The sequence below is a fragment of the Somniosus microcephalus genome, unplaced genomic scaffold (genome assembly GCF_052327205.1).
Source record: "Somniosus microcephalus isolate GS21.2 unplaced genomic scaffold, FLI_Smic_1.0 unresolved_chr3, whole genome shotgun sequence".
In the NCBI taxonomy this organism is placed as follows: domain Eukaryota; kingdom Metazoa; phylum Chordata; class Chondrichthyes; order Squaliformes; family Somniosidae; genus Somniosus; species Somniosus microcephalus.
The window spans coordinates 63,974,554-64,046,642 of NW_028225181.1; the positions used below are offsets into that span (position 1 = coordinate 63,974,554).

At 44.5% G+C, this 72,089-nt stretch overlaps 2 gene segments (V, D, J or C); both read right to left on the reverse strand.

The window, feature by feature from the left end:
* Positions 1-2,119: 2,119 nt before the first annotated feature.
* Positions 2,120-35,222, reverse strand: LOC147091650 (Ig heavy chain C region, membrane-bound form-like). The segment is given in 6 exon segments: positions 2,120-2,867; positions 21,123-21,452; positions 21,950-22,258; positions 24,365-24,679; positions 25,247-25,543; positions 35,133-35,222. Coding segments are annotated over 6 exon segments (1,437 nt in total).
* Positions 17,395-18,666, reverse strand: LOC147091651 (Ig heavy chain C region-like). The segment is given in 2 exon segments: positions 17,395-17,832; positions 18,332-18,666. Coding segments are annotated over 2 exon segments (672 nt in total).
* Positions 35,223-72,089: the final 36,867 nt, after the last annotated feature.

Sequence of the window (72,089 nt, forward strand, 5' to 3'; positions counted from 1 at the left end):
ATACAGGCAACTTACAAAGATGGGAGGGAAAGTAGGGAGTGAGGAGGATACAAAAAACCTGCAAAGGGACATAGACAGGCTAAGTAAGTGGGCAGAGATTCGGCAGATGGGATACAATACTGGAAAGTGTGAGGTTATGCACTTTGGCAGCAAAAATCATAGAGCAAGTTATTATCTTAATGGCAAGAAACTGGAAAGTAACGCATTACAAAGGGATCTGGGGGTCCTGGTGCACGAAACTCAAAAATTTAGTATGCAGGTGCAGCAGATGATCAAGAAGGCCAATGGAATGTTGGTTTTTATTGCTAGCAGGATAGAATATAAAAACAGGGAGGTATTGCTGCAGTTATACAAGGTATTGGTGAGACCGCACCTGGAATACTGCATACAGTTTTGGTGTCCATACTTAAGAAAAGACATACTTGCTCTCGAGGTAGTACAAAGAAGGTTCACTCGGTTAATCCCGGGGACGAAGGGGTGGACATATGAGGAGAGGCTGAGTAGATTGGGACTCTACTCATTGGAGTTCAGAAGAATGAGAGGCGATCTTTTTGAAACATATAAGATTGTGAAGGGGCTTGATCGGGTGGATGAGGTGAGGATGTTCCCAATGATGGGTGAAACTAGAACTAGGGGGCATAATCTTAGAATAAGGGGCTGCTCTTTCAAAACTGAGATGAGGAGAAACTTCTTCACTCAGAGGGTAGTAGGTCTGTGGACTTTGCTGCCCCAGAAAGCTGTGGAAGCTACATCATTAATTAAATTTAAAACAGAAATAGCCACTTTCCTAGAAGTAAAGGGAATTAGGGGTTCCGGGGAGCGGGCAGGAAATTGGACATGAGTCTAGGTTCGGATCGATCATGGCCCTGTGGGTGGCGGAGCGGGCCCAGGGGCCGTGTAGCCTGGTCCTGCTCCTACTTCTTGTGTTCTAATTCTGTGTTAGATTTCAGGAGATGGTTTTATTCATAGGGATTAGTGGAGACCTCGGGAACAGGCTGCCAGCTAGGAGTCCTTCAAGAGTAAATTGGGCCTGTTCCTGGCTGGGGTGGAGATTGCCTTTTACAGAAGGTAAGTATTGCAGCAAATATAGGTACAGAGTGATCTCCTGGACGAGTTTCGATCGCCTAGATGGGTCGGAGATGAATTTCCCAGATTTATTCTCCCAAATTGGCCATTGGGTTTTTTACCTGGTTTTTTGCCTCTCCCGGGAGATCACATGGGATCTGGTGGGATGGAGAGTGGAAGTAGATTTGAGGTTAGGATCAGATCAGCCATGATCTTGTTGAATGGCGGAGCAGGCGCGAAAGGCCGATTGGCCTACTCCTGCTCCTATTTCTTATGTTCTTATGTTCTTAACTTTACTCGGTATCAAACACGTGCTGTACCTGCCCTTGGAGTGTGTCTTGGGACAGTATAGAGGGAGCTTTACGCTGTATCTAAGCCGTGCTGTACCTGCCCTGATACTATTTGATGGGAGAGTGTGGAAGGAGCTGTTCTCTCTATCTGACCAGAACTGTACCTTCCCTGGGAATGTTTGATGGAACATTATAGAGGGTGTTTTACTTTGTATTTAACCCGTGCTGCACCAGCATGGGACTCTTTGATGGGTCAGTGTCAAGGGAGATTTACTCTGCATAACGCATGTTGTGAACCTGCGCTGGGAGTGTTGGATGGGGAGTGAAGTGGGAGCGTTACTCTGTAACTAACCAGTGCTGTGCCTTGCCTGGCAGTGGTAGCTGGGGAGTTTAAAGGGAGATTTACTTTGCCATGTACTGCACTGTATCAGGCTGCGATAGAGCAGAGCCCTGCTCTTTAACAGAGCCTGACATGTGAATCGTACGGACTATAATATCAGAGGAGACTGCATGGTGCGTCTGGGCTCTCTGCAATCATTCCACCTATACTGCCTGACATAAAAAGGCCTGGGTAAAAGTGTCTTTTCTCTGATGGGACACTGGGTGGCGCAGCGGCTCCTTAACCAAAGGGACTTGGGTTCAATTATAACTCAGACAGGACGGGTGAAAAATACCTGTCAGGGAAATAAAGAATGTGTGATAGGGAAACTGGAGCGGTGTGGAGGAGCCTCGGTGAAAGGAAATCAGCAAAGTCTAAGTTAGTCAATTTTTCATTCCAGATTTATTAACAATTTCACAGCATACAATTTACAGAGAATGGTTTAAAAAGGTAACACAAAGTGAATATAATAACTGAGCGTCACATTGAGAACTGAATACATGTGGTCTGAGCTGCAAGTTATCTGTACATCTCTTACAGACACCAGAGAGAGAAAACAGGGGCTCCACATAAAGGGAAGGGAACAATTGTGAATTAGAATAGAAAAAAGTGACTTACTTACATGTGAAACATTCAAACAACTCTAAGATACATATACATTATAGCCCCGATTATCTCACACATTTCAAACAAAAAGACGGAATTCAAGGTTATATTTTTCTCAGCTATAGATTCGGATCTTTATAACTGAAGACATTTTACTTTGAGAATCAACAAGTGGAAATATTTTATTTTCAGAACACAGCGATGTTAATAAACAGATGAGGAAAATCCATGGCATCTGAAATTCAGCCCATCACTTGACCTTTAAAAGAGGGATAAAAGAATGAAGCAGGACTTTAGTGGTCTAGGATAATTATCTCAGTATTTTTATCAATGAAACTTTCAGAGATTTGTCAAACCGCTTCAGTCATGTCGAAGTTTGAGTGGGTTGAATCTTCTCACCTTCACCAGCGTGACAGCAGCGCTGTAGAAAATGCTCAGGAAGAACAGGAGGATGAATGTGGAAGCGGTTGTCCAAATATTGCCACTCTCGTCCTCATAGTCTTCAATCCAGATGTGGTCTGAGGAATCTACGGGGATGTAGAGGAGGAAATAAATTCAGATCATTTTTAATCCAAGATATCATATAATTATGGTGTGTGGGTGTTTTGTGTGTTAATGCGGGTGCCTGTGTGTGTTTTGTGTAAGCGTGTGAGTGTATTGTGTGTTTTAATGCAGGAGCCTGTGTGTGTTTTGTGTAAGGGTGTGTGTGTGTTTTGTGTGTTAATGCGGGTGTCTGTGTGTGTTTTGTGTAAGGGTGTGTTTGAGTTGTGTGTTTTAATGTGGGTGCCTGTGTGTGTTTTGTGCAAGGGTGAGTGTGTTGTGTGTTTTAATGCGGGTCTCTGTGTGTGTTTTGTGTAAGGGTTTGTGTGTGTTGTGTGTGTTAATGCTGGTGCTGTGTGTTTGTTTAAGGGTGTGTGCCTGTTTTGTGTATTAATGCGAGTGTCTGTGTGTGTTTTGTGTAAGGGTGTGTGTTTGTTGTGTGTATTAATGCGGGTGTCTGGGTGTGTTGAGTGTAAGGGTGTGAGTGTGTTGTGTGTTTTAATGTGGGTGCCTGTGTGTGTTGTGTGTGTTAATGTGGGTGCCATTGTGTGTTTTGTGTAAGGGTGTATGTGTGATTTGTGTGTTAATGTGGGTGCCTGTGTGTGTTTGTGTAAGGGTGTGTGTATGTTGTGTGTGTTAATGCGGGTGTCTGTGTGTGTTTTGTGTAAGGGTGTGTGTGTGTTTTGTGTATTAATGCGAGTGTCTCTGTGTGTTTTGTGTAAGGGTGTGTGTGTGTTGTGTGTATTAATGCGGGTGTCTGTGTTTGTTTTGTGTAAGGGTGCATGTGTGTTGTGTGTGTTAATGCAGGGGTCTGTGTGTGTTTTTTGTCTTGTTGATGTTTCTGTTAATGCGGGTCTCTGTGTGTGTTTTGTGTTAGTGTTTGTGTTGTGAGAGTGGTACTGCAGGGTTTTACGTGTGTTCTGTGTAAGGGTGTGTGTGTTTGTGTGTGCTATTGTGGGTGTCTTTGTCTGTTTGTGTAAGGGTGTGTGTGTGTTTTATCCGTTATTGTGGGTGTCTGTTTATGTTTTGTGTTAGGGTTTGTGTGTTGATTTGTGTGTTAATGCTGGTGTCTTTGTGTTTTGTGTAATTCTGTATGTGTGTTAATATGTGTTAATGCAGTTGTCTGAGTTTTGTGCGTAAGCGAGTGTGTGTGATGATGTGTGTTTAATGCGGGGTTATGTGTGTGTTTTGTGTAAGTGTGTGTGTGTGTTCTGTATCAAAATGCGGGTCTCTGTGTGCGTTTTGTATAAGGGTGTATGCTCGATGATGTGCGTGTTTTTGTAAGGGTGTGTGTGTATTTATGTGTGTGTTAATACGGGTGCCTGTTTGTGTTTTGTGTAAGTGTGTGTGTGTGTGTTGATGTGTGTGTCAATGCGGATCTCTATGTGTGTTATTTGCAAGGTTGTGCTTGTGATGATGTTTTTGTTAATGCGGGTGTCTGTGTGTGTTTGTGTAATGTTGTGTGCATGTGTTGATATATGTTTTAACGTGGGGTTCTCTGTGCGTTTTGTGTAAATGTGTGTATTGTGCGTGTTAATGCGGGTATGTGTGTATTTTGTACGATTGTGTGCGTTGATATGTGTGTTAATGTGGGCGTCTGTGTGTGTTATGTGTAAGGGCGTGTGTGTTTTGTGTGTTAATGAGGGTGTCTGTTTGTGTTGTGTGTAAGAGTGTGTGTGTGAGTTGTGTGTGTTAATGCAGGTGTCTCTGTGTGTTTTGTGCAAGGGTGTGTGTGTGTTGTGTTTGTTTTTGCGAGTGTCTGTGTGAGTTTTGTGTAAGCGTGTGTGGGTGTTGATGTGTGTTTTAAGGTGGGTGTCGGTGTTTGTTTTCTGTAAGTGTGTGCGAGTTGATGTGTTTGTTTATGCGGGGGACTGTGTGTGTTTTGTGTAATGGTGTATGTGTTGATGTGTGTTTATGCAGGTGTATGTGTGTGTTTTGTGTAAGGATTTGTGTGTGTGTGTTTTGACATGTGTTAATGCGGGTGTCTGTGCGTGTTTTGTGTAAGGATTTGTGTGTGTGTTGATGTGTGTGCTAATGCGGGGGTCTGTGTGTATTTTGTGTAACGGTGTGTGTATGTTGTTGTGTGTTAATATGGGTGTCGGTGTGTGTTTTGTGTAAGGATGTGTGTTTGTTGATGTGTGCTAATGCTGGTGTCTGTTTGTGTATTGTGTAAGGGTTTGTGTGTGTTGATGTGTGTGTCAATGTGGTGTCTGTGTGTGTATTGTGTAAGGATGTGTGTTTGTTGATGTGTGTGTTAATGCGGGTGTCTGTCTGTGTTTTGTGTAAGGGTGTGTTTTTTTATGTATGTGTTAATGCTGGTGTCTGTGTGTTTTGCGTAAGTGTGTGTGTGTTGTGTGTGTTAATGCTGGTGGCTGTGTGCGTTTTGTGTAAGGGTGTGTGTGTTGATATGTGTGTTAATGCGGGTGTCTGTGTGTGTTTCGTGTAAGTGTGTGTCTGTTGATGAGTGTGTCAATGCTGGTGTCTCTGGGTGTTTTGTGTAATGGTGTGTGTGTCTGTTGATATGTGTTAATTCGGCTGTCTGTGTGTGTTTTGTGTAATGGTGTGTGCGTCTGTTGATGTGTGTTAATGCGGGTGTCTTTGTGTGTTTGTGAAAGGGTCTGAGTGTGCTGATATGTGTGTTAATGTGGGTGTCTGTGTGTGTTTCATGTAAGTGTGTGTGTCTGTTGATGAGTGTGTCAATGCTGGTGTCTCTGGGTGTTTTGTGTAATGGTTTGTGTGTCTGTTGATGTGTGTTAATGCAGGTGTCTGTGTGTGTTTTGTGTAAGGATGTGTGTTTGTTGATGTGTGTGTTAATGTGGGTGTCTGTCTGTGTTTTGTGTAAGTGTGTGTGTGTGTTATGTGTGTTACTGTGGGTGTCTGTCTGTGTTTTGTGTAAGGGTGTGTGTGCCTGTTGATGTGTGTTAATGTGGGTGTCTGTGTATGTTTGTATTGATGTTTGTGTTAATGATGGTGTCTGTGAGTTTGTGAAAGGGTGTGTGTGTTGATGTGTGTTAATGCGGGTGTCTGTGTGTGTTTTGTGTAGGGGTTTGTTTGTGTGTTGATGTGTGTGTTAATGCGGGTGTCTGAGTGTTTTTGTGTAAGTGCTTGTTTGTCTGTTAATGCAGGTGTCTGTGTGTGTTTGTGTAAGTGTTTGTTTGTGTGCTGATGTATGTGTTAATGTGGGTGTCTGTGAGTTTTTGTGTAAGGGATTGTTTGTGTGTTGAGTTTGATAACACGGGTGTCTGTGTGTTCTTGGATAAGAATGTGTGTGTGTTGTGTGTGTGTTAATGCTGGTGTCTGTGTGTGTTTTGTGTAAGTGTGTGTGTGTGTGTGTTGATGTGCCGGTAATGCACGTGTCTGTGTGTGTTCTGTGTAAGGGTGTGTATGTTGATGGATGTGTTAATGCGGATGTCTGTGTGTGCTTGTATTGTGTGTGTGTGTTGATGTGAGTTTTTATGTGAGTGTCTGTTTGTGCTTCGTGTAAGGGTGTGTGTATGTGGAAGTGTGCGTTAATGTGGGTGCCTGTGTGTGCTTTGTGTAAGTGTATGTGCCTTGATGTGTGCATAAATGCGGGTGTCTGTGTGTGCTTTTTGTAAGTGTGTGTGTTGATGATTGTGTTAATGCGGGTGTCTGTTTGTGTTTTTTATAAGAGTGTGTGTGTGTTGATGTGTGTGTTAATGTGCATGTTTCTGTGTGCTTTGTGTAAGTGTGTGCGTGTGTTGATATTTATGTTAATGCGGGTGTCTATGTCTGTTTTATATAAGGGTCTGTGTGTGTTGATATTTATGTTAATGTGGGTTCCTGTGTGTGTTTTTTGTAAGGGTGTCTGTGTTGATGTTTGTGTTAATGCGGGTGTCTCTGTGTGTGATTTGTGCAAGGGTGTGTGTGTGTTGATGTGTGTGTTAATGCGGGTGTCTGTGTGTGTTTTATGTAAGTGTGTGTGTGTGTTGATGTTTGTGTTAATGCGGGTGTCTGTGTGTGTTTGGTGTAATGGTCTGTGTGTGTTGATATTTACATTACTGTGGGTGTCTGTGTGTGTTTTGTGTAAGTGTGTGTGTATTGATGTGTGTGTTAATGTGGGTGTCGGTGTGTGTTTTTTGTAAGTGTGTGTGTATTGATGTGTTTGTTAATTTGGGTGTCAGTGTGTGTTTTGTGTACGTGTGTGTGTCTTGATGTGTGTGTTAATTTGGGTGTCTGTTTGTGTTTTGTGCAAATGTGTATGTTGAAATTTGTGTTAATGCAGGAGCCTGTGTGTGCTTTTTTTTAATGAGTGTGTGTGTTGATGTGTGTGCTCATGCAGGTGTCTGTGTGTCTCTTCTGTAAGTGTGTCTGTGTCGATGTTTCTGCTTATATGAGTGAATGTGTGTGTTTGTTAATCCGGGTGTGTGTGTTTGTTTTCTGTAAGTGTGTGTTAATGTATATGTTTGTGCGGGTGTCTGTGTGTGTGTGTATTAATGTGAGTGTCTGTTTGTGTGTGTTAATATGGGTGTCCGCGTGTGTTTTGTATAATTGTGTGTTAATGTGTATGTTTGTGCGTGTGTCTTTGTGTGTGTTATTGTGGGTGTCTGTTTGTGTGTGTTAATACGGGTGTCTGTGTGTGCTTTGTGTAAGTGTGTGTGTATTGATGTGTGTGTTAATATGAGTGTCTGTGTGTGTTATGTGTAAGTGTGTGTGTATTGATGTGTGTGTTAGGGTGAGTGTCTGTGTGTGTTGATGTGTAAGTGTGTGTGTATTGATGTGTGTGTTAATGTGAGTGTCTGCGTGTGCTTTGTGTAAGTGTGTGTGTATTGATGTGTGTGTTAATAGGAGTGTCTGTGTGTGTTTATGTGTAAGTGTGTGTGTATTGATGTGTGTGTCATAGAGTCATAGAGTTTTTCAGCACAGAAAGAGGCCCTTCGGCCCATCGTGTCTGCGCCGCCCATCCCTCCCTGTCCAGTCTAATCCCATTTTCCAGCATTTGGTCCATAGCCTTGTATGCAATGGCATTTCAAGTGCTCATCCAAATGCTTCTTGAATGTTGTGAGGGTTCCTGCCTCTACCACCCTTTCAGGCAGTGAGTTCCAGCTTCCAACCACCCTCTGGGTGAAAAAGTTCCTCCTCAAATCCCCCCTAAATCTCCTGCCCCTTACCCTGAATCTGTGCCCCCTTGTTATTGACCCCCCTACTAAGGGGAAAAGTTCCTCTTTATCTACCCTATCTATGCCCCTCATCATTTTGTACACCTCAATCAGGTCCCCCCTCAGCCTTCTTTGCTCCAAGGAAAGCAACCCCAGCCTGTCCAGTCTCTCTTCATAGCTGAGGCGCTCCATCCCAGGTAACATCCTGGTGAATCTTCTCTGCACCCTCTCCAAAGCAATCACATCCTTCCTATAGTGAGGCGACCAGAACTGCACACAGTACTCCAGCTGTGGCCTCACCAGCGTTTTGTACAGCTCCATCATAACCTCCCTGCTCTTATATTCTATGCCTCTGCTAATGAAGGCAAGTATCCCATAAGCCTTTTTAACCACCTTATCTACCTGTTCCGCTGCCTTCAGGGAATTATGTACATGTACACCAAGGTCCCTCTGACCCTCTGTACTTCCTAGGGTCCTACCACTCATTGTGTATTCCCTTGCCTTATTTGTCCGTCCAAAATGCATCACCTCGCACTTTTCCGGGTTAAATTCCATTTGCCACTTTTCCGCCCATCTGACCAACCCATTAATATTGTCCTGCAGCCTGAGGCTTTCCTCCTCGCAATTTACCACCCCACCAATTTTCGTGTCATCCGCGAACTTACTGATCATACCCTTTACATTCTCATCCAAATCATTAATGTAGATCACAAACAGCAAGGGACCCAGCACCGATCCCTGAGGTACCCCACTGGACACAGGCTTCCAGTCACAAAAGCAACCTTCGACCATCACCCTCTGCCTCCTGCCACTCAGCCAGTTTAGGATCCAATGCGCCAAGGCCCCCTGGATCCCATGGGCTCTTACCTTCTTGACCAGTCTCCTATGCGGGACCTTGTCAAAAGCTTTACTGAGGGTGAGTGTCTGTGTGTGTTGATGTGTTAGTGTGTGTGTATTGATGTGTGTGTTAGGGTGTGTGCTGTGTGTGTTGATGTGTAAGAGTGTGTGTATTGATGCGTGTGTTAATAGGAGTGTCTGATGATGTGTAAGTGCGTGTGTATTGATGTGTGTTTTAGGGTGAGTGTCTGTGTGTACTTTGTGTAAGGGTGTGTGTATTGATGTGTGTTAATACAGGTGTCTGTGTGTGCTTTGTGTAAGTATGTGTGTATTGATGTGTGTGTTAGGGTGAGTGTCTGTGTGTACTTTGTGTAAGGGTGTGTGTATTGATGTGTGTGTTAATACAGGTGTCTGTGTGTGCTTTGTGTAAGTATGTGTGTATTGATGTGTGTGTTAGGGTGAGTGTCTGTGTGTGCTTTGTGTAAGGGTGTGTGTATTGACGTGTGTGTTAATACAGGTGTCTGTGTGTGCTTTGTGTAAGTGTGAGTGTATTGATGTGTGTGTTAGGGTGAGTGTCTGTGTGTTGATGTGTAAGTGTGTGTGTATTGATGTGTGTGTTAGGGTGAGAGTCTGTGTTTTGATGTGCTAGTGTGTGTGTATTGATGTGTGTGTTAATATGAGTGTCTGTGTGTGTTTAAGTGTAAGTGTGCACAGAGAGGGTGGAATGCAACATTTCAACCGATGGTCCTCAGCAACATCAGGGACACAACCATGATAAATGAGAAGTGGAGTCAATCATCAGCATGTATCTGGTCTAACATAATAATATATTACTTTACAAATAAAAGGGACAAAGTTATCCCAAACCCTATATAAAAATAGCATGTTGAATATATTTTTTTACAATATGATTCTCATGCGGCATTTTGAACAGTTTTGAGCAGTGAGTTAGAAGCTGCTTTTTAACTAACGATAACTGAATACATAGAATAGATATTGGGTCACGTCCCCTTTCTCTCTCTTGGGAGTGTGGGTTAAAGAGGGTTATCAATGGCCCTTTGCCCTCTCTCTGGTGGGGGACTGCGAGGTACAGTGGGTTACCAAATGCCCTTTCCCCTCTCTCTGGTGTGTGCGTGGAAGTACAGTGGGTTAAATATTGCCCTTTCCCCTCTCTCTGGTGTGTGCGTGGAAGTACAGTGGGTTAAATATTGCCCTTTCCCCTCTCTCTGGTGTGTGCGTGGAAGTACAGTGGGTTAAATATTGCCCTTTCCCCTCTCTCTGGTGTGTGTGTGGAAGTACAGTGGGTTATATATTGCCCTTTCCCCTCTCTCTGGTGTGTGCGTGGAAGTACAGTGGGTTAAATATTGCCCTTTCCCCTCTCTCTGGTGTGTGCGTGGAAGTACAGTGGGTTAAATATTGCCCTTTCCCCTCTCTCTGGTGTGTGTGTGGAAGTACAGTGGGTTAAATATTGCCCTTTCCCCTCTCTCTGGTGTGTGTGTGGAAGTACAGTGGGTTAAATATTGCCCTTTCCCCTCTCCCTGGTGTGTGCGTGGAAGTACAGTGGGTTAAATATTGCCCTTTCCCCTCTCTCTGGTGTGTGTGTGGAAGTACAGTGGGTTAAATATTGCCCTTTCCCCTCTCTCTGGTGTGTGTGTGGAAGTACAGTGGGTTAAATATTGCCCTTTCCCCTCTCTCTGGTGTGTGCGTGGAAGTACAGTGGGTTAAATATTGCCCTTTCCCCTCTCTCTGGTGTGTGTGTGGAAGTACAGTGGGTTAAATATTGCCCTTTCCCCTCTCTCTGGTGTGTGTGTGGAAGTACAGTGGCTTAAATATTGCCCTTTCCCCTCTCTCTGGTGTGTGTGTGGAAGTACAGCGGGTTTAATATTGCCCTTTCCCCTCTCTCTGGTGTGTGTGTGGAAGTACAGTAGGTTAAATATTGCCCTTTCCCCTCTCTCTGGTGTGTGTGTGGAAGTACAGTGGGTTAAATATTGCCCTTTCCCCTCTCTCTGGTGTGTGCGTGGAAGTACAGTGGGTTAAATATTGCCCTTTCCCCTCTCTCTGGTGTGTGTGTGGAAGTACAGTGGGTTAAATATTGCCCTTTCCCCTCTCTCTGGTGTGTGTGTGGAAGTACAGTGGGTTAAATATTGCCCTTTCCCCTCTCTCTGGTGTGTGTGTGGAAGTACAGTGGGTTAAATATTGCCCTTTCCCCTCTCTCTGTTGTGTGCGTGGAAGTACAGTGGGTTAAATATTGCCCTTTCCCCTCTGTCTGGTGTGTGCGTGGAAGTACAGTGGGTTAAATATTGCCCTTTCCCCTCTCTCTGGTGTGTGCGTGGAAGTACAGTGGGTTAAATATTGCCCTTTCCCCTCTCTCTGGTGTGTGCGTGGAAGTACAGTGGGTTAAATATTGCCCTATCCCCTCTCTCTGGTGTGTGCGTGGAAGTACAGTGGGTTAAATATTGCCCTTTCCCCTCTCTCTGATGTGTGTGTGGAAGTACAGTGGGTTATATATTGCCCTTTCCCCTCTCTCTGATGTGTGTGTGGAAGTACAGTGGGTTAAATATTGCCCTTTCCCCTCTCTCTGGTGTGTGTGTGGAAGTACAGTGGGTTACCAAATGCCCTTTCCCCTCTCTCTGGTGTGTGTGTGGAAGTACAGTGGGTTATATATTGCCCTTTCCCCTCTCTCTGGTGTGTGCGTGGAAGTACAGTGGGTTATATATTGCCCTTTCCCCTCTCTCTGATGTGTGTGTGGAAGTACAGTGGGTTATATATTGCCCTTTCCCCTCTCTCTGATGTGTGTGTGGAAGTACAGTGGGTTATATATTGCCCTTTCCCCTCTCTCTGATGTGTGTGTGGAAGTACAGTGGGTTAAATATTGCCCTTTCCCCTCTCACTGATGTGTGTGTGGAAGTACAGTGGGTTACCAAATGCCCTTTCCCCTCTCTCTGGTGTGTGTGTGGAAGTACAGTGGGTTAAATATTGCCCTATCCCCTCTCTCTGGTGTGTGCGTGGAAGTACAGTGGGTTAAATATTGCCCTTTCCCCTCTCTCTGGTGTGTGTGTGGAAGTACAGCGGGTTAAATATTGCCCTTTCCCCTCTCTCTGGTGTGTGTGTGGAAGTACAGTGGGTTAAATATTGCCCTTTCCCCTCTCTCTGGTGTGTGTGTGGAAGTACAGTGGGTTAAATATTGCCCTTTCCCCTCTCTCTGGTGTGTGTGTGGAAGTACAGTGGGTTATATATTGCCCTTTCCCCTCTCTCTGATGTGTGTGTGGAAGTACAGTGGGTTACCAAATGCCCTTTCCCCTCTCTCTGGTGTGTGTGTGGAAGTACAGTGGGTTAAATATTGCCCTATCCCCTCTCTCTGGTGTGTGCGTGGAAGTACAGTGGGTTAAATATTGCCCTTTCCCCTCTCTCTGGTGTGTGTGTGGAAGTACAGTGGGTTATATATTGCCCTTTCCCCTCTCTCTGGTGTGTGTGTGGAAGTACAGTGGGTTAAATATTGCCCTTTCCCCTCTCTCTGGTGTGTGTGTGGAAGTACAGTGAGTGAAATATTGCCCTTTCCCCTCTCTCTGGTGTGTGTGTGGAAGTACAGTGGGTTAAATATTGCCCTTTCCCCTCTCTCTGGTGTGTGTGTGGAAGTACATTGGGTTAAATATTGCCCTATCCCCTCTCTCTGGTGTGTGCGTGGAAGTACAGTGGGTTAAATATTGCCCTTTCCCCTCTCTCTGGTGTGTGTGTGGAAGTACAGTGGGTTAAATATTGCCCTTTCCCCTCTCTCTGGTGTGTGTGTGGAAATACACTGTGTTAAATATTGCCCTTTCCCCTCTCTCTGGTGTGTGTGTGGAAGTACAGTGGGTTAAATATTGCCCTTTCCCCTCTCTCTGATGTGTGTGTGGAAGTACAGTGGGTTATATATTGCCCTTTCCCCTCTCTCTGGTGTGTGTGTGGAAGTACAGTGAGTGAAATATTGCCCTTTACCCTCTCTCTGGTGTGTGTGTGGAAGTACAGTGGGTTAAATATTGCCCTTTCCCCTCTCTCTGGTGGGGGAGTTGTGGTACAGTGGGTTAACAATTGTTCTTTCCCCTCTCTCTGGTGGGGGAGTTGTGGTACAATGGGTTAACCATTGTACTTTCCCCTCTCTCTGGTGGGGGAGTTGTGGTACATTGGGTTAACAATTGTACTTTCCCCTCTCTCTGGTGGGGGAGTTGTGGTACATTGGGTTAACAATTGTTCTTTCCCCTCTCTCTGGTGGGGGAGTTGTGGTACATTGGGTTAACCATTGTTCTTTCCCCTCTCTCTGGTGGGGGAGTTGTGGTACATTGGGTTAACAATTGTTCTTTCCTCTCTCTCTGGTAGGGGTGTGGTCGTACAGTGGGTTAACATTTGCCCTTTCACATATCTCTGAAGGGGTGTGGGTGTACTGTGGGTTAACAATTGCCCTTTCCTCTCTCTGGTAGGGGAGTTGTGGTACATTGGGTTAACAATTGACCTTTCCACTCTCTCTCTTGTGGTGGGGGAGTGGGTGTACAATGTGTTAACAATTGCACTTTCCTTTCTCTCTGGTGGGGGAGTGGGGGTACAGTGGGTTTACAATTGCACGTTCCTCTCGCTCTTGTAGAGGAGTGGGTGTACTGTGGGTTAACAATTGCACTTTCCTCTCTCTCTTGTAGAGGAGTGGGTGTACAGTGGGTTAACAATTGTACTTTCCTCTCTCTCTGTGGGGGAGTGGGTGTACTGTGGGTTAACAATTGCACTTTCCTCTCTCTCTTGTAGAGGAGTGGGTGTACTGTGGGTTAACAATTGCACTTTCCTCTCTCTCTTGTAGAGGAGTGGGTGTACAATGGGTTAACAATTGCCCTTTCCTCTCTCTCTGGCAGGGGTGTTGTTGTACATTGGGTTAACAATTGCCCTTTCCCCTCTCTCTCTGGCAGGGAGTTGTGGTCCAGTGGGTTAACAATTGCCCTTTCCCCTCTCTCTGGTAGGGCAGTTGTGGTACAGTGGGTTAACAATTGCCCTTTCCTCTCTCTCTCTGGCAGGGAGTTGTGGTACAGTGGGTTAACAATTGCTCTTTCTCCTCTCTGTGGTAGGGGAGTTGTGGTACAGTGGGTTAACAATTGCCCTTTCCCCTCTCTCTCTGGCAGGGAGTTGTGGTACAGTGGGTTAACAATTGCTCTTTCCCCTCTCTCTCTGGCAGGGAGTTGTGGTACAGTGGGTTAACAATTGCCCTTTCCCCTCTCTCTCTGGCAGGGAGTTGTGGTCCAGTGGGTTAACAATTGCCCTTTCCCCTCTCTCTGGTGGGGAAGTTGGGGTACAGTGGGTTAACAATTGCCCTTTCCTCTCTCTCTGTTGGGGAAGTTGGGGTACAGTGGGTTAACAATTGCCCTGTCCCCTCTCTGTGGTAGGGCAGTTGTGGTACAGTAGAATAACACATGCCCTGTCCTGTCTCTCTGTTAGGGAGTTGTGGTACATTGGGTTAACAATTGCCCTTTCCTCTCTCTCTGGTAGGGGAGTTGTGGTACAGTGGGTTAACATTTGCCCTTTCCTCACTCTCTGGTAGGGGAGTTGTGGTACAGTGGGTTAACAATTGCCCTTTCCTCTCTCTCTGGTAGGGCAGTTGTGGTACAGTGGGTTAACAATTGTCCTTTCCCCTCTCTCTCTGGCAGGGAGTTGTGGTACAGTGGGTTAACAATTGCCCTTTCCCCTCTCTCTCTGGTAGGGCAGTTGTGGTACAGTGGGTTAACAATTGTCCTTTCCCCTCTCTCTCTGGCAGGGAGTTGTGGTACAGTGGGTTAACAATTGCTCTTTCTCCTCTCTCTGGTGGGGAAGTTGTGGTACAGTGGGTTAACAATTGCTCTTTCTCCTCTCTCTGGTGGGGAAGTTGTGGTACAGTGGGTTAACAATTGCTCTTTCTCCTCTCTGTGGTAGGGCAGTTGTGGTACAGTGGGTTAACAATTGCCCTTTCCTCTCTCTCTGGTGGGGAAGTTGGGGTACAGTGGGTTAACAATTGCCCTTTCCTCTCTCTCTGGTGGGGAAGTTGGGGTACAGTGGGTTAACAATTGCCCTTTCCCCTCTCTCTGGAAGGGGTGTTGTTGTACAGTGGGTTAACAATTGCCCTTTCCCCTCTCTCTGGAATGGGAGTTGTGGTACAGTGGGTTAACAATTGCACTTTCCCCTCTCTCTGGTAGGAGTGTTGTGGTACAGTGGGTTAACAATTGCCCTTTCCCCTCTCTCTGGTAGTGGAGTTGTGGTACAGTGGGTTAACAATTGCACTTTCCTGTCTTTCTGGTAAGGGTTTTGTGGTACACTGGGTTAACAATTGCCCTTTCCTCTCTCTCTGTTAGGGGAGTTGTGGTACAGTGGGTTAACAATTGTCCTTTCCTCTCTCTCTGGTAGGGGTGTTGTGGTACAGTGGGTTAACAATTGCCTTTCCTCACTCTCGGGTAGGGGAGTGGCTCTACCATGGGTTAACAATTGCCCTTTCCTCTCTCTCTGTTAGGGGAGTTGTGGTACAGTGGGTTAACAGTTGCACTTTCCCCTCTCTCTAGAAGGGGAGTTGTGGTACAGTGGGTTAAGAATTGCACTTTCCCCTCTCTCTAGAAGGGGAGTTGTGGTACAGTGGGTTAAGAATTGCACTTTCCCCTCTCTCTAGAAGGGGAGTTGTGGTACAGTGGGTTAACAATTGCCCTTTCCCCTCTCTCTGGTAGTGGAGTTGTGGCACAGTGGGTTAAGAATTGCACTTTCCCCTCTCTCTAGAAGGGGAGTTGTGGTACAGTGGGTTAACAATTGCACTTTCCCCTCTCTCTAGAAGGGGAGTTGTTGTACAGTGGGTTAACAATTGCACTTTCCCCTCTCTCTAGAAGGGGAGTTGTGGTACAGTGGGTTAACAATTGCACTTTCCCCTCTCTCTAGAAGGGGAGTTGTGGTACAGTGGGTTAACAATTGCACTTTCCCCTCTCTCTAGAAGGGGAGTTGTTGTACAGTGGGTTAACAATTGCACTTTCCCCTCTCTCTAGAAGGGGAGTTGTGGTACAGTGGGTTAACAGTTGCACTTTCCCCTCTCTCTAGAAGGGGAGTTGTGGTACAGTGGGTTAAGAATTGCACTTTCCCCTCTCTCTAGAAGGGGAGTTGTGGTACAGTGGGTTAACAATTGCACTTTCCCCTCTCTCTAGAAGGGGAGTTGTGGCACAGTGGGTTAACAGTTGCACTTTCCCCTCTCTCTAGAAGGGGAGTTGTGGCACAGTGGGTTAACACTTGCACTTTCCTCTCTCTCTGTTAGGGGAGTTGTGGTACATTGGGTTAACACTTGCACTTTCCCCTCTCTCTGGCAGGGAGTTGTGGTACAGTGGGTTAAGAATTGCACTTTCCCCTCTCTCTAGAAGGGGAGTTGTGGTACAGTGGGTTAACAATTGCCCTTTCCTCTCTCTCTGTTCGGGGAGTTGTGGTACATTGGGTTAACACTTGCCCTTTCCCCTCTCTCTAGAAGGGGAGTTGTGGTACAGTGGGTTAAGAATTGCACTTTCCCCTCTCTCTAGAAGGGGAGTTGTGGTACAGTGGGTTAAGAATTGCACTTTCCCCTCTCTCTGGTAGTGGAGTTGTGGCACAGTGGGTTAACAAATGCCCTTTCCTCTCTCTGGTAGGGGAGTTGTGGTACATTGGGTTAACACTTGCACTTTCCCCTCTCTCTAGAAGGGGAGTTGTGGTACAGTGGGTTAAGAATTGCACTTTCCCCTCTCTCTCTGGCAGGGAGTTGTGGTACAGTGGGTTAACACTTGCACTTTCCCCTCTCTCTAGAAGGGGAGTTGTGGTACAGTGGGTTAAGAATTGCACTTTCCCCTCTCTCTAGAAGGGGAGTTGTGGTACAGTGGGTTAAGAATTGCACTTTCCCCTCTCTCTCTGGCAGGGAGTTGTGGTACATTGGGTTAACACTTGCACTTTCCCCTCTCTCTAGAAGGGGAGTTGTGGTACAGTGGGTTAAGAATTGCACTTTCCCCTCTCTCTGGTAGTGGAGTTGTGGCACAGTGGGTTAACAATTGCACTTTCCCCTCTCTCTGGTAGTGGAGTTGTGGCACAGTGGGTTAACAAATGCCCTTTCCTCTCTCTCTGGTAGGGGTGTTGTGGTACAGTGGGTTAACAACAGGCAGGCAAATGGTCATCGACCTGAAACGTTAGCTATTTCTCTCTGCACAGATGCCGCCTGAATGCTGAGAATTTCCAGCATTTCCTGTTTTTATCTAAGATTTCCACCATCTGCAGTATTCTGCTATTGAACGAGAAATGCGGAGACCAAGATCTTAATCTGCTGCTTTTGTTTGTCGGAAATGGGAATTTTAAGCTTCCCCCAGTGGGAGGAAAGTTGCTGAAGTTACGTTGAGTAAAGTTTTATGAGAAAGCTTCATTTTATCTCTAACTCACGGTGAATCTGACCAGGGAGCGCTGACTATACAAGCCATGGACCCAAGACCCAAAAACTCCCAACTTCAGATACAAAGCCCGCCCCTTGACAACAATGGGAAGCACAACTTACTAAGTGGCTGTGTTTTTAACTCACGGTTGGAAGACAACGCATTTATTGATATTTATTTAAGAACGGAAATGCAATCGAGAGTTTCTCATTGACAAGAATTGACGGTGTCCATCAGTATAAGGGAAATGTTCAGAAAACTTGGTTTACCACTGGATTTATTGACCGTTCTGGTGATGATCTTCAAGGGGATCGCTTCATGTCCCACCACACAGGAGTAGGAAGCGCCGTTGGCCCACTCCTCTGCTGCAATGGATAACAGGCTGTAGATGAAGAAGGAACTGCTGCCGTTCTCCGCCAACACCTCGGTGTTCTTGTAGTTGCTGGAATTGAGCGGCTTGTCATTGACGGTCCACTTGATGAAGATCTCTCGGGGGGAGAAACCTCTCGCTAAGCAGGTGAGGGTGACGGACCTCTGTGTGGAGATTTCTTCTGACGAGGGCAGGAGGACAGACACGGATGGTTGACGCAGATCTTGAGCTGCAGGACAATCAGAATAAAGGAGAATAAGCTGGAGAATTCCAGAGACAATGAAAGCGGTGGTTAGATGTGAGGGAAATGTGATTCACGCTGAATTTTAAAGTACATATTTTCCCCTCTGGATCCTGTCCGGTTTTCAACCCGCAGTTGAGGGATATGCAATCCTTCTCTCTGAGAGCTTGAATAGTTGAATTCACAGCACAGAAACTGGCCATTCGGCCCAACAAATCTGGGCAGGTGTTTATGCTCCACAGGAGACACCTCCCACCTTACTTCATCTAACCACAATAGCATATCGTTCTATTACCTTTTCCCTCATGGGCTTATCTACTTTCCCCTTAGGTGAATTATTTCGGGTCCCAGAATGTTTAGTTAGTGGAATTACCAATCTGAATTATCAGAGTGGTCCATTAAAGCTCTTACTATAATGAATTGGCCCGTATACATACACAGGAAATAGCCACAGTGTCTCACTTATTGCTACACTCTCACTGCTCACCTGTTTCCTTGTGGATGGAATCGCTTATAGCAGTCGGCATATCCTGATGGCTCACCACGCAGGAGAACTCATCCCCACTCAGCCAGGCTTGTGTCGAGATGTTTATGTTGCTGATGACGCTGTTGGGTTCCTCTCCGGGTTGAATGGCAATTTCTGATTTCAAAGTCTCCTTTCCTCGGGTCCAGGACACGGTGAATCCATAAGGAGCATTAGACACGACGCAGGTTAAGATCACCATCGTCTCCAGTAAGACCTGTTCTAGTGATGGCTGTCGAAGCATAATCAGTGGATCGCTGTTTGTGATAGGATCTGTGAAATGGAAATGAAAGTCAAGCAAAGCTTCATCTTCATAATCTGGACACCAGCATTCAGCTCAAGGAGATTCAATCACCATTGTGAATTCACCCTGTCGCTGTTGCTTAAACACCATCGTTATTGGATAGACAAAGAAATGGCACCGAATCCGGCTAACTCTTTAACATTTCCTGAGTATTTGCACCCAGAGCTTCCCGTAATGTGCTGTGAAGCAAATACGTGGCGTAAAAAAAAGAATAAATTCAAGCGCAATTGTGTTACGCACTAACTAGAGCTCTTGCCGAAATCCATTGCTCCTTTATGCCCGTCTATAGATCCTGGTGCCCAAACACATCTCTGATCATTATAATGCATCTGCCCCAAGGTGTCAGGAGCTCGAAAATTACACTGCTTCAAAACGGCTGTCAAATAAAATCCAGGATTTTAGGTGGAACAGGAAAAAAGTGAATTTCCTGTTTTCTTGTTATGATTTTTGGGGCGATGAATATGTGCAGGAACCTGTTGCAGCCCCCATCAGAGGAGAGGTGATACGTCGGGAGAATGGAGCTCCAAGGCCTCTTTTGTGGTGGGGAATGATTTGAAATGCCGTGGTGTGTTAGTTTGCTAATTTGTGTCATTAGTGAGCATTTCTCATGTCTGGTGTGACAGTCAGAATGAAGTATGACCGCAGGGCAGCAATAGGAACACAGGAATAGGAGGTGGGCATTCATCCCATCCAGCTTGTTCTGTTATTCAATGAGATCATGGCGGATTTGCACCTGTACACCATCTACCAGCTTTCTTTCTGTAACCCTTGATAACCTTGCCTAACAAAAATCTATCAATCTCTGTTTTGCTATTTTCAGTTGCCGCCCATCCTCAACATCATTTGGGGGAGAGATTGTGAGATACAGTGGTATAACAAATGCCCTTTCCTCTCTCACTGGTGGATGACTGGAGAACCAGTGGCTTCACAATTGCGCTCTCCCCACTCGAAGGTGGGTAGTGGCAGTTACAGTGGTATAACAGTTGCCCTTTCCTCATTCTCTGGTGGGTGAGTGGAGATTCAGTGGGTTAAGAATTGCCCTTCCCCCTCTCTCTGTTGGGGGAGTGGGAGTTACAATGGTATAACAATTGCCCTTTATTCTCTCTCTGGTGGGTGAGTGGAGATACAGTGGGTATAACAATTGCACTTTCCCCTCTCTCTGTTGGGGGAGTGGGAGGTAGAGTGGTAATCCAATTGCCCTTCATTCTCTCGCTGGTGGGTGAGTGGAGATACAGTGGCTTAAAAATTGCCCTTTCCCCTCTTTCTGGTGGGATAGTGGGTGTACAGTGGGTTAACAATAGCCTGTTCCCCTCTCTCTGGTGGGAGAGTGGGGTTCATGGGTTAACAGTCGCCATTTCCCCTCTTTCTGCTGGGCGATTGAAGATACGGTGGGCTTACAATTGTCCTTTCCCTATCAATGGTGTGGGAGTGGAGTACAGTGAGTTAACAACTGCCCTTGCCCTATCATTGGAGGGTGTGTGGGGCACAGTGGGTTAAACACTGCCCTTTCATTTTCTGTGGTGATGGAGTGGCGGTAGAGTTGGTTAACAACTGCCCTTTCCCTATCTATGGTGGTGGAGTGTGGGTGCATTTGGTTAACAATTGCCCTTACCATCTCTCTCGTGGGTGAGTGGAGATACAGTGAGTGAAGATTTTCACTCTCCCCTCTCTCTGGTGGGGCAGTAGGGGTCCAGTGGGTTATTAATTGCCCTTTCCCTTCTCTCTGGTGGGACAGTGTGACTACTGTGGGTTAACAATTGCCCTTTCCCCACTATCTTGTGAGACAGTGGGGGTACTGTTGGTTAATAATTGCACTTTCCCCTCTCTCTGCTGGGAGAGTGGGGGTACAGTGGGTTAATAATTGCACTTTACCATCTCTCTAGTGGGACAGTGAGGCTACTGTGGGTTAACAATTGCCCTTTCCCCTCTCTGTGCTGGGAGAGTGGGGGTACAGTTGGTTAATAATTGCCCTTTACCCTCTCTCTGGTGGGACAGTGAGGCTACTGTGGGTTAACAATTGGCCTTCCCTCTCTCTCTGGTGGGGGTATATTTCGTGCTCGTTTGTGGCCCTCACATCAGTTCGCAGTTGCTGCGATTATTGAAATGTAAATGTCCCCAATTCTGAAGGGATGGACAACAATGGTAACTGGGATAAAAACAGAAATGGCTGCAAAAACTCAGCAAGTCAGGCGGAATCTGTGCAGATAGGAACAGAGTCAAACTTTCAGGTCGACGACCCTTCATCAAAACGGGCTGCCGAAAGGTAATCGACCTGAAACCTTGGCAAAAATGGAAACAAAATTAATTGAAAGGTGTGTTTTTAACTCAGGAATGGAAGAAAAGACCTTTATTGATGTTTATTTAAGAACTTAAATGCAAGCGAGTGTTTCTCATTGACAAGAATTAACGGAGTCCATCAGTACAAGGGAAATGTTCATTAGCATTCTTTACCGCTGGATTTATTGACCGTTCTGGTGATGATCTTCAAGGGGATCGCTTCATGTCCCACCACACAGGAGTAGGAAGCGCCGCTGGCCCACTCCTCCGCTGCAATGGATAACAGGCTGTAGATGAAGAAGGAACTGCTGCCGTTCTCCGCCAACACCTCGGTGTTCTTGTAGTTGCTGGAATTGAGCGGCTTGTCATTAACGGTCCACTTGACGAAGACCTCTCGTGGGGAGAAACCTCTCGCTAAGCAGGTGAGGGTGACGGACCTCTGAGCGGAGACATCTTCTGCCGAGGGCAGGAGGACAGACACGGACGGTTGCCGCGGATCTTGAGCTGCAGGACAATTAGAATAAAGAACAATAAGCTGGAGAATTCCAGAGACAATGGAAGCAATGGTTAGATGTGAGAGAAATGTGCTTCACGCCGATTTTTAAAGGATTTATATTCTCCTCTGGACCCTGTTCGGTTTCCAAGCCTGAGCTGGCTGATATGCAATCCTTCTCTATGAGCCTGAAGAGTTGGGTTTACCGCACAGAATCAGGCTCTTCGGCCCAACAGCTCTGAGCCGGTGATTATGCTCCACAAGAGACACCTCCCACCTCATTTATCTAAACCCTAATGGCATATCCTTCGATTCTGTTTTCCCTCATGAACTTATCTATCTTCCCCTTAAGTGCATTACCTCGGTTCCCAGGGTATTTAGTTAGTGGAATTATCAATCTGAATGATCAGAGTAGTCCATTAGAACTCATAATAGAACGAATTGGTCCTTACTCAAACCTAGGAAACAGCCACAGTGTCTCACTTATTGCTACACTCTCACTGCTCACCTGTTTCTTTGTGGATGGAATCTCTGATAGGAGTTGGCATATCCTGATGGCTCACCACGCAGTAGAACTCATCCCCACTCAGCCAGGCTTGTGTCGAGATGTTTATTTTGCTGATCACGCTGTTGGGATCCTCTCCGGGTTGAACGGCAATCTCTGATTTCAAAGATTCCTTTCCTCGGGTCCAGGTCACGGTGACTCCATAAGGACCATTAGACAGGACGCAGGTTAAGGTGACCGTCGCCTCCAGTAAGACCTGTTCTAGTGACGGTTGGTGAAGAGTAATCACTAGATCGCTGCATGAGGAACAATCTGTGAAACAGAAATGAAAGTCAAGCAATGTTTCATCTTCAGAATCAGGACACCAGTATTCACCCATTTCTGACTCAAGCAGAATAAATCTCCCTGTTGATTAAGCACCAGCGTTATTGGAATGACAATAAATTGTCAACGATTCTGGGGGACTCTTTAATATTTCCTGTGTATTTGCCCCCAGAACTCCTGTAATGGGCTGTGAAGCAATTACCCGGCGTTAAACAATGAATAAGTTCGGGTGCAATTTATTTACGCACTGAAAACAGCTCTTCCCATAATCCCTTGCTCCTTTATGCCCGTCCATACATCCTGGTGCCCGAACACATCTCCGCTCATTATAATGTCTCTGTCCCCAGGTTCAAGAGCTCTTCACGAAAATTACACTGTTTCAAAAAGGCTGTCAAATAAAATCCATGATTTTCGGTGCAACAAGAAAAAACTGAATCTTCTGGTTTCTTGTTCCGATATTTGGGGCGATGAAAATGTGTAGGAATACTCAGAGTAGAAGTGAATTGTCGGGAGCTGGAATTCCAAAGGGGTGTTTTTGGTGGGGAATAATTTGTAAAGCCGGTGTGAGGTAGTTTGTTTATTTCTGTCATAGTGAGCTTTTCTCATGCCTGGTGAGAGAGACTCAGAATGAAATATGACCTCGTGGCAGCAATAGAAACACAGCAACAGGAGGAGGCCATTCAGCCCATCCAGCCTGGCCCACCATTCAATGAGATCATGGCTGATCTGCACCTCAACACCATCTACCTGCAATGTTTCTGTAACCCTTGCCCAACATAAATCTATCAATCTCAGTATTGATATTATCAATTGATGCCCATCTTGAACAGCTTTGTGGGAGAGAGAGTTCCGGATTTCCACAGCCCTTTGCACGAAGAAGTGGTTTCTGACCTCACCCCTGAACGGCCTAGCTCAAATTTTAAGATTATCCCCCTTTGTTCTGGACTTCTCCAGCAGAGGAAATACTTTATCTCTATATGACCACCAATTCCAAAAATTATCTTAATTCGTTCACCCCTTAATCTTCTATACTCAAAGCAATACACGTCTAGTCAGTGCAATATGTCCTCAAAATGTAATACTTCTTGCCCCGTAACATTCTGGTAAATCTGCAACGCACCCCCTCCAAGGTCATTATATCCTGCCTCATGTGTGGAGCCCAGAACTGAACACAGTTCTCTAAATAGGGTAAATGACCTTTCTAGCAGTGGGTTCCTGGAAAATTATCAGTAAAGGCCTCCAGACACCTACTGCCGCTCGGAATATGATCAGCCAGCTCAGGATAAACCGGAGCCCAAGGACACCTCACTCACTGTCTGACATCAGAGTCGAGGGAAACCTATAGCGAGGTTATTAAATCCAGAACTGTGAGGAATCCTAATTGATGAAGATGGTTGGTTCAAGTCCCACTCCAGAGACTTGAACACAGAATGGAAACTGACACTCCCAATGCAGTACTGATTGAGCGCTGCACTGTATTTTGGATGAGGCGTTAAAGCGAGGATCAATCTGCCCTCTCAATTGGACGTAAGATACCCCATGGCACCATTTCAAAGATGAGCAGGGGAGTTCTCCCGGTGCCATGGCAAATAATTACCCCTCAACAAATATCACAAAAAAAAAATCTGGTCTTTATCACATTGCTGTTTGTGGGAGCTTGTTGTGCACAAAATGTCTTCCTGATTTTGTACATTACAACAGTGGGCACATTTCAAGCATAATTCATTGGTTGTCAATCAGTTTGCGGCAGTCTGAGGCCCCAGAAGGCGCTGTATAAAGCCAATTCTTTATTATCTTTTACATCCGAAGGAAACACAAACTGCATGATTGTATATTAGAATTAGAGCTAACACAGGGTAAATCTGAAAATAAGGACACCTCTCTCACTGTCTGACATTACAGCTGAGGGAATTATTCTTTGCTGGTGAAGGGATGGAACCCTAAACCTTGAGGAGTCCCACTCACATCGGAAGGAAACACCAAAGTGTTTCCTTGTAAGTTAGGAACTCTGCTGTGCTATGGACTAATTCCAATAAAATTCTGACTCAGAGCGGCACTGGAAATGGGTTGGAACTCCCCGACTGTGCCTCTTACCCTGAGAGTTGGCAATGTTTCGGCTTTGGGTAACCCCTTCATGAGTGACCTGGCAGGTGTAGACCGAGCCGCTGAACCATTCGCCGGCGGGGACTGTCAGCAGACTGGTGGTCGAGAAGGTCCCGTTCACTTCACAGACGAGAGAGGTGACGAAGCCCGAATGCATGAGTTGTCCATTCTTCAGCCAATTCACGGTCAGTGACTCTGGATGGAAGTCCATGATTGAACACACGACCTTTGCATATCTGCTGCTGGTGATTTGGTCACTGGAACTCGCCGTGAGGATAACAGTTGGATGGACCACTGGATCATGTCCTGGGGAATACATGTTTTGGACATTCATTGCAAAATAAATGATTAAGAAATGCATAGTGTCCTTATCATTAAACAAGTCCTTTACTATCTGGCACACATTAGCAAGGCATTTCCAAGGACCAGAATTCTGCACGATATTCGAAGTGTGATATGGAGACCAGGACTGTGCACAATATTCTAAAAGTGATATGGACACCAGGACTCTGCACAGTATTCTAATTGTGACATGGAGACCAGGACTCTGCACAGTATTCTAATTGTGATATGGAGACCAGAACTCTGCACAGTATTCTATGAGTGATATGGAGACCAGGAATGTGCACAGTATTCTAAGTGTGATACGGTGACCAGAAGTCTGCACAGTATTGCAAGTGTGAGAAGGTAACCGGACTGTACACGGTATTCGAAGTGTGATATGGAGTCTAGGATTGTGCTCCGTACTCTAAGTATGAAGTGGAGACCAGAACTGTTCACAATACGCTAAGTGTGGACTAACCAAGTTTCTATTCAAGTTGAACATAACTTCCCTGCTTTTCACAGTTTGCCCCTGCATCCCACTACACTAACCTGGCATTGGAACGATCCACATGGAATCTCTTCGTCGAACCACGCAGTAGATTGTGCTGCTCCCCATTTCTGACTCGGTGATGGTTAACTGGCTGCTCAGTGTGTAGGTTCCCCTCTTGTTGAGCAATGATGGATAAGTCATCAATCCAGTGTTGATCAGCTGTTTATCTTTTGTCCAGGAAACGCTGGTGATTTCGGGGTTGTAGTCCATTGCCAAACAGCCGAAAATGATGGAGCCGTCTGTGTTGGGTGGTTCACAGGAGAGTAGAGCGTAGAGGGTGGGAGGAGATGGTGTCGCTGGGAAAGAATGGCCAATTAGGCAAATTAGAATCTGTAATCCGGGCTCATAAAACAACCAAACAACGCGAAATTTGACTCCAGGATAAACTCTTTCCATCATTTGACGATCAAAAACTACAGCGGCATTTGCGCTTTTGTCAGGTCCATCATACGCGCCTGTCGACCCCCTGGTCGGGAACACACCTCTCTGTCCGAGTTCTATCATATTGCAAATATAAGAACATTTTCACCTCACCTCAATAAGGTATCTTTCATTCGATCTTACAATAGAAGGGCAGAGAGTTTTTCCTGCAATTTCGGCCAGCATTTATTTATCAATCAACACCACTTCTGGTCATTTACTTCATTGCAGTTTTTGGAAATTTGCTCTGTGTCAATTGACTAATGCTTTTCCCTACAAAACAGCAGTGACTCTACTTCAAAAGTAACAGCGTAATCCGCGCTTATAAAACTAGCAAAACATCAGCTCAAATCCGACACACACAGAATTGAACAGGAAACTTTTTCACGGCTAGTTTCTAAGATAAAAGCTGCAGATGAATCGGGATTGGGTCGAATCTATCTCTTTCCTGCTCAGTATTTGAGCGATGTACTTCAACGCCCTGTCATTTGTGCTCTGTCCCATTCTATTGAATGGATGCTTCATGAAGTTCCTCCTCGCTCCCACTCAATTAATTATCCGACTATAATATATGATTCCGAAATCCGGTTAATGGTAGTGTCTCTTTAAATGGCCCATTTCAGTTACAAAAGTACCTGATGACCTCCCACCAGTGAGAACAGGCACCTCTTGTTGCTGATTGTATCGAGCATAATCTAATCATGGGGAGAGGTTTCTTGTATAAAAATCTAATATTGGTAACACTTAAATATTATACATTTATATGAGGCAGGGAGGAGTGGTGAGCGGATGTTGTACAAACTGTAGAAAATAATGCAGTGGGGTCTCCCATGGATCGGTATGAGGACCATTGTTGTTCTTGTTATATAAAAATGACCTGGACTTGGGTATAGGGAGTACAATTTTGAAGTTCCCAGATGATTCAAATCTTGGCAAAGTAGCAAATAGTGAGCAGGATAGTAGCAGACTTCAGGAGGACTTAAACAGACTAGTGAAAAGAACAGGCACATGGTAGGTGCAATTTAGTGTGGATAAGTGTGAAGCGACGCACCTTGGGAGGAACAACATGGAGAAGCAGTATAATCTATATGGTACTATTTTGAGAGGATGCAAGAACAGAGAGATATGGATGTGCATATACACAAATCATTGAAGTTGGCGGGGAAAGTTGATAAAGCTGTTATGAAGGCGTATAGGACACTGGGCTTTGTAAATAGATACACGGATTATTTAAAAAAGGAAGCTATGCAAAACCTTTACAAATCAGGGGTCAGGCCTCAGCTGGAGTATTGAGCACAATCCTGTCAGCACAATTCAGGAAGGATGAAAGGCCTTTGAGAGGGTAGAGAAGAGGTTTACCAGGAAGTTACCAGGGATGAGGAACTTCAGTTGTGGAGAGATTGGAGAAGCTGGGATATTCTAGTTAGAGCAGAGGTTAAGTGGAGACTTAACAGAGCTGTTCAAAGTTATGGGAGGTTTGCTAGAGCAAATAGGCAGAAACTGATTCCTTTGGCAAGTAGGTTGTTAACCGAAGGTGACAGATTTAAAATAATTTCCCGAAGATCTAGCGGGACAATTGGGGTATTTCCCACAAGAGGGTTGCTAATTACTGGAAAGCACCAGCTGGCTGGACATGTACTTGAAGAGGACCCATTTGCAGGGTTAGGAGGAAAAGGCTGGGGTTTTTGAGGAAATTGGACAGTTTTCAGAGCCGGCACAGGCAGGACGGGCCGAATGGCCTCTTCCTGTGATGTACGTTGCTCTGATTCTAGAGGAGTCAGCGGAAATTGTTCTTCCCGATTTAATGGAAGGAAACACTTCATATTCTGAAACATAGAAACATAGAATATAGGAGCAGGAGTAGACCATTCGGCCCCTCGAACCTGTTCCACCATTTAATGAGATCATGGCTGATCATCCAAACTCATTACCCTGTCCCTGCTTTCTCCCAATATCCCATGATCACTTTAGCATTAAGAAATATATCTAACTCCTTCTTGAAAATATGTAATGAATTGGCCTCAACTGCCCTGTGTGGCAGAGAATTCCTCAAGTTCACCACTTTCTGGGTGAAGAAATTCCTCCTCCTCTTAGTCCTAAATGGCTTACCACTTATCCGTAGACTGTGACCTCTGGGCCTGGACTCCCCGCCATGGGGAACATCCTTCCTGCATCTAGTCTGTCTAGTCCTGTCAGAATTTTATAAGTTTCAATGAGATCAACTCTCATTCTTCTAAACGCTAGCGAATATAAGCCTAATCGATTCAATCTCTCTTCATACGACATCCCAGGTATCAGCCTGGTGAATCTTCGCTGCACTCCCTCCATGGCAAGAAAATCCTTCCTCCGATAAGCCGACCAAACCTGCACACAATACTCAAGGTGTGGTCTCACCAAGGCCCTGTACAACTGCAGCAAGACATCCTTGCTCCTCTACTCTAATCCTCTTGCTATGAAGGCCAACATACCATTTGCCTTCTTAACCACCTGCTGCACCTGCATGATTAGCTTCAGCGACTGGTGAACAAGGTAACCCAGGTCTCGTTACACTTCCTCTTTTCCCAATCTATTGCCATTAAGATAATAATCTTTCTTCCTGTTTTTGCCACCAAAGTGGATAACCTCGCATATTTCCACATTATACTGCATTTGCCATGCATCTGCCCAATCACCCAACCTGTCCAGATCATACTGGAGTTTCTCTGCATCCTCCTCACAGCACACACGCCCACCCAGCTTTGTGCCGTCTGCAAACTTGGAGATATTAAATCTAGTTCCCTCGTCTAGTTCATTAATATATATTGTGAATAGTTGGGGTCCTAGCACTGAACCCTGCAGTACCCACTAGTCACTGCCTGCCACTCAGAAAAAGACCCGTTTATTCCAACACTTTGCTTCCTTTCTGCCAACCAGTTTTCTATCCAAGTTATTACCTTACCCCCAATCCCATGTGCTTTAACATTGCACGCTAATCCCTTATGCGGGATTTTTCGAAAGCCTTCTCAAATTCCAAATACACCACATCGACTGGTTCTCCCTTATCTATTCTATCCGTTACATCCTCAAAAACTTCCAGTGGAACAGTCAAGCATGAATTACCTTTTCTAAATCCATGTTGACTTTGTCCGATCCTGTCACTGTTTTCCAAGTGCTCTGCAATTGCGTCTTTTATAATGTACTCTAGCATTTTCCCCACTTCCGATGTCAGGCTTATCAGTATATAAATCCCCGTTTTCTCTCTATCACCCTTTATAAATAGTGGAGGTACAATAGCTACCCTCCAATCCATTGGAACTGCTCCAGAGTCTATAGAATTTTGGAAGATGACCAGCAATGCATCCAGTATTTCCAGTGCCACTTCCTTAAGTACCCTAGGATGTAGATTATCAGGACTTGGGGATTTCTCAGCATTCAATCCCATCAATTTCCCTAACACCATTTCCCTACAAATACTGATGTCATGCAATCCCTCCCACTCATTCGACCCTATGTACCCTAACATATCTGGGAGGTTCTTTGTATCCTCCTTTGTGAAGGCAGAATCAAAGTATGTATTTTATTGGTCTGCCATTTCTTTGTTCCCCATTATAAATTCCCCTGATTCTGCCTGCAAGGGACCTATGCTTGACTTCAACAATCTTTCTCTCTTCTCATACCTATAGAAGCTTTTACAGTCAGTTTTTATGTTCCTGCAAGCTTACTCTAGAATATATCTTCCCCCTCTTAATTAATCCTTTTGTCCTCCTTTGCTCAATCGTAAACTGCTCCCAGTCCTCAGGTTTACTGCTTTTTCTGGCTAATTTATATGTCCTCTCCTCGGATCTTATGCTGTCCCTAATTTCCCTTGTTAGCCGCGATTGAGTCACCTTTTTTGTTTTATTTTTATGCCACTTCTATCAGATCTATTTTATTGTTTGTTACAATGAAAGAGGATATTTAAAACAAAGGGATCTGAGCAATCTGACGCAAATGTGTGACTTGGTTATATTATAAAGGCTTAAAGCTCATTGTGAATGATGACTCATTGCAGGCTGAATGTAAATCTTTAATTGTTTCACAGAAGTGCAGCTCAGTTACTGTCTGCCTTGTGTTGTGACCCAGTCCAACAACTGCAACTCGGTCGAATTTGTCCCTTTTCAAAAGAAAAATGAACGAAGTTATGATGTCAAACTTAAAGTTCCCAAGATGGTTACACCGAGCGGGACTATCAACTTTCTGCATTTAAATTTTTAAAATAACTTCCAGCCTCCCATCAGATTAGAACAGGTGCTGCCTTCTGGCGCTACAGCCACTTCCTCAAACTGTTTGTTCTGAAAGTGAGCTCAGGATCAGGTCAATCTCATTCAATAATTAGCTGATATCCAAAACGATTAAACATTAACACTTTATTCAAATTTGGGCATGTTTTCCAAAAAATGTTGCCATCAATAAATGTGCCTTGTTCAACCTGGGCAATGGAACAATTTATTGTTATATATCTGACTCGAGCACTCTCAAGTTATTGGTTAGCTGCAGTTTAAGGGTCTGACCAAGCACTCTCAGGTCCGATATAGCACGGATAAGATAGAATGACGATCGCTCTGAATTAACCTGCTGGTCAGATCGGGAATAGCAAGGTTTGGATGCTGAGAAATGCTCCCTCTCCACTGTCCTGTCAGGCTCTCCGGGTCAAATATAGTAAGAGATAGATATATTTTTAAATTAGCAGGTCAGATTCAAGACGAGTTAGATAGAGAAAACAGCTCCATAAGCACTGCCCAGGCAAATATTCACGGCTCACATACAACAGAAACTACATACAGTGTAAACCTCCTTCTACACGGTCCGACCAAAGACTGTGCGGCAAGTTGATACTCGGTTCAGAAACAGAGTAAAACTTTTTACCATTTTGTCCCATCAACGATTCCCAGCTCTACAAAAGCACAGTTTGGATACAAAATAACTTCTCCATAAAATGCTTTTACAATTTGCTCAGTTAGGTAAAGCACAATTATATACAACATAAAGCTTCAAATACACTATTTCATTAAAGCGTTCCAGCTCACATATAGCAATGATTGGATAGAAGGTGAATCTGTATTGAACGTGCCCATCACCTCCACGTCATTGTAAGTAGGAGGCTAGATCTCCTTCTGCACTGCCCTTCAAACGCACTCAGGGCAGGTACAGCGCAGGTTAGATACAGTCTAAAATCTCCACTACACTGTCCCATCAAACACAGTCAGGGCAGGTACAGCACGTGTTAGATACTGAGCAAAGCTCACTCTACACTGTCCCATCAACACTCCCAGGGCAGGTACAAGACGGGTTAGATACAGAGTAAAGCTCACTCTACACTGTCCCATCAAACATTCCCAGGACAGGTGCAGCACGGGTTAGATACAGAGTAAAGCGCACTCTGCACTGTCCCATCAAACACATTTAGGGCAGGTACAGCGCAGGTTACATACAAAATAAAACCTCCTCTACACTGCCCCGTCAAACTGTCCCAGGGCAGGTTCAACACGGGTTAGGTACAGAGTAACACTCCCTCTTCACTGTCCCACCAAACGCTCCCAGTGCAGTTAAAGCACGGGTTAGATACAGAGCAAATCTCCCTCTACGCTGTCCCATCAAACACTCACAGGGCAGGTTCAACACGGGTCAGATACGGAGTAAAGCATTACACTATCTGTTTAAATTGTCAAAATAACTTCCAGCTTCCCGGAAGATCAGAATCGGCGCTGCTTTCTGGAGCGTTACCGTCACTTCCTGAAAATGTTTATTCAGAAAGTGAGCTCAGGATCACGCCAATCTCATTCAATAATTAGCTGATACTCAAAATGTTTAAAGATTATCAATTCATTGGGCCAGAAATTCGGGTCCCCACTGGTGATTCCGTGTTAATATTCTGTGAGCCTTTCTGGACCTTCCTCCTCAGAACCACCCGCTCCTGGAACTTGTGTAATGAAATGAATCTGCTTGAAATTCATTGTGTTGCCTGTCATCTCCAGCCTTATTAATAAAATTAATTAATAGTAATTTTAAACCTAATTCTGACTATTTACTTTTGATATAATAGGGTTTTACTTCAATTGGAAGGATAATTCGACATAATTAAAATATTAAATAGTATAATACATCAATACAATCAGATAAATGTATTATTTTTACTTAAATCCAATCACATTTGAATAATTAAAAATGATCAGGAAAATGTAATACTCTCCAGCTCTCTGCCTACACGTGTTCAATCTCATCATTTTTCTGAACTCTCTGATATAACCTGAAGTCTGTCTACTCTCAGAGTGTATTTCACATTATGGATTTCGGAGTGGACTGTTTTAAATAGTACAATTTCCGGCCGGGGTCACATCTCACTAACTACCGACGGGCTGTAACACCACCTGTTACCTAAAGCTGGACTCTCGAGTTGAAATATTCTCCTCAATCTTAAAAATAACAAATATTTGTGTTAATTAAAAACCAGCGGTGCAGTTTGCAGTCAGTAACATAGCCTCCGCTATTTAATAACAGACAATCCTTTATATTTTACTCCTGTAACTCACAGAATGCCCGTAAATTCATTATTATATATAGTCTGCTATTTACATTATGATCAATATAAAACTGGAGGAGAACAATTCATTCAGACCATCTGCGGCACTGAAACTTATTGAGCAATTGGAGGAGAAATATTGTTAATCAATTTAATATTAATAAGAATGAAACATAACTCTCAGAAATAATCTGTCCTTTGCCTTTCGTTCTATCCCATATAGAGCAGAGCTATGGGAGACAGGATCTTGTTTTAAATTTAAGATAATATGAACCTCTTGTGTTTAAATTAAAATGTTTGACTTTCAATGGAATATCTTTCTGTCTCCAGCCTTACGCAGTCTGAACCTTCCTTGAATTAAAATAGAATCACATGAACAATTATTTGACTGCCAGCGACCTTTGTCTCTTAGACTTTGGACTTTGAGTAGTTTAGTGATAATTGTCTCACTGTCAAACAATCAATATTATTGAAGGAATAATATGGTTTTTGCAGCACAGTATGAATTTCATAACTCGCCGCGTATATTAAATTGACAAACTGCAATTTACAACACGGATTTAAGTAGTATTTGAATACAACCCGTCATTCATCTGTGTAAAACATCCCTAATCCATCTGAACACAGCGGTGAAATCAGGATGTTATGAGAATCATTGCAGGCATAATTAACAACTCTCTCCAGCCTCTAAACTTCTCCGCTCATGTTAATTTTCCCCAGTGTACTGCAGAACTGTGGAAGGTGAATAAACCTTTCCGCTCATGTTAATTTTCCCCAGTGTACTGCAGAACTGTGGAAGGCGAATAAACTTTTCCGCTCATGTTAATTTTCCCCAGTGTACTGCAGAACTGTGGAAGGTGAATAAACTTTAGTAATTCATATTTTTACTGTAGCATATTTTAGTAATATTGGGAGACATTATCGCGTTATTATCGCTGATTAATATTAATTAAAATTAACTACAACCTGAACACTTGTTAATGATGTAGATAGTAATTACAGTAACATTTCACGTATTAAATATGAGCATAATAGTCTATAGATTAATAGTTAAATGCATAATTATCACTTCAATATAAAGATACTTTAAATACCCTTCAATTACTTTTTATTTCTAAAACATTCCTGTTTTGTGATAGTTTGAAACATATAATGTTTGCTTTAGATCAGAAACCTGCTGCCGCTCGATGTCACCCAGATTAAACATTGTAGAAACGGCAAATAGTTTCACAAATTCTGGGTATTCAGAGTAACCAGACACACACTCTCCTCAGCAGATCAACACTAAATCACATCACTGAGGGGCTGAATCCACACTCTCCTCAGCAGATCAACACTAAATCACATCACTGAGGGGCTGAATCCACACTCTCCTCAGCAGATCAACACTGAATCACATCACTGAGGGGCTGAATCCACACTCCCCTCAGCAGATCAACACTGAATCACATCACTGAGGGGCTGAATCCACACTCTCCTCAGCAGATCAACACTAAATCACATCACTGAGGGGCTGAATCCACACTCTCCTCAGCAGATCAACACTGAATCACATCACTGAGGGGCTGAATCCACACTCTCCTCAGCAGATCAACACTAAATCACATCACTGAGGGGCTGAATCCACACTCTCCTCAGCAGATCAACACTAAATCACATCACCGAGGGGCTGAATCCACACTCCCCTCAGCAGATCAACACTGAATCACATCACTGAGGGGCTGAATCCACACTCTCCTCAGCAGATCAACACTAAATCACATCAGAGGGGCTGAATCCACACTCTCCTCAGCAGATCAACACTGAACCACATCACTGAGGGGCTGAATCCACACTCTCCTCAGCAGATCAACACTGAATCACATCACTGAGGGGCTGAATCCACACTCCCCTCAGCAGATCAACACTGAATCACATCACTGAGGGGCTGAATCCACACTCTCCTCAGCAGATCAACACTGAACCACATCACTGAGGGGCTGAATCCACACTCTCCTCAGCAGATCAACACTAAATCACATCACTGAGGGGCTGAATCCACACTCCCCTCAGCAGATCAACACTGAATCATGTCACCGAGGGGCTGAATCCCGCGACAGAACCTTTCATGGAGCAGCTGCTTAATTCTATAAACTCTTTCAGCAGAATCAAATGTATCATTGCATAAAACCTCAATACACAATCCAACGAATCCGCTTGTCACTGACCTAATTCATTATTGAAATAAGCAGGAATATAAAATAATGATGGCAGAGTTGTGATTAGGCAGATTATGTTCAATACATTAATATTGATTTTATAGCATATTTTAATAATATTGGGTGATATTACTAATTTTGTAAGTAATATTAATTTAATTCTGTTCCGGTTGCTAATTTGTTAATTTTGAATTTCTTAATTACAGTAACATATCACGTACTAAATATAAACGTTCATGAACATTAGACTAATAGATGTCTTGTAAGTATCACAAATAAAAAATCGTTAAAATATCTTAAGGTTATTTCTGAGCACTAACGCTTTCTGTTTTGTGCCTACAATCTCCTTTCAGACACATTTAAACACAATGTTTGGTTTTGATCAGAAAACCTGTAGAAAAATCGATGTCACCGAGATTAAACATTGCAAAAACTCCTATCAGTTTAAAAACCGTTAGGTTTTTAAAGTAACCCAGGCCCACAATCTCATCAGCCGATAAACAACAAATCACATCAATCAGAGACTCAAGCCCTCAACAGCAGTTTCAGTGAAGAAACAGTTTAAATCGATGATCCCATTGCAGCAGAATCAAATAACACATTGCAAAAAATCTCAATACAGGATCGACCGAACCCAAGTTTCAGTGAACGAATTCATTGTTAAAATTAACAGAAATATAAAATCAAAATACGAAGACAACAGTTACTGAATGAGTGCATGTTTCTTACCTGCAGTCACCATCACCATGGTCCCTTGTCCCCAGTAGTCGAGATAGTCACAGTGTTACATTCCCCGGGCTGGTCACACAATAACCGGCACTGCAGGGAAGAGACAGAAACACAACATTAGTTTAAATATCCATATCCCAGGGCAAAGAAAATCACGCTGGATCTTCATAAAATGCTAAATGCGTTAATGGAAACCTTTCACTCTTCAAAAAATAACGTGATGGTTTATGTTTCACAGAGTAGCCCAAGAACATTTATCGAAATCACCAACTGTTGAATGAATAAATATCACAGTGTATTCATATTGAAACGTGCTAGTAGGACAGTGCTGGACACAAATAATACTCTATTGCATATACAGTTGGATTGTAAAAGCGATCACTGACCCAAACTCAGTCAATAAGTGCTGAGGGGTTTTTGTATTGACACTAACTGCTGTGCCATCCCAGTATATCACAGTGAGACACATCGTGTCAAATACTCCGGTGGACTGTTAACTGTAAAATACAGAGATTAAATTCCACAGCGGTCTAAAAAACCTGGTTCCGACTCCACTAAGAGTGCACCAGTGAGATATGTCAGTTTGTTCTGGTCATTATATTTATAAAACGGATTGGATTACTTGTGAAGCATCTGTGCAGATTTAACATGAGTATCAACATTAATAATGCAGAACGCTTTATACTTTAATACAATATATATTACTTCTACTCATTATGTGTATGTAAGCCTAAATTCCTGCGAAGCTCCTGGCGTGGTAGTGATCGCAGGTTTGAGCAAACTCCCAGTTTGGGGTTTTTGTATGAGGAGCTCGCTGTGTGCAGCACCGTGACCCCCCATATACTCCCACAGTGACAGGAACCCGCACAAATACTGCACTCACTCTCTGTGCAGCACTGACTCTCAACATTCACTTCAAATAGACATTCATTTCTGATCCAGATTAGAATTTACTCCAACAGTATGAAAAACTGAATGAAACTGAACACAGTTCCAACCAACTCCCTCCTGGTATCAGTCAGATTGAACCGAGCATCATATCCAGCTCTACAATTGCTGACACTGTTAACTGTAAACAGGAGCACAACCAGAACATCTCCTCAGTACATCGGTTAGTGGGTTAGACATTTACCATTGAATTTTCAGTTTGTTATTTCTGTAACAAGCGGCTTGTGGTCTTGTTCTGAACACGGCCGTTAATATTGCATTTGACACAATTACTGACCGTCAGGTTACGATGGAAGTTGCTGAATTTCCCCTCGGTCTGTTCTTGTACGGGTCCAGCCCTGGTTCCTCTCGCTGTGGTCTCTAGCACAGTAATAGATGGCGGTGTCTTCGGTCTTCAGGGTCTTCATGTCCAACGCGAAGATGTTGTTTGAAAGGTCTTTGGACGCAGTAAATCGGCTCTCAATCCCGGGGGCGTAGCTGTTGCTGGATGAACTGTAGTAGCGAACCAGCCACTCCAGCCCCTGTCCGGGAACCTGTCGGACCCAGTTCATGTAGTAGCTACCAAGATTGAACCCGCTGGTTTTACAGGTCAGTCTCAGGGAGTTCCCGGGATGTCCGGTCTCGGCCTCGGGCTGAGTCAACACTATTTCATCCGACTGGACACCTGAAAAAAAATCAAAAACCCCGAGGATTAATCCTGGTGAAATGATTTCTGACTCTGTAAGAGAGAGACTAACACTGAAACAGTAATAGTGAGAGACTTGGACAATTAAAACTACTCACCGGATAAGAAAACCAGCAACAGACTGAGAAAAATCGCCGACCCCATCCTTCTGGCAATGTGTGGGAAATGGTTCTGGCAAGAACTCACTGAGCAAACCTGCTCCCGGGCTCTTGTGTTGCGGACCCAGTGACCGGCAGTTAAATACCCGGCAGATGGGGGCGTGGTTAGAGGCGCCGCCTATTGATTCACTGATAGAGGTGTCTGCTGGAGCCACGTCACACCGTCCACATCACCAAGAGAAAGGACTTACATCTGGTCTGTAAATTAATCCCTTTATATCCTCAATATTAAAGGAGGAGTGGATCTCTAAGTTTAAATTAAATTATCAGGGCTAAAGAGACTGCCAGTGTGTGTTACTCCATCTCCCGGTACCTGTCCCTTCACTCTGCACCAATAAAGTATCCACTCTATTATGAACTGCTTTAGGTCTATGTAACTTAATGCGGGATTGGGTAATGTGATTGTATTTACAATGTGGATGTCTATAGCTGCACGATTTGTGTCTGGAGATGAGTACAATACCCCCACATTATACAAGTGTCTTTCATTGCATTTCTCTAACTGCCCCCGAGTCTGTGACCCTAAGACAGTCCTTTATAAAATTAGCTGTATGATAAGGCCGCTTGCCTGATAATTAAGGATTGAGTTGACAGAGACACATAAGAATTTGGGGCCCGCCCGCTTCAGATCAGCTTCTTAAGAGAGAAGCCGGTGAATGACAACCGATAATACGATCAGTAAACCCCGGCATCCAAATCCTTGCAGCGACCTTTAATAACGACCTACTGTGTAACATACACTGGTATCAGGAACACAGTATATCAGGACACAGCGGTATGTTACAGAATGTCACAACATTAAATGCTTTATCTCCCGCTGAAACAGATCACAAACTGGATATTTCTCTACCCATTGGTAGCTGGGCTGTGAGCGGGCTTGTTCAGGAATCCAAATCAGCACCAATTAAACTGCACAGTGCGCGGCTGCTAATCAGTAATAAGGGAGCCTTTAGTTTAAATCAGGCACACAACTCTGAGAATATACAATGTAGCCCAGCGGGTTCAAGGCAATTCCACCGCTGTATTATTTACTTTGGGATTCCCACTCAGCTCATTAACTTGTGTGTATGGGTCCATTAAATCTCTCCCCAGCACTTCATGCAGTACTGAATAAACGGGCTGAATTATCTAGAATTAACTTTATTTGAAAATAGATTTAATTGAATACCATATTTATCAATTTCTATTTTCGGATCTTATTTTATGATATTGTGAGCATGGAGTTTACCGAAAATCATTCTTTACAATTTAATATCATTTAAAATGTTTCTTTCTTTTAAGAGTGCTACTGAATCATTTAATGCTCAAATAGTAAAATCTCATCTTGATTCCATTCATATTGACGCTAATCTGCCCCACACAGTATTTGGCATCAACCCAGCCGACTGCCGTTAGCGAGGCTCAACACCCAGTGTCATTTACAGGAAGCATCTGGGGGTTCAGTGCAGTAAATCAAAGATCTGTTTCCTCATTACTGACCACTTGGCTGAAAGTCAACTTCAAACCCTTTACATTGTCAATCAGGCCTATTTATATACAAATCTACCCAGCAACACTACTGGAGAAAATTTAATTATTTTAGTTGTATATCTATTTGTAACACTTCCCATCTCACAGGAATGGAAATATATCCAACGTCTCAGACACCAGTCAGCTGGAGGATCTGTCCAGCTCATCACAGCCCTGTAATAGATAGATAGATAGATAGATAGATACATAGATAGATAGATAGAGAGTGATAGATAGACAGATAGATAGATAGATAGATAGATAGATAGATAGATAGAGAGAGAGTGATAGATAGACAGATCGATAAATAGATAGCTAGATAGATAGATAGATAGACAGCCGAATAGACAAATAGCGAGATAGAGATTTAGAGCGATAGATATATAGGCAGTAATTAGATATATAAATATAAATATCTACATATATATACTGATGGAGGATTAGATAAATGGACGATGGATGGATGGATGGATCGAGCTTTACAAATTTACACTTGTGTTGTTCTGTGCCAATTGCGCACAGATTTTTTAGTTAAGGATTATTTTTCCTGCAATATTTTCAATTTAGCTTTCGAGCGACCCACAGATTGTTTTAGACGGAGCCTGGAACCTTGACCCCACAGGGTGGGCTGATGAAGGGTCCTAGTATCCATACAGAACACTAACTCATCTGGTTAAGATGAACAACTGAAAATGCACACACAATGTATTTGCCATATATGTATATAATATACATGTGTGTCGGTGTGTGTGTACAAAACACATTATTCTTAAATTTTGCTAGTGAATTCAACAGAGATAAAGGACTGACAAGACAATTTCTTTTTCAACGTTTTATTTCGTTTTATTCAAAATGTAATTGCAGAGCCTTTAATATCTTTAACATTTATTGATAACTCATTCACTGGCGGGCTCTTGTTTAGAAAGCAATGTCACATTGACCATTCCACTCCCAAGTTGAGCATGTCTCTTCCCATTATAAATAATTTTTTGTATTTTTTGATGATGTATCAGGGAGGATTGATGAAGGGAATGCAATGGATGCTGTCCACATGGATTTTGGAAGGCGTTTGACAAAGTACTGCATAGAATTCTGCTTAAATATAATGAGGCTGATGGAATAGGTGGGTCAGTGGCAGCTTGGATAATGAGTTGGCTTTAGGACAGAAGACTGCGTGTAGTGGTAAATGGCTGTTTTTGAAGAATGGAGGATGGTGCACAGTGGTGTTCCCCAAGGGCCTGTGCGGGGGCCTCTGGTTTTTGCTATATATATATATATATATATTTATATATAAATGATTTGGATATGTTGGAATAAAGAGTAGAATTTCTAATTTTGCTGATGAGACCCAACTTGGAGGTGTGGGACAGAGTGACGATGATACCAATCGACTGCAACAGGATATAGATAAGCTAGCAGAGTGGGCAGAGAAGTGGCAGATGGAATTTAGTAAGGAGAATTGTTAGGTGATTCCTTTTGGCAGAATGAACAGAGAGAGGCAATATACACTTAGAGGCACAGTTTTAAAGTGTGTGCAGGGACAGAGGGACCTGGGAGTTAATGTGCATAAGTCCCCGAAGGTGGCAGAACATATTGAGAGTGTAGATGTCAAAGCATATGGGACCTTGGGCTTCATAAATAGAGGTATTGTGTACAAAACCAGTGAAGTTATGCTGAAACTTTACAGAGCGCTGGTTAGGCCACAACTGGAGTATGGCATTCAGTTCTGGCCACTACACCGTCGGAAGGATGTGAAGGCCGTTGAGAGGGTGCAGATGACATTTACCTGAATGGTTCCGGGGATGGGAGATCTTAGCTAGAAGGAGATGTTGGAAAATTTGGATTTGTTTTCATTAGAGCAAAGGAGGTTGAAAGGAGATTTGATAGAAGTGTACAAGATTATGACGTGTTTCGATAGGCTAGACAGAGAAAATCTGTACCCACCAGTTGATTGTATAAGGACTAGGGGACACAGATTTAAGGTTTTGGGCAAAAGATAGAGGGGGGATATGAGGAAAAGCTTTTTATGCAGTGAGTGGTGAGGACCTTGAATTCACTGCCGATGGAAGTGGTGGAAGCGGAGACACTCAATGTTTTCAGGGGGAGACTGGATAGGCACTTGAGGGAAATAAACTTGCAGGGCTACAGGGTTAGAGCGGGGGAATGTGACTGAATGGATTGCTCTAGAGAGTGCTGGCATGGACTCGATGCGTCGAATGGCCTCCTTCTGTGTCATTATGACTCTATGACTCCGACTATATTCAGCTGGAAAGGGGATTAAATCACACCGAGGATAATGAGCAGCCACCCACCAGTCTTTGCACTTTATTGCCCAGTCATCACCTCACCTTCACAAAGAAGCTCATGATATAACACTCCAGTGTGTGATGATTGGTGTAAGTGATGGTGAAAGTGAAACTGTACCTGTTCCTGACGTGAGGTTAATAAATCTGTAAATCCCTGATTAATATTTCTCTCGTTTGGAAAGGAATGATACTTGTTACCCTCCAGCGAATTTCACACTATTTCTGTTTCCACAATCTTCTATTTCTTGACTACTCCCTTCACAGTTTCCTCTCCAAGCTCTTCCAGCATTTGTGGACACATACTGCTGATCCCCACATAATCAGTAGCTTAACCCTTTTAACGTGTTGATGTGTTTTTTACTCCAGCACTACAGGGAATGAGCAGAGGGTTTTTCACAGTAACGGGATTTCCTTCCAATAATGATATTGAATAATACATTGGGCGTGGGGAGTGTAAAACAGGCGCAATCACGTTCTCCGCCCGTTATCTGACGTGCCCAATATTCAGCTACGTTGTAGTCCATGGACTGGAATATCAGGCCGTGCGTATAACGGGCGATCAATGCCACACCGCCTGTGCAGTGTCCCCAGCCCCCAACACAAGGTCCAATTTCAGGCCACTCTGATGAGGTCACATCGAGTACTCCAGTGGCTGATGGTTAGAGGTCACACTGATGTTGCTATGGTGACCAAGTGGCACTGATGACGCTGACTTGTTTTGATGATGATGACACATCATGATGATGTGTGCTGCTGATGTGAAGAGACCAAACTGCTAAAACTGTAATGCAATATACAGGAAGTTGAACCTATAGAAACATATTGCAAGGGCACTGGAGACACACTATGTCATTTAACAATCCCAGGGCATGCACTGCCCAGTTTAGAAACAGAGTAAAGCTCCCTTTACACTGTCCCATCAATCACTCCCCGGGCAGGTACAGCCCAGGTGAGAAACAGAGTAAAGCTCCCTCTACACTGTGCCATCAACACTGCCAGGGCAGGTACAGCAATGGTTAGAGGCAGAGTAAAGTTCACTCTGAACTATCCCATAAAGCATTCCAGGATACATAGAGCATGAGGTAGATACAGAGTGAAACTCCCTCTATATTGCACTTCAAACACTCGGTGGTAGCTATAGCAAGGGTTAGGTACAAAATAAAGCTCCGTCCACACTGCCCAATCAAACACTCCCAGGTCAATTACAACACAGGTTCTAAAAACTGTAAACCTCCCTTTACAGTGTCCCATCGAACACTCCCAGGGCAGGAACAACACGGTTTAGATCGAGATTAAAATCCCTTAATACCGACCATTCAAACACTCCCATGGAAGGTAAAGAACTGATTCGATACAGAGTAACACTCCATCTGCACTGTTATATCAAAAACTCACAGGGCAGCTATCGCACTTGTTAGATACTGAGTAAAGTTCTTTCTAACCTTTCTCATCAAACACTCCCAGGCTAGGTACAGCATGTGTCATATACAGAGTAAAGCTCCCTCTACAATGTCCCATCAAACATTCCCAGGGCCGGTACAACACTGGTTAGATACAGACTAAAGCTCCCTCTACACTGCCCATCAAAAGCTCCCAGGGCAGGTACAGTTCGGTTTAGATACGGATTAAAGCTCTTTCTACACTGTCAAATCAAACTGTGCCTGGAAACGAACAGCGAGGTGTAGATAGAGAGAAAAATCCTTCTACACGTTCTCATTAATCTCTCTCAGTTCAGGCACCGCATGCATTATATACAGAGTAATGCTCCCTCTAAAATATCCCATCAAAAACTCCAAAGGCAGGTATAGCACGGGTTGTATATAGAGTCAAATTCCCTCTGCACTCTCCTATCAACATGTTTTGCACGGGTTAAATACTGTGTAAAGGTCCCTCAACACTGCCCATCGAACAGTCCCAGGGCTGTACAGCACGTGTTAAATATAGAGTTATGCTCCAGCTACACTTTCCCACTAAACTCCAGGGTAGATTAGCATGCTTTAGATACAGAGTAAAGCTTCCTTATATTGTCTCAATAAACACTCCCAGGGCATTTAGTGCACGGGTTAGAAACAGAGTAAAGCTCCCTTCATACTGTCCCATAAAACACACCCAGGGCAGGTACTGCAAGGATTTGATAGAGATTAATGCTCCCTTTACACTGTCCCATCAAACGCTACCAGGTCAGGTATTGCATGGGTTACATACAGAGTAAAGATCTTTCTACAATGTCCCATCAATCTTTCCTAGGGCAGCTAGAGCGTGGGTTAATACAGAATACAGCTCCCTCTACACATTGCAGGCAAACATTTCCAGGAAGTTTTAGCAAGGTTTGGATACAGATTAAAGCTCTGACTATGCTGTCCCATTAAACAATCTCAAGGCAGTTACAGGATAGGTTAAATAAAGATGAAAGCTCCCTCTGCATTGCCAACCAAACTTTACCAAGGCAAGTAAAGCATTTGTTAGAAACAGAGCAAAGCTCCCTGAACACTGTCCCATCAAACACTTCTACTGCTGGTACAGACCGCGTTAGATACAGATAAACTCTCCCTAAAATGTCCGACCAAACACTGCCAGGACTGGTACGCAAAGGTAAGAAACAGAGTAATGCTCCCACTACACTATCCCTTCAAACACTACAGAGTAGATACAGCATTGGTTAGATAAAGAGTAAAGCTCTGTCTATACTATCCCATCTGACACTCCCAGGGCAGGTAGAGCACGGGTTAGATACAGAGTACATCTCCATTCATACTTTCCCATCAAACAACCCAAGGGAATATGCAGCACGGATTAGATACAGATTAATTCTCCATCTGCACTTTGCTATCAAACATTCCCAGGGCAGATATTACTAGGGTTAGATACAGAGTAAAGCTTCCTCTACAATGTCCCATCGAACACTCCGAGGCCATTTGCAACACAGGTTGGATAAAGAGTAAATCTCCCTCTTCACATTCTCTTCAAACACTCCCAGTGCAGCTACATCATCATGTGTTATATACAGACTGTACAATGACCCATCAAATAATGCCAGGGCAGGTCGAGCAAGCGGTAGACACAGAGTAAATCCCTTTATGCTGTCGCATCAAATAATCACAGGGCTGGAACAGCACGGGTTAGATACAAATTAAAGCTCACTCTATACTTTCCCATCAAACACTTCCAGAACATGAACAGCATGGTTTATTTCCAGAGTAAAACTCTCTCTCCACTGTCTCATCAAATACTCCCAGGACAGGTATACCCGCGCTTAGCAACAGAGTAAAACTCCCTCTAAACTTTCCCATCAAACCCTCCCAGGCGTGTATATTCAGGTTTATATACAGAGTAAACCTGTTTCTACACTCTCCAATCAAACACTCCCAGTACAGTGCTGCATAGATACAGGTTAATGCTCCCTCTGGTGTGTAATGGCACAGGATTAATGAATGATCTCATAGTAAAGGAGTTTCTAGGAAAGAGTGAGCATTGAATGAAAGGACGCCAAATTCAGTTTGACGGTGAGAAAGTTGGTTCACAAACCAGTGCTCTGAACTTAATAAAAGGCAATTACAAACGTATGAAGGCAGAGTTGGCTACAGTTGACGGGGGCATAACATTAAAGGATAAGTCAGTAGAGCGGCAGTGGCAGATATTTAAGGAGACACTTTGTAACTCTCAGCAAATATATATTTCAGTGAGAAGGAAAGACCCTAAGAGAAGGACGAACCATCCGTGGCTATCTAAGGAACTAAGGTATATTATCACATTGAAAACAATGGCATAAAATGATAGCAAAATACTGCAGATGTTGGAAATCCGAAATAACAACAGAAAATGCTGGAAAAACTCAGCAGGCCAGGCAACATCTGTGGAGAGGAAATAGAGTCAACATTTCGGGTCAAACACGTTGTCAAGACTGAAGGCCAGGCTGGGAGAGATCCCACTACAAAACGCATCTTCCCCTCCCCTCCCCTTTCAGCATTCCGTAGGGCAGGTCCCTCCCAGACACCCTTGTCCACTCCTCTATCACCCCCAGCACACCTTCCCCTTCGCCTGCCAACTTCCTGTGCAAGCACAGGTGCTGCAACACCTGCCCTTAGACCTCCCGCCTTCCTACTGTCCAGGGCCCCAAACACTCCTTCCAGGTGCAACAGCGATTTACTTGTACTTCTTGCAATCTAGTATACTGTATTCGCTGCTCACAATGTGGTCTCCTCTTCATTGAGGAGACCAAACGCAGATTGGGGGACTGCTTTGCGGAACACCTCCATTCAGTCTGTATGGATGACACCGAGCTTCCAGTCGCCTGGCATTTTTATTCACCGCCCCATTCCCACTCAGACCTCACTGTACTCGGGCTTTTGCATTGTTCCACAGATGCTCAGCGAAACCTCGAGGAACAGCACCTCATCTTCTGATTAGGCACTTTACAGCCTTCTGGACTCAATATTGATTTCAACAACTTCAGCTCATAACCTCGGCCCCGTTACATTGTTACTTGTTTTTAATCGACACCTTTGTTTTGGCCCTTTCCCCACCTTTTTCTCTCTCCCACATGGCAGCTGTCTCCCATTCTGCCAGCACATTTCACACCTAATCTAGAGCCGTCTTTTGTCTCCACTGGTCCTATCACCATCTCATCTCGTTTTGAATACCTCATAACGTCTCTTCACTTCTCTTTTGTTCTCTGCCAACCTGGCCTTCAGTCCTGACAAAGGGTTTGGCCCGAAACGTTTACGTTATTTTCTCTCCACGGATGTTGCCTGGCCTGCTGAATTTTTCCAGCATTTTCTGTTGTTATAATGGCATAAAATGTTGCGAAGATTAATGGTAGTCCAGAAGATTGGGACACTTTTAGGTACCTGCAAACGATGACTAAAAAATTAATGAAGAGAGAGAGAAGATAGATTATGAGAGTAAGCAAGCAAGCGATATAAAAACAGAGAGTAAGAGTTTCTGGAGTTCTTTGAGGATGTAACGAGCAGGGTGGATAAAGGGGAACCAGTAACTGTTGTGTATTTGGATTTCCAGAAGGCTTTCGATAAGTGGCCACATAAAAGGTTTACCGCACAAGATAAGAGCTCAAGTGGTTGGGGGTAATATATTAGCATGGAAAGTGGATTAGTTAACTAACAGAAACAAGAGAGTCCGGATAAATGGATCAGTTTGAGGTTGGCAAACTGTAACTAGTGGGGTGCCACAGAAATCGGTACTGGGGCCTCAACTAATAGCAATCTATATTAATGTCTTGGATGAAGGATGCCAGTGTAATGTAGCCAAATTTGCTGATGATACAAAGATAAGTGAGAAAGCAAGTTGTGCAGAGGACACAAATAATCTGCAAAGGGATGTAGGAATGCTAAGGGAGCGGAGAGAAGTTTGGCTGGGATAATATAATGTGGGGAAATGTGAGGTTATCCACGTTGTGGGAAAAATAAAAAAGCAAATCATTATTTAAACGAAGGCAGATTACAAAATGCTGCAGCACACAGGGATCTGGTGGTCCTTGTACATGAAAGACAAAAAGTTAGCATGCAGGTACAGCAAATAATTTTGAAGGCAAACGGAATGTTGGCATTTATTGCAAGTGGGAAGGAGTATAAATGTAGGGAAGTTCTGCTACAACTGTACAGGGTATAGATGAGACCACACCTCGTGTGCTGCGTACAGTTTTGGTCTCCTTACTTAAGGGTTTTTATCTTGCATTGGAAGCAGTTCAGAGAAGGTACTCTAGGTTGATTCCTGAGATGAAGGGGTTGTCTTATGAATAAAGGTTGCGAAGTTTGGGCCTATACTCATTGGAATTTAGAAGAATGAGAGGTGATCCTATTACAAATATAAGATGCTGAGGGGGCTTGACTAGGTAGATGCAGAGAGGATGTTTCCCCACGTGGGGTACTCTAGAAGCAGGGGCAATAATTTTATAATAAGGGTTTGCCCATTTAAAAGGGAGATGTTAGGAATGCCTTCTCTCAGATGGTTGAGAATCTGTGAAATTATCTACCCCAGAGAGCTGAGGAGGCTGGGTTATTGAATATATTTAAGGTGGAGATAGACGTAATTATGAATGACAAGGGAGTTAAGGGTTATGGGGAATGGGCAGGCAAGTGGATTTGAGGCAAATAATAGATCAGACATGATCTTATTGAATGCCGGAGCAGGCTCAAAGGAACTAATGGTCTACTCCTGCTCCTATTTCCAATGTTCTTTTGTTCTTATGTACAATGTTCCATCCGAATTTGCCAGGGCAGGTAAAGCTCGGGTTAGTTACAGAGTAAAGCTTTGAATACACCGTCCCATCAAACACTTCCAGGACAGGTGCAGGGCGAGTTAAATACAGATTAAAGCTCCCCCTACAATGCCCATCAAACACTGCCAGGATAGGTAAAGCAAGGATTAGATACAGAGTAAAGTTCCATCTACACTATTCCATCAAACATTCTGGGGTAGATACAGCATGGGTTAGATACATATTAAAGCCCCCTCTATATTGGCCCAGCAAACAATCCCAGGGTAGCTACAGCATGGATTAGAGACAGCGTAAAAATCCCTCTTCAAGGTCCCATGGAACATTCGCAGGGAAGTTACTGCATGGGTTGGGTACAGATTAAATCTCCCTCAACAATGCCCCATCAAACATTCCCAGGACAGGTGTAGCATGGGCTAGATACTGAGTAAAGATCCATTTTGCCGTCCCTTCAAACAATCACAGGGAATGTACTGCATGGATTACATACAGATGAATGCTCCATCTACACATTCTCATCAGACACTCGCAGTGCAGCACAGCAAGCTTTATTTTCAGAGTAATGCTCTCTCTACATTGTCCCATCAATCAATTGCAGAACTTGTACAGCTTAGAAACATAGAAGATAGGAGCAGGAGTAGGCCATTCGTCCCCTCGAGCCTGCTCCGCCATTCAATGCGATCAAGGCTGATCATCCAAATTCAGTACCCTGTCGCTGCTTCCTCCCCATATCCCTTGATCCCTTTAGCCTTAAGAAATATATCCAACTCCTTCTTGAAGATATGCAATGAATTGGCCTCTACTGCCATCTGTGGTAGAGAATTCCACAGGTTCACCACTCTCTGGGTGAAGAAATTCCTCCTCCTCTCTGTCCTAAATTGCTTACCCCTTATCTTTGGACTATGACCCCTGGTTCTGGACTCCCCCGCCATCGGGAACAGCCTTCCTGCATCAGAATAAAGCTCTCTCTATTCTATCTCGTCAAATACTCCTGAAGCAGATACAGCACGTGTAAGGTACAGAGTAAAGCTCTCTCTGCACTGCGTTTCGAACACTTCCAGGGCCGATATGGGTACATTGATGACTGTATCTGTGCCGTTACCTGCTCTGGCCCTAATCTAGAAAACTTCAATCACTTTGCTTCCAATTTCCACCTTTCCCTCACCTTGCCATTCTTCTTCTCTGACTCTGCCCTTCTCTTTTGCGCATTCTCTGGCTACATAGCGATAGGCTATTGACAAACATTCAATATAAGCCCACTGACTCCCACATCTACATGTATTACACTTCCTCCCACCCCACTTCCTTTAAGGACTCTATTGCATTCTCCCAGTTTCTCCATCTCCGCCTCATTTTCTCTGATGATGCCACCTTCCATACGTGTGCTTCCGATATGTCTTCCTTTTTCCTCAGCAGAGGATTCCCCTCTACCATGGTTGACACGGCCCTTGACAGATTCCATTCTATTTCCTCCTCTTCTGATCTCAAACCTTCCCCTCCCAGCCAGACCCACGATAGTGTCCCTTTGTCCTCACATTTCACCACATCATCCTTCACATTCATTGTATCATCCTACGCCAATTCTGCCAACTCCAGCGTGATACCTCCATCAAGCACATTGGACCCTCACCTCCCAATTCAGCATTCCGAAGGAAGCACTCACTCCGCAGCAACCTGGGCCACACCTCTATCACCACCTTCACCACTTCCCCTTCGCATGGCACATTCCCTTGCAAGCACAGGAGATGCAACACATGCCCTTTTACTCCACCCTTCCCATTGTCCAAGGACCCACACACCCCTTCCAGGTGAAAAAGGGCTTTACTTCTACTTCTGGCAATTTATTATACTGTATTCGCCGCTCACTTTGCGGTCCCCTCTTCAATAGGCAGACTAAAGGCAGATTGGGTGATCGCTTTGCTGAACACCTCCATTTAATCCATAAAGTTGACCCCGAGCTTCCGGTAGCCTGTCACTTTAATATTCCGCTGCACTCCCTCTCTGACATCACCATCCTCGACCTGTTACACGGTTCCAATGTAGCTTAACGTGAGCTCGAGGAACTTTCGATTAGGCATTTTACAACATTCTGGAATCAACATCGATTTCAACAATTTCAGACCATAACCTCAGCCCCAATCATTTTTTTCTCTCTCTCACATGGCAGCTGTTGCTCGCCCTGCCAGTGCAATTTACATTTCATCTAGAGTCATCCATTGTTTCTTAACTTGTCCCATTACCATCACCTTTTCCCTTGCACCATCATCCCTTTTGTCTCTTAATCTCTCCAGACATCCATCCAATCACAGACCTTCCCTTTTTTTCTTTCTTAACCTCCCCCTCTCCCTGACCCTACACTTGTTCAAAAACCTGTTCCATCGTCAACTTTCTCCAGTTTTCACGAAGGGTCATCGACCTGAAACGTTAACTCTGTTTCTCTCTCGACAGATGCTGCCTGACCAGCTGAGTATTTCCAGCATTTTCTGTTTTTAATTCAGGTATTGCACCAATTAGATACAGATTTAAGCTCCCTCTACACTGTCCCATCCAACACTCCCAGGGCAGGTATTGCACCGGTTAGATACAGATTAAAGCTTCCTCTACACTTTCCCATCCAACACTCCCAGGGCAGGTACAGGGATGGTACAGAGTAAAACTCTCTCTGTATTGGCCCATTCATCACTCCCAGGTTAGGTACAGATTTGATTAGATACAGATTAAATCTCCCTATACACTGTCCCATCAAACACTCCCAGAGATGGTACAGCACGAATTAGATACAGTGTAAAACACCCTCTGCACTCTCCTAACGAATATCACCAGGGCATGTATTGCACGGGTAACATACCAAGTACAGCTCCCTCTAAAATCTCACTTTGAACACTCCAAGGGGAGGTACAGCATGTGTTGGATAAACTGTATAGCTCCCTCTACAAAGTCCCATCAAATACTCAAAGGGCAGGTATAGCACGGGTTAGATATAGAGTAAAGCTCCTTATACACTTTCTGGACCAACACTCCCAGGGAAGGTACAGCTTTCGTTATATACAGAGGAAAGCTTCCTCTACACTATCCCATTAAACACTTCAGGGTAGATACAGCATTGGTTAGATACAGAGAAAATCTCCCTTTATATTGGCCCCACAAGCACTCCCAGGTTAGGTACAGCATGTGATAGATACAGAGTAAAGCTCCCTCTACACTATCCAATCAAACGCTCCCAAGGCAGCTACAGCATGGGTTGGATACAGAATAAAGCTCTGACAACATTGTTCCATCAAACAATCCCAGTGCACTTACAGGATGGATAAATACAGATTAAGGCTCCCTCCACACTGCCCATCAAATTCTGCCAGGGGATGTACAGCATGGGTTAGAGTCAGAGTAAAGCTCCCTCCACAATATCTCATCAAACACATCATGGTAGATATATTATGGGTTAGGTACTGCGTAAAGGTCCCTCTATAATGTCCCATCAAACATTCTCAGGGCAGGTACAGCATGCTTTATGTATAGAGTAAAGCTCCCTCTACATTGTCCCAATCAACTCTCCCAGGGCAGGTACAGCCTGGAATACGTTCAGAGTAAAATTCTGTCTAAAATGTCACATCAATCACTTGCAGATCAGGTGCAGCACTTGCTGGATGCAGAGTAAAGCTCACTCTAAACTGTCTCATCAAACACTCCCACTTAAGGTACAGCAGGGGATAGATACTGATTAAATTGGCGACTAAACAGTCTCCTCAACCGATCCCAGATCGGGTACATCACGCGTTAGTTAAAGAGTAATTCTCCCTCTAAACTGTCCCATCAAACACTCCCAGGCAGGTTCAGCATGTGCTAGGTTCAGAGTAAAGCTGCCTCTACACTGTCCCATCCAACACTGCCAGGACAGGGACATCACGGGTTTGATACAGAATAATGCTCGATCTACACTGTGACATCTGACACTCCCAGGGCAGCTACAACACGGGAAAGATACAGCGTAAAGCTCCCACTAAACTGTACGGTCCAAAGCATCTGAGGCAGTGACAGCAAGGACTAGATACAGGCTAAATATCCCTTCATACAGTCCCTTCAATCAATCCTAGGGCAGGTACAGCACATGTTAGATACAAAGTAAACATCCCTCTTCACTGTACCATCAATCACTCATGGGGCAGGTACAGCACGGGTTAGATACTCAGTAAAGCTCCCTCTACACATTGCATTCAAACACCCGCCGTGCAGGTACAGCATAGGTTAGATATAAAGTGAAGGTCCCTCTTCACTGTCCTATCAATCACTTCCATTGAAGGTACAGCACGTTTTTGATGCATGGTCAAGCTCCCTCTAAACTGCCCCATCAAACACTTCCAGGTCAGGTACAGCACATGTTAGATACAGAGTACAGTTCACTCTACACTGTCCCATCAGTCACTCAGCGTGCAGGTACAACACCGGTCTTCTACAAAGTAAAGCTCCCTCTAAACTGCACCATCAAACATTTCCAAGGCAGGGACAGCACGGACTAGACACAGGGTAAATATACCTTTATACTGTCCCTTCCAAAACTCGCATTGCTGGTAAAGTGTGCGTTTTATTCTGAGTAATGCTCCATCTACACAATGTGATCCAACACTCCCAGAGCAGGTACAGCATGGATTAGTTCCAGAGCTAGCTTCCGTCTACATTGTCCCATCAAACACTTCCATGGCAAGTACAGCACATGTTAGATACAGAGTAAAGCTCCCTCTAAACTAATGCATGAAACAATTGCCGTGCAGGTACAGCACGTGTGAGGTAAAAAGTAAAGCTCCCTCTACACTGTGCCATCAAACACACCCAGTGCATTTACATCACAGGTTGATACAGACTAAAGCTCCCTTTAAACTGAGCAATCAAACACTCCCAGGGCAGGTAAAGCATGGGTTAGTGAAAGACTAAAGCTCCCGCTACACTTTCCCATCAAACTCTCCCACAGCAGTAACAACACGTGATAGATACAGCGTAAGGATCCCTCTACACTGTCCCATCAATCATTCATAGTGCAGGTACAGCACAGTTTAGATGCAAAGTTAAACTCCCTCTACACTGCACCATCAAGCTCTTCCAAGGCAGGGACAGGTCGGAACGATACAGGGTAAATCTGCTTTTATACTCTCCCTTCCAACACTCCCAGAGCAGCTATAGCATGGTTTAGTTCCAGAGCTAGATTCCGTCAACACTGTCCCATCAAACACTCCCAGGGCAGGGACAGCACGGGTTAGATATAGAGTAAAGCTCCCTCTACCCGATCCCATCAAACACTCCCAGATCAGGTACAGCACGGGTTAGATACTGTAAAGCCCCTCTACACAGTCCATCAAACACTCCCATTGAATTTTCAGGATGGGTTAGCTAAATAGTAAATCTCCCTCTGCACTGTCTCATCAAACACTCGCAGGGCAAGTACAGCACTTGTTTGATACAGAATAAATCTCCCTCTACACTGTCCCATCAAACAATCAGAGGGCAGCTACATCACGGGTTAGAAACAAAGTAAGGCTCCCTCTACACTTTGCAATCAAACACTCCCATTGCAGGTACATCACGGGTTTGATACAGATGAAAGGTCAATATCCACTGTCCCATCAAACATCCCCGGGCATCAACAGCATGGTTTAAATACAGAGTAATGGACCCACAATACTGTCCCATCAAACACACCCAGGGCAGGTACAGCACGTGTTAGATACCGAGTAAAGCTCCCTCTACACTGTCCCATCAAACACTCCCAGGGCAGTTAAAGCATGGTTTAAATGCAGAGTAATGGACCCACTATACTGTCCCATCAAACACTCCCAGGGCAGGTACAGCACGTGTTAGATACCGAGTAAAGCTCCCTCTAAACTGTCCCATCAAACACTCCCAGATCATTGAAATCGCAAGACACATTTTAGCTAAATCTCCCTCTGCACACTCCCATCGATTTGGCTCGAGGCCTAGAAATATGTCTGAGAGAGAAGTTTTGTAAGTTCTTGCCGTCTTGTTGTGTTGTAAAGACAAGGACCCATTCTTTAGAGTCAAGACAGAAGGTGGAAATAGGAGAGAGAGGCAGAGAGGGAGAGAATACAAGACATTTTCACAAACACATTTGCCATGTCGCTATATACATTGACTAGAGGGAAACTTTCCCCATTCTGTCCATTGATATGATCTTTATTTTATTCACCTTTAACTTCAAGAAATGTCACAACAATCAATAGTTGCTGGAATCCGTTGGGGCATTTGCATTTCGCTCACTCTATTTCTGTGTTTTTTTGATGGGGAAAACATTATCGTGTTTCTGTCGCTCAATGCTCTAATCTGGGCCTTCTATTTCTGTGTTTATTTACATAAACGCCTTACTGGTTTCGATGAAGTGAACATAGCAGCAAAACCAGGTCAACAAAGTCACTTATTGATTCGTTTCAACTCCCACAAGGATTTATTTTAAGAATATTGACAGTTGGTACAGAATGAATAGAAAAATCTCGAACATTACCATCGGTTACAGTTTTGTTCAAATAGAACAGATGTGATTTATATCAAAGGGATAATAAGAAAATTAAAAATTCATTTCGGAAAATTCTGCTATTTCACTCGATGTCCATTTAGCGAAACTTCAAGTGTGTGAAACTAAGCAAGTTAAGATAATGACCAGTGGAGTTGGGGGTAATATAACAACATTAAAAGAGTTGGGATAAACAGATCTTTTTCAGCTTGGCAGGCTGTAACTTGTGGGGAGCCTCAAGGATCAGTGATGGCGCCTGCTACTTAAAATCTATACTAATGACCTAGATGAAGGGACCGAGTGTAATGTATCCAAGTTTGCTGACGATGCAAAGCTAGGTGGGACAGTAAGCTGTGAGGAGAACACAAAGTGTCTGCAAAGGATATAGATAGACTGAGTGAGTGGGCAGTAAGGTGGCAGATGGAGTATAAAGTAGGTAATTGTGGGCTTATTCACCTTTATAGGTAGAATAGAAAGACAGAATATTTTAAAATTGATGAGAAGCTTTTAAGTGTTGATGTTCAGAGTGCTTTGGGTGTCCCCGTGCAATAAACACACAAAGCTAGCATGCAAGTACAGCAAGCAATAAGGGAGGCAAATGAAATGCTGGCCTTGAATGCAAGGAGGTTGCAGTATAAGAGTAAGGAAGCCTTGCTCTAATTGCGCAATGCATTGGTGAGTCTACACCTGGAGTACTGTGCACTGTTTGGTCTCCTTAACTAAGGAAGGATATACTTATCATTGAGGTGGTGCAACGGAGGTTCACTAGATTGATTCCTGGGATGAGAGGGCTGTCCTATGATGAGAGATTGTTTAGAATGGGCCTATACTCTCTGGAGTTTAGAAGAATGAGAGATGATCTCATTGAAGCTTACAATATACTGAAGCAGATTGACAGGGTAAATGCTGAGAGATTGTTTTCCCTGGCTGGATCGTCTAGATCTTGAATGCACAGTCTGAGGATAAGTGATAAGCCTTTTAAAACTGAGATGAGCAGGAATCTCTTCACTCAGAAGTTTCTGAATCTTTGGAATTATCTGCCCCAGAGGGCTGTGGTTGCTCAGTGTTTGAATATATTCAAGGCTGAGATAGATAGATTTCTGGTCATTAAGGGAACCAAGGGAAATGGAGAATAGAGTCATAGAGTCATAGATTTATACAGCACAGAAAGAGGCCCTTTGGCCCATCGCGTCCACGCCGGTCATCAAGCCCTGTCTATTCTAATCCCATTTTCCAGCATTTCGTCCGTAGCCTTGTATGCTATGGCATTTCAAGTGCTCATCCAAATGCTTCTTGAATGTTGTGAGCGTTCCTGCCTCTACCATCCTTTCAGGCAGTGAGATCCAGATTCCAACCACCCTCTGGGTGAAAAGGTTTTTCCTCAAATCCCCTCTAAACCTCCTGCCCCATACCTTGAATCTATGCCCCCTTGTTATTGACCCCACTACTAAGGGGAAATGTTCCTTTCTATCTACCCTATCTATGCCCCTCATAATTTTGTACACCTCAATCAGGTCCACACTCAGCCTTCTCTGCTCCAGCAAGGGACCTAGCACCGATCCCTGCGATACCCCACTGGACACAGGCTTCCAGTCACAAAAACAACCTTCCACCATCACCCTCTGCCATCTGCCACTAAGCCAGTTTTGGATCCAATGTGCCAAGGCACCCTGGATCCCATGGGCTCTTACCTTACTGACCAGTCTCCTATGCGGGACTTTATCAAAAGCCTTACTGAAATCCATGTAAACCACAGCCACTGCACGACCCTCATCCACACACCTAGTCACCCCCTCGAAAAATTCAATCAAATTGGTCAGACATGATCTTCCCTTGACAAAGCCATGCTGGCTATCCCTAATTAATCCTTGCCTCTCCAAGTGGAGACTAATTCTGTCCCTCAGAATTTTTTCCAATAATCTCCCTACCACTGATGTTAGGCTCACTGGCCTGTAATTCCCTGGTTTATCCCTACTACCCTTCTTGAATAATGATACTACGTTAGCAGTCCTGCAGTCCTCTGGCACATCCCCTGTGGCCAGAGAGGTTCTGAACATTTATGTCAGAGCCCTTGCAATCTCCTCCTTTGCCTCACATAGTAGCCTGGGATACATCTCGTCCGGGTCTGGGGATATATCCACTTTTAAGCTTGCTAAAACCGCAAGTACCTCCTCCCTCTCGATGCTAATATGTTCAAGTATATCACAGTCCCCCTGCCCGATTTCTGTCCACATCGTCCTTCTCCATAGTGAACACAGATGCAAAAAATTCATTTAAAACCCCACCTACATCTTCTGGCTCTACACACTGCTTGCCACTTTGGTCCCTAATGGGCCCTACTCTTTCCCAAGTTATCCTCTTGCCCTTAATATACTTATAAAACAACTTAGGATTTTCCTTTATTTTGCTCGCCAGTGTTATTTCATGGCCCCTCCTCGCTCTCCTAATTTCTTTTTTAAGTATCCCCCTGCACTTTTTATACTCCTCTAGGGCATCCTCTGTCTTTAGTCCTTTGTATCTGCCAAAAGCCCTCCTTTTTTTCCTAATCCATTCTCGTATATCCCTTGACATCCAAAGTTCCCTGTGCTTGTTGGTCCCACGTTTGACCTTTACGGGAACATGTTGCCATTATACTCTCTCAATTTCCTTTCTGAAAGACTCCCATTGCTCCGATGTGGATTTTCCTCCAAGTAGCTGATCCCAGTCCACATTGGCCAGATCCTGCCTTATCATCTTAAAATCGGCCTTCCCCCAATTTAGAACCTTTATTTCCGGTCATCCTTGTCCTTTTCCATGACTACCTTAAATCTCACCGAATTATGGTCACTCACCAAAGTGCTCACCTAATAACACATCTACCACTTGCCCGGCCACTTTCCCTAGAATTAGGTCCAGTACCGCCCCCTCTCTTGTAGGACTTTCTACATGCTGGCTCAAAAATCTCTCCTGGATGCACTTTAAGAATTTTGCACCCTCTAACCCTTTCATACTCTGACTATCCCAGTTAATATTGGGGAAGTTGAAATCCCCCACTGTTACTACCCTATTATTTGCACACTTCCCTGAGGTTTGCCTACATATCCGTTCCTTTATCTCCCCCTGACTGTTTGGGGGCCGATTGTACAATCCCAGCAAAGTGCTTGCCCCTTTTTGTTTTTAAGAGAATGGGCGGGAAAGTGGAGTTGAGGTGGATGATCAGCAATGAACATAATGGATGGCAGAGCAGGCTCGAGGGGCTGTATGGCCCTCTCCTGCTCCTAGTTCTTATGTTCTTATGTTCTCTACATTTTCCCATCAATCACACCCAGGGTAGGTTCAGCACGAGTTAGAAACAGAGTAAAGCTCCTCCCATATTGCCTACTTAAGCACAACCAACCCAGGGACAGCACGGAGTGGATATAAAGTAAATATTCCATTATACTTTCCAGTCAAGCACTCCCAGGGCAGGTAAAGCACGGGTTAGATACAGAGTAATGCTCCTCCTACACTGTCTCACTAACAACGCAGGGACAGCACGGTCTAGATATGAAGTAAATATTCCGTTATACTGTCCAGTCAAGCACTCCTAGGCAGTTAGAGCACGTGTTAGAAACAGTGTAATTCTGCCTCTACACTGTCCTGTCAAACTCTCCCAGGGCAGGTATTGCAGGGGTTGGATGTAGAGAAAAGCTCCCTCTACACTTACTCATCGGATACTCCCAGGGCAGGTTCTGCACTGGTTTGATACAGAGTAATGATCTCTATAAAATGTCCCATCAAAAACTCCATGGTTGGGTCAGCTCGGGTTAGATAAAGTGTAAAATTCCTTCTACAATGGTTCATCAAACGTTCCCAGAGCAGATACAACATGGGCTAAGTCCAGTGTGAAATTCGTTGTACACTGGCCTATCAATCAATGCCAGGTCAGGTACAGCAAGGGTTAGACACAGACTAAATCTCCCTCTGCACTGTCAGATTAAACACTCCCAGAGCAGGGACAACACCGACTACATGCAGAGTAAAACTCCCCCTAGCTTTCCCATCAAACACTATCATCGCAGGTTCAACAAGGTTTAAATACAAAATAAAGCTCTCTCTACAGTGATCTATCAAACACACCCAGGGAAGGTACAGCACGGGTGAGATACAGAGTAAAGCTTCTTGTAGACTGTCCCATAAATCACGCCCAGGTCAGGTAAAGCACGTGTTAGATGAGGAGGTAATCTCCCTCTATCCTGTCCCATCAAACACTCCTAGGGCAGGGACAGCATGGACTAGATACACAGTAAATCTCCCTCTACACTGTGCCATCAAACACACCCTGGCCAGGTGCAGTACGGGTTAGATAAAGAGTAAGGAGTGAGCTGATTGGTGGGTATCTGGTAAGTGGTTTACTTGGCTTTCTTAAAGTTGTAAGTTTATTCCAGCTAGGTTAGTAAATAGTCTGTTAATTGGAGGTATGGCAGGGCAACTCACACCCGTGGAATGCACATCCTCTGCCAAGTGGGAAGTCCTGGACACCTCCCGTGGTCTGGACGATCGCACGTGCGGGAAGTTTCGCCAGCTACACCAGCTCAAGCACCGGGTTACGGAGCCTGAGCGGCGGCTGCAGTCAATGCTGTGCATCCGCGAGCCTGAGAGCTACGTGGTGGTCACCCCACAACTTAAGAGTGTGCAGGCAGAGAGGGAATGGGTGACCGTCAGACAGAAGAGGAGGATCAGGCAGGTAGTGCAGGTGTCCCCTGAGCTATTCTTGCTCACCAAACAGTACTCCTTACTGAGTAATGGTGAGGGGGGTGGCTCCTCTAGTGAGTGAAGCCAGAGCCAAATCCACAGAACCATGGAAGGCTCAGCTGCACAGGCGGGGTTGAAGAGGTAAGGTAGCGCAATAGTGATAGGGGGTACAATAGTTAGGGGAGCAGATAAGCGTTATGCGGCCGCAGACGTGAGTCCAGGATGGTATGTTGCCTCCCTGGTTATTTGGTAAAGGATGTAACTGAACGGCTGCAGGGCATTCTGAGGGGGGATGCTGAACAGCCAGAGGTTCTGGTGCATATCGATACCAAAGACATAAGTAGGAAGAGGGATGAGTTCCTGCAGGCAGGCTATAGGGAGCTAGGAAAGAGGTTAAAAAGCAGGACCTCAAAGGTAGTAATGTGCGGAATAGAACCAGTGCCACGTGCTAGTGAGTACAGAAATAGGAACATAGAGCAGATAGAGCGTGGCTGGAGCGATGGTGTAGGAGGGAGGGCTTTAGATTCCTGAGGAATTGGAACCGTTTCAGGGGAGTGGGGCCACCACAAGCCAGATGGGTTGCACGTTAATGGGAATGGGACCATTATCCTTGCTAGTGCTGTTGGGGAGAGTTTTAATTGATTGGCAGGGGGATGTGAATCTATATATATAGTAAATAGGGAGGGTAGAAAAATTGGAATTGGAAAATAAAAATCTAGAAAACAAATTGGAAGGACATAGGAATCAAGGGCTAGATAATAGTCAACAAGGAGGTTTGCCTGTCCTGCATCGTATATACTTCAATGAAAGGAGTATAGCGAAAAAGGCAGATGAGCCGAGGGTACAGGTAGACACTCGGCACTATGATATTATAGCTAAGGTTCCTCTGGTGAGTGCAGCTGAAAGAGGGACAGGAATGGCAGCTCAACATTCCTGGTTACAGGATTTTCAGACCGGATTGAGAGGGAGGTAAAAAAGGCGGGGGGATCATGGTATTGATTAGGGAAACTATTAAAGCTGTGAGGAGGCATGATATGTTGGAGGGATCATCAAACGAGGATGTATGGGTCGAATTAAAAAACATAAATCGGGCGATTACACTGCTGGGATTGTATTACAGACATCCAGACAGTGAGAGGGAGATAGAAGAGCAAATATATAGACACATTTCTGAGAAGTGAAAAAACTATAGGGCAGTAATGATAGGGGATTTCATCTACCCCAATATTAACGGGGATAAAATTATTTCGAAGGGTATAGAGGGTGTGAAATTCCTAAAATGCATCCAGGAGAAGTTTTTTAGCCAGTATGTAGCAAGCCCAACAACGGAGGGGACGTTTCTGGACTTAGTTTTAGGGAATGAAGCTGGGCAGGTAGAAGGCGTACCAGTGGGGACGAATTTTGATGCTAGTGACTATAATTCTATTAGATTTAAGGTAGTTATGGAAAAGGACAAGGATAGATCAGGAATAAAAATTCTAAATTGGGGAAAAGCTAAATTTGCTAAGCTCAGAGGGGGATTTAGACATAGTGGCCTGGCAAGAGCTACTTGATGGTAAATCCGTGTCATAGCAGTGGGAGGCATTCACAGAGGAGATCCGGAGTGGTCAGACCAAATATGTGCCCTTACAGTAAAAAGGTGGGACTAACAAATCTAGATCCCCTGGATGTCTAGGGAAATACAGGGTAGGGTAAAGAAAAAAGGGAGGCATATGACAGATACCGAGGGCTAAATACTGCAGAGTCTTTAGAGGAGTACAGAAAGCGCAGGGGTGCAATTAAAGATGATATTAGGAAAGCAAAGAGAGAGCATGAAAAATTCTGCACAAATAAAATCAAGGAAAACCCGAAGATGTTTTATAAATATATTAAGAGTAAGAGGATAACTAAAGGAAGGGTAGGGCCTGTTAGAGAACATGAGGGTAATCTCTGTGTGGAGGCAGGAAACGTCAGTAGGGTTCTTAATGAATACTTTGCGTCTGTTTTCACGAAGGAGAGGGGCGTAGCAGACATTGCTATCATTGGGGAGGAGTGTGAAACATTAGATGAAATAAACATAGTGAGAGAGGAAGTATTATGGGGTTAGCAGCATTACAAGTGGATAAATCCCCTGGCCTGGATGAAATGTACCACAGCCTGTTAATAGAAGCAAAAGAGGAAATAGCAGAGGCCCTGACCATCATTTTTGAATTCTCTCTGGCTCAGGAGTGGTGCCCGAGAACTGGCGAACTGCTAATGTGGTGCACTATTTTAAAAAGGGGGAGAAGGATAGACCGAGTAATTACAGGCCAGTCAGCTGAACCTCGGTGGTGGGAAAATTATTGGAAAGAAATCTGAAGCACAGGATAAATCTTCATTTAGAAAGATACGGATTAATCAAGGATAGTCAGCACAGATTTGGTAAGGGTAGGTCGTGTCTGAAAAACGTAATTGAATTTTTTGAGGAGGTAACAAGGAGGGTAGATGACGGTAGTGTTTTTGATGCAGTTTAAATGATCTTTAGCAAGGATTTTGATAAGGTTCCATATGGGAGACTGGTCACGAAGTTAAAAGCCAGGGTCCAGGACAAAGTGTCAAGTTGGATTCAAAACTGGCTCGTAGACAGGAAGTAGAGGGTAATGGCTGATGGGTGTTTTTGTGACTGGAAGGCTGTTTCCAGTGGGGTTTTGTAGGGCTCAGCACTGGGTCCATTGCCTTTTGTTTTATATATCAATGGTCTAGAATTGAATATAGGGGGGATGATTAAGAAGTTTGCAGATGATACTAAAATCGGCCGTGTGGTTGATACTGAGGAAGGCAGATATCTGCTGCGGCAAGTTATCACTAAATTGGTCTGGCAGAACAGTGGCAAATGGAATTCATTTCGGAGATGTCTGAGGTAATGCATTTGTGGAGGGCTAACAATGAAAGGGAATACACATGAAATGGTGAGAAACTGAGTAATGCAGAGGAACAAAGTGACATGGGAGTGCATGTTCACAGATCCCTGAAGGTAGCAGACCAGGTAGATAAGCAGGTTAAGAAGGTATATGGAATGCTTGCGTTTATTAGCCATGGCATAGAATACCCGGGCAGGGGGTTATGCTTCAACTGTATAAATCATTAGATAGGTCGCAGCTAGAATACTGCGTGCAGTTCTGGTCACCACATTAGAGGAAATATGTGATTGCACTTGAGAGAAACTCCAGGATGATTTGGACAGTTTGGATGATTGGGCAGAAGCATGGCAGATGCAATATAACATGGATAAATGTGAGGTTATCCACTTTGGTGTCAAAAACAGGAAGGCAGATATTTATCTGAATGGCAATAGATTGGGAGAAGGGGACGTGCAACGAGACCTGGGTGTCCTTGTGCACCAGTCGCTGAAGGTAAGCTTGCAGGTGCAGCAGGCGGTTAAGAAGGCAAATGGTATGTTGGCCTTCGTAGCGAGAGGGTTTGAGTACAGGAACAAGGATGTCTTGCTCCAGTTGTAGAGTGCCTTGGTGAGACCACATCTTGAGTATTGTGTGCAGTTTTGGTCGCCTTATCTGAGGAAGGATGTTCTTGACATGGAAGGAGTTCAGCGAAGATTCACCAGGCTCATACCTGGGTGGCAGAAATGACCTATGAGGAGAGATTGGGTCGATTGGGCTTGTACTCGCTGTAGTTTAGAAGAATGAGAGGGGAACCTCATTGAAACTTAAAGAATTCTCACAGGACTGTACAGACTAGATGCAGGAAGGATGTTCCCGATGGTCGGGGAGTCCAGAACCAGGGGTCACAGTCCAAGGATAAGGGGTAAGCCATTTAGGACAGAAATGAGGAGCAATTTCTTCACCTAGAGAGTGGTGAACCTGTGGAATTCTCTACTACAGAAGACAATAGATGCCAATTCACTAAATATATTCAAGAAGGAGTTGGATATATTTCTTAAGGCTAAAGGGATCAAGGGGTATGGGGAGAAAGCAGGGAACGGGCACTGAATTTGGATGATCAGCCATGATCAGATTGAATGGTGGAGCAGGCTCGAGGGGCTGAATGGCCTACTCCTGCTACTATAGCTATGAGGAAAGACTGGATAGGCTGGGGCTGTTTTCCTCGGAACAGAGAAGGCTGAGTGGAGACCTTATTGAGAGGTATACAATTATGAGGGGCAGAGATAACGTGGATAGAAATGATCTGTTTCCCTTAGCAGAGTGGTCAAAATCCAGGTGGCACAGATTTAATGTAATTGGTGGAAGGTTTAGAGGGGATTTGAGGGGAAATTTCATCATCCAGAGGGTTGAGGCTGTCTGAAACTCACAGTTTGAAAGCGTGGTAGAGGCAGGAAACATAACCACATTTAAAAAGAACTTGGATTTGCGCTTGGGATGGCGTAACCTGCAGGGATATGGAGCAAGAGCTGGAAAGTGGGATTAGGCTGTAGAGCTCTTTGTTGGCATTCGCGGACACTATGGGCCGCAATGGCCTCCTCCGTGCTGTAATATCCTATGATTCTATGATTCTAAAGCTTCCCTTACACTGTGCCACCAAACACTGAGAGAGAAGGTTCAGTGCCGGTTATATAAAGAATAAATCAACCTCTAAACTGTCCCATCAAACACTCCCAGTGCAGATACACTGGCCTAGAAATTCAGTGGCCTGCGCCACCAGTTTGCACCCAAAGAGGGCTTTTGCACCTCTGGCCACAACCACCGCAATATTTAGCGGGGCGCTAATGGCGGCATTAGCCTGTAGCACTGTGCCGCCACCGATGACGTCATCGGTGTGCGCAGTGCCCCGCTATCGCCCCGCTGGCCATATTTGGTCGCTGCCGCCTCCTCCGCGCCGGCCGCAAACAGCGACCGGTACACAGGGGCCTACCTGTGGCGGTAGTGGGGCGAGTTAAGGTGGAGGTGCGGCCGGCCACTTTTTCGGCGGCCGCCTGCCCGCACCTCCGTCCCCGGCCTCCTACAGCCCCCCCCCGCGGCATTGCCGGCTGTTTCCCGAGAGCCCAGTACTTCTCCTTGGTGCCGGGCTCATTTGCCGGCACTCGCGAGCGGGAATCGCGCTGTTGCAGGCACCTCCCCCTTAAGAGTGGGAGGAAGGCCTGCAGTACCACAGGCTGACGTGCCACAGCATGTGGCGCTGCGGCACTTTGCACGCCGATATTCAGTTTCAGCGCCCCAAGCGGGGCGCCGAAACCCTTGTTTAGCGGCCGGCTTCCACTTGGGGCGCTGAAACTGAATATCCCGCTGGTGCAAGTGGCTCCGTGCGCAGCGGTAATTCCGGCGCCCAGGCGAGCTGGGTGCCCCAAACTGAATTTCTAGGCCACTATGTTTTAGATACAGAGTAACGCTCCCTCTAATCTTTCCCATTAAACGCTCCCAGGAAAGGTACAGCACAGGTTAGATACAGTGCAAAATACCATCTAAACACTCAGAGACATCTCTCCCACGTCAGATACAGCAAAGCTCCCTCTACACTGTCCCATGAAGCACTCCCATTTCATGGACAGCACGGACCAATACAGATTAAAGCTCCCTCTACAATTTCCTATCAAACGCTCACAGGGCAGGTGCAACACGTGTTAGATACAGAGTGAAGTTCCCTTTATACTATCCCATCAAAAACTCCCAGGGTAGCTACAGCACCGGACAGATACAGAGTAAAGCTCCCTCAAAACGGTCTCATCAAACAAACCCAATTAATGTACAGTAGGGTTTAAATAAAGAGTAAAGTTCGCTCTACATGTCCAATAAATCATTTCCAGGGCAGGTACAGCACGGGTTAGCTCCAGAATAAAGCTCCCCCTACACTCTCCCATCAAACAATCCCAGGGAAGGTACAACACGTGCTAGATACAGAGTAAGGCTCCGTCTACCCTATCCCATCAAACACTCACAGATCATTGAATTCGCAAGACTGATTATATAGTAAAGGTCTCTTGCCGCACACCCATCGAGTGGGTTCGAGGCCTAGATATATGTCTGTGGGAAATCTTTTGTAAGGTGTTGTCGTCTTGTTGTGGGTTAAAGACAATGACCCATTCTTTAGAGGCAAGACAAAAGGTGGGAATAGCAGAGAGAGGCAGAGAGGGAGAGGAGACAGGAAATGTTCACAAACACATTTGCCATGTCGCTATATACGGTGACTAGAGGGAATCTTCCCCCAATGTGTCCGTGGATATCATATTTAATTTATTCCCCTTTAACTTTAAGAAATGTCCCAACAATCAATAATTGCTGGAACCCGTTGGGTCATTTGCATTTTGCTCCCTCTATTTCTGTGCTGTGTTGATGGGGAAACACTTACTGTGTTTCTGTCGCTCAATGCTCTAATCTGCGACTTCAATTTCAGTGTTTATTTACATAAACGCCTCACTGCATTCCATGAAGTGAACATGGGAGCAAAACCAGGTCAACAAAATAATTTATTGATTAGTTTCAATTAACAACAAGGCTTTATTTTAAGAATATTGACAGCTGGTACAGAAACAAAATAAATATCTCGAACGTTGCTGTCGGTTACGGTTTTGTTCAATTAGAACAGATGTGATTCATTTCAGAGGGAAAATATTAATTTAAAAATTTAGTTCTAGATTCTGCGCCGGCCATCAAGCCCTATCTAATCATATCCCATTTCCAGCTCTTGGTCCATAGCCTTGTATGCTATGGCGTATCAAGTGCTCATCTAGATGTTTCTTGAATGTTGTGAGGGTTCCTCCCTCTACCATCCTTTCAGCACTGATTTCCAGACTCCAGCCGGCCTCTGGGTATAAAAGATTTTCCTCAAATCCCCTCGAAAGTTCCTGCCCCTTTCGTTGAATCTATTACTCCTGGTTATTGGCTACTCTACTAAGGGGAAACATTGCTTTCTATCTACACTATCTATGCACCTCATAATTTTGTACACCTCAATTAGGTCCTCCCTCAGCCTTCTCTGCTCTAAGGAAAACAACCCCAGCCTGTCTCCCTTCATAGATGAAACGCTGCAGCCCAGGTAACATCCTGGTGAATCTCTTCTGCACACGCTCTAATGCAATCACATCCTTCATATTGTATGGCGACCTGAACTACACACTGTATTCCAGCTGTGACCTAACTAGCGTTTTGTACAGCTCCATCATAACATCCCTGCTCTTATATTATATGACTCAACTAATGAAGGCAAGTATCCCATATGCCTTCTTAACCAACTTACCTACCTTTTCTGCTGCCTTCAGGGATCTATGTATATGCACACCAATGTCCCTCTCATCCTCTGCCCTTCCTACGGTCCTACCATTAATTGTGTATTCCCTTGGAAAATGTCCTCCCAAAATGCATCAGCGCAAACATTTCAAGGTTGATTTCCATTTGCCACAGCTCTGCCAATCTGAGCAAATGGTCTATATCCTCCTGTAGCCTCAGGCTTCCCTCCTCGATATTTACCACTACACCACTTTTCGTGTCATCTGCAAACATACTGATCATACCTCCTAAATTCATATCTAATTTATTAATGTACACTACAAACAGCAAGGGACCCAGCACCGATCCCTGCAGTACACCAATGGACACAGGCTTCCAGTCACAAAAACATCTTCGACCATCACCCACTGCCTCCTGCCACTAAGCCAATTTTGGATCCAATGTGCCAAATTGCCCTGGATCCCATGGGCTCTTAACTTCTTGAGCAGTTTCCCATGCGGGACTTTGTCAAAAGCCTTACTAAATTCCATGTAGACTACATCAACTGTACTACCCTCATCCACACACCTAGTCACCACCTCGAAAAGTACAGTCAAATTGGTTAGAGATGATCTCCCCCTGACAAAGCCATGCTGACTATTCTTGATTAATCGATACCTCTGCAAGTGGAGACTTATTCTGTCCCTCAGAACTGTTTCCAATAATTTAACTAATACTGATGTTAGGCAAACTGTCATGTAATTCCCTGGTTTATCCCTACTACCCTTCTTGAATAATGGTACCACGTTAGCTGTCCCCCACTCCTCTGGCACCTCCACTGTGGCCAGAGAGGCTCTGAAAATTTGTGTCAGCGCCCCTGTAAACTCCTGCCTTACCTCACACAGCAGTCTGGGATACATCTCATCTGGGCCTGGGGATTTTTCCACTTTTAAGCCCGCTAAAACAATTAGTCACTCCTCCGTCTCAATGCTAATTTGTTCAGATATATCACAACCCCTCTGTCTGGTTTCTATGCCTACATCGTCCTTCCCCAGAATGAACATAGATGCACAATAATCATTTTAAACCTCACCTACATCTTTTGGCTCTAGGCACAGATTGCCACTTTGATCCCTAATAGACACTACTCTTTCCTGGATATCCTCTTGCCCTTAGTATAATTTTAAAACACCATGGGATTTTCCTTTATTTTGCCTGCCAGTGTATTTTCATGACCACTCTTCGCTCTGCTGATTTCTTTTTTGGTACCCCACTGCACTTTCTATACTCCCCTAGGGCTTCCACTGTTCTAAGTGCTTTGCATCTGCCAAGATACTCCCTTTTTTTGCTAATCCCTTCTTGTATATCCTTTGACATCCATGTTCCTTTGACATATTGGTCCCACCCTTGATCTATACGGGAACATGTTGGCGCTGTACTATCTCTATTTCTTTTCTGAATGGCGCCCGCTGCTCTGATGTGGGTTTTCCTACAAGTAGCTGATCACATTCCACTTTAGCCAGATCCTGCCTTATCATATTAAAATCGGCCTTCACCCAATTTCGAAACTTTATTTCCGGCCCATCTTTGTCCTTTTCCATGACTACCTTAAATCTCACCGAATTATGGTCACTGTCACCAAAATGCCCTCCTAATGACACTTCTACTACATGCCCTGCTACATTCCCTCGAATTATTTCCAGTACCGCCTCCTCTCTTGTATGACTTTCTACATGCTGGCTCATAAAGCTCTCCCGGATGCACTTTAAGAATTCTGCACCCTCTAAGCCTTTCACACTCTGACTATCCCAGTTAATATTGGGGAAGTTGAAATCCTCTACTGTTATTACCCTATTATTTATACACTTCTCTGAGATTTGCCTACATATCTGTTCTTCTAACTCCCCTTGACTGTTTGCAGGGCTATAGTACACTCCCAGCAAAGTGATTGCCCCCTTTTTGGTATTACGTTCTACCCATATACCTCATTAGAGGAACCAGCTAACATATCATCCCTCCTTTACTGCAGTAATTGACTCCTTGATTAATATTGCGACACACCCTCCTCTCTTACAACGCCCTCTCTCTCGCCTGAAGATTCTATACCCCAGAATACTGAGCTGCCAGTCCTGCCCCTCCCTCAACCATGTCTCTGTGATAGCAAAAATATCATACTCCCATGTGTTAATCAACACCTTCAATTCATCTGCCTTACTCGAAAGACTCATTGCGCTAAAATAAATGTCATCCAGCCTTGCCATACTCTCTTGCGCCATTTCATATTTGCATTGCCTTGCAGACTGACGTGTTTTTTCCTCTATGTTTGGCTGTTTATCACCCCCTACTATAGCTCCACTCCATATCCCATCCCCCTGCCAAGTTAGTTTAAACCCCCAACAAGAGCATGAGCAATCCTTCCCGCAAGGATGTTGGATCCGTTCTGGTTCAGGTGCAACCCTTCCGACTTCTACAGGTTCCACCTTCTCCAGAAACAGACCCAGTGATCCTGGAAACTAAAGCCCTCCCTACTGCACCAACTCTTTAGCCACGCATTCATCTGCTCTGTCCTCCTTTACCTATACTCACCAGTACATGGCACCGGGAGTAATCCAGAGATTAGAACCTTTGAGGTCCTGCTTTTTAATCTGTACCTAGCTCCCAAAATTCTTGTTGCGGGCCTCATCCCTCTTTCTACCTATGTCGTTGTTACCATTGTGAAACACGACCTCTGACTGTTCGAGCTTCCCCTTCAGAATGCCCTGCAGCCATTCAGTGACATCCTTTACCCTGGCACCAGGGAGGCAACATACTATCCTGGAGTCAGGTCTGCGGCTGCAAAAACGCCTGTCTGCACCCCTCATTATTGAGTCTCCTACCACATATTCCTTCCAATCTTCCAAATTTCCCTATATATTGTCCCAGAAATTCGGGTCTCCATGGGTGAGTACGCAAGGGGTACTCAGCTGTAGGCCCAATGGAAGTGCTGGTTTCCTGTATGCACTGTGCATGCACGGGAAATCGGCACTTCCGTTCCCCTGAAAGCAGGGGTTCAGAGGTCGAACGCGTGTGTGGGAGGGGCTGCGCGTGCACGTCAAACTTAGGTTTTTTTTACAGTTTCTCCCGGGAGGGTAAGTCTCCAGAAGTTATACATGTAAAAAGCAGGCGTAAGGCATGCATTTCGCAAGATAAGTGGTGAATTAATTAAAATTAAAACATTTTTTCCATATTATTATTATTATTATTATTAATATTTACTTGAAAGAAATGTGCATTTATTTTTAGCCCCGTTAGAAAATAAAATTATTTTGTTCAGAAATTTAAGTTATAGTTTAAAATAATTATTTCATGTAATTTATAGTTCATTTAAAAAATATGATGTTTATTTTAAATTTATTTGAAGATTTAGTGATGTTTTGGGGCCCGTAGTATTTATAAGTTTGACAGCACTTCCGGTCAGACTTATGAATGGAGCATTCCATGCTCTGATTGGCTCCCCATGGGCCATGTGATCCCCAGGGACGCATCGAACTAACTGCGCCCCTGGGATACGCACGCACTGTGCGCCGGCAGCTGGACCAGGCCCCGGATCGGAATTCCAAAGGGGCCCACAGCTCAATGGCTGGCGCGCAAGGTAAGTGCAGGCCGGGGGCTTGCACCTGCGGGAAGCCTCCGACCCGAATTTCTGGGCCATTATCACATCAAACACTCACCGTGCTGATACAGCACGGGTTACATATAACGTAAAGCTCCTTCTGCAGTGTCCTTTAAAACAATCCCAAGGCAGTGGCAGCTCAGCCGATATACAGAGTAAATCTTCCTGTACACTGGACTATTAAACAATCCCGGGGTAGTTACAGCACGGGTAATATAATGATTAAATCTCCCTCTACACTATCCTATCAAACACACTGAGGGCAGGTAAAACACGGGTTAGATGCAGAGTAAAGCTCCGTCTAAACTGTGCCATCAAACACACCCATGGCAGGGGTAACACAGCGCAGATACAGGTTAAATCTCCCTTTATACAGCCACTTCAAGCACTCCAAGTGCAGTTTCTGCATGAATTTTATACAGAGCAATTCTCCCTCTAGACTATCACATCAATAACTCCCAGGTCAGGTTTAGCACGGGGTTGATACAGATTAAAGCTGATTATTACTGTGCTATTAAACACTCCCGGGGCAGGTACAGCACAGTTTAAATAAAGGCTAAAGCTCCCTCTACACTTTTCCATCAAACACTCCCTGGGCAGATACAGCACGGCTTAAATACAGACTAATGCTCCCTCTACTCTTTCCCCTCAAACACTCCTAGGGAAGGTACAGAAGGGGATAGATACAGAGTAGAATTCCGTCTAAACATTTCATTATTCACTACCAGGTCAGGTAAATAGAATTCTTTGCGTTAGATAAAGAGAATTCTTTGGACGATTTCTTGGAATGCTTGTGAACTCGTTTCCTGGATCAGGATGTGGAGGAACCAATCAGGAAACAGGCGATTCTGTATTGGGTACTGTGTAATGAGAAAAGGCGAATCAATAATATTGTGGTAATGGGGCCTTTAGGGACAAGTGAACATAATATGGTTCAGTTTGACGTTAAGTTTGAGAGTGATGTAGTCCAATCTGCAACTAGGATCTGTACTCTCCCATCCAACATTCGCAGGGCAGGTACATCATGGATTCGGTCCAGATTAGACATCCGTCGAAACTGTCACATCAATCACTTCCAGTTCAACTACAGCAAGGGTTAGATACAGAGTGCAGCTCCCTCTACACTGTCCCATCAAAAACTCAGGGCAGGGAGAGCGCAGAAAAGATGGAGTAAATCTCGCTCTACACTGTGCTATCAAAAACTCCCAGGCCAGGTACAGCACAGGTAAAATACAGAATATAGCTCCGCTTATACTATGGCATCAAAAACTCTGAGGGCAGATGCAACACAGGTTAGATACAGAGTAAATCTCCCTCCACACTGTGCTGTCATACACTCCCAGGCAGGGAAAACACGGTTTAGATAAAGAGTAAAGTTCACTTTACACTGCGTCATCAAACACTCCCAGAGCCGGTACAGCACGGGTTAGATAGAGACTAAAGCACTCTCTATATTCTCCCATCAAGCAGTCCCAAGGCAGGTACAACACAGGTTAGATACAGAGTAAGACTCGCTCTACACTGTACTAGGTAACACAACCAATAAAGGTGCAGCGCGCCTTAGATGCATATTAAAGCTCCCTCTACACTGTCGCATCAAACACTCCCAGGGCAGGTAGAGCATGGGTTGATACAGAGTAAAGCTCCCTCTACACAATGCCAACAATCAAGCCCAGGGTAGATACAGCATTGATTAGATACAGAATCCATCATACTCTGCACGGCCCCATCAAACAAACGCTGTCCAGGTACAGCACGGGTTAGATAAATAGTGAAGCTCGCTCTTCAATGCCCCATCCAACATTCTTAGGGCAGGTACAGCATATGTTAGGTGCAATTTGAAGCTCGCTCTACAATGTCCCATCAATCATTCATAGGGCAGGTACAGCTGTGGTTAGATACAAAGAAAAGCTGCAACTGCACTGTCCCAGGAAAAACTCCCAGAGAAGGGACTGCATGGACGAGACACAGAGTAAAGCTCCCTCTACAAAGTGCCATCATACACTCGCCGTTCAGGTACAGCACTGGAAAGATATGTAGTAAAGCTAACTCTACATTGTCCCATCAGCACTCCTAGGGCAGGTGCAGCACGGGTTAGATAATGGGTAAAGCTCCATCTTCACGGTCCCATCAAACTCACACATTGATAGTACAGCACGGGTTAGATACATATAAAAGCTCTCTCGACAACATCCCATCAAACACTCCCTGTTCAGGTACAGAGTGAGTTAGATTAAAAGTAATGCTCCCTCTACAATGTCCCATCAGCACTCCCAGGTCATGGTCAGCTCGGAATAGATACAGTGTAAATTTCTCTCAACATTGTCCTATCAAACTCTTCCAGGCAGGTACAGCTTGTGTTAGATGCAGAGTAAAGCTCCCTCTACACTGTCCCATGAAAAACTCCGTGGGAAAGTTCTTCAATGATTAGATAAAGAGTAGAATGTCCTCGGCACTGTCCAATTAAACACTCGCAGGACAGGTACAGCATGGTTAAGGTACAGTGTAAAAATCCATTTAAATTGTACATCACCCACTCCCAGGTCAGCTACAGCTACAGAGAGTAAAGCTCCCTTTACAATTTCCCATCAAACAGAGCCAGGGCAGGTAAAGCACGAATTAGATACAACGTAAATTTCCCTTTATACTGTCCCTTCTGACACTCCTAGGGCCGGTACAGCATGCGTTTATACAGAGTAATGTTCCCTCTGCTCAGGCCCATCCAAAACTCCCAGGGAAGGTACAGCAGGTGTTAGTTGCAGAGTAAAATTGCGTCTAAACTCTCATATCAATCACTCCCAGGCCAGGAGCAGCACGTGTTAGATGAAGTGTAAAGCTTCTTGATCACTGCCCATCAAACCCGCCCAGGGCAGGGACAACATGGACTAAATACAAAGTAAATGGCCCTCTAACCATCAAACACTCCCAGAGCAGGAACAACACGAGTTGGATACAGAGTAAATCTCCCTCTATACTGTCCCATGAAACACTCCCAGGGCAGGGATTGCACGGACGAGATACATAGTAAATCTTCCTCTTCACTGTCCCATCAAACTCTCCGTGGGAAGGTACAGCAATGGTTAGATAAAGTGTAAAACGTCCTCCAC